Here is a 72,089-nt window from a genome sequence, read left to right as displayed (position 1 = left end):
GCTCAGAAAAAGGAAATCTGTTTTGGTGAATACATTTCATGAACAAAAATGAACAATTAGAGTGCCTCTTCTGAAGAGGCCAGGCCCATTCTTGGAGCTATGTCTTCAGGGCTTTGGAAGAATTCTGTGTGCAAAGGCACTGCAGAGCCCCTGTGTCCTGGCATGCATCACAGTCACGTGACTGCCAGCCAAGTCATTTTTGTCTTTTGGCCTGCCTTTAGATTCCAAGTCCATGCACATGGCAGGAAAAATAATGTGGGGCATGTCCTTTCTTGAAAGAGAAGCACTGCCAACACATGACATCAAAGAGAAGTGGGAGAAGCTGACCTTGGTTTTTCTTAAGGATGAAGGAAGAAAGAAGGATCCAGTGTCAAAGACTGGGCTTTGAGAAACTCTTGTAGGCACAAAGAATCCTCAGTCTTCACTGTGAGGCCACAAGGTGACACATGCCCCCATTATTTTGGGCAAGCTCACCAAACCAGACTGGCTGTGAGAACACCCCACTCCTGGACTCTCAGTTATCTTGACAGCTGGGAAATATGAATCAATCCTTGAACGATTGATTATGTTTGCCACATTGTCATAACTTCAAGCCAAATATGGTCATGGTTTGATCTCCAGGGAATAAGGGTTTTAACTAACAGCTTACTGACTTTGGAAAGAGAAAAGATTAAAAACTGAGTCATGCAATCCAATCATAAGTCATTATCCAAATTATCTGAGGGTGATTCTGATCAAATGTCAACTACCTGACCAGGTCACTACATGGTCAGTGCCACCCAGGCATGGATAGTAGGAGAGTGACTCTAGTCTCTTCTAGAAAATAATTATATCTGGTAACCAAGTACATGGAGATGCAAAAAACAGCCTAGTGAATAACAATTTTGGTAATCAATATAAAATTCTTTCTCTGTGTTTCAGCTGAGAACCATTGTATAGATATGGCATTGATCTCTCTGTGTTTCAGTTTTCCCATCTAAAAAATAGAAATATTAGTATTCTTCTCTGTATAGATTAGCTTATCAGCTGGTAAATATTTATTGTCTTACCCCAACCTTCATGGGAGGAGTACATTTCCCTGTCCTACTAATATTGGACTTGGTTATGTGACTTGCTTTGGCCAGTGAAATGTGGATGGAAGCTGAAATTCACCATTTCTGAACCTACGCCTTAACAGACATTGTGTCATTCCACTCATTGCTCTGAGAGTGTCCAATCTCTACCATGAGAAGACCTCCCCCCAGATAGTTGCTACCCCTTCATCTTGAGCCTGAGAATGAAAATATGTGGAACAGACCCACCTGAGCCAACCTCAGCTGCCCCAAAGATATGTGGGCAAGAAATAAATAGTTATTGTTATATGCCACCAAGTTTGGGGATGGCTTGTTACACAGCATTATGATGGCAATAGCTAACTGATACACTCTCCATACGGCAAGAATATAGCAGCATGACCAGTTTGTAATAAAGGGCATCTTACATAGAAAATAACCCAGCAATTTTCATGAGTTTATTAGAGGCCTTAATACTAGACCAAGGCTTTGAAATAGAGCTCTTGTCAGAGCACATCTATGGGTCGACTACCAAGAAACTTGCTCTCCTTCCCCCAGACAGTTCTGCATGTGGCTCCATCCTCATTTATGCAACAAGTGGAGTGGGAACTTGGAGCTCATTCTGTTCTTGGAAAGTTTATCATTTAATATCTTTGAAGTCAGGTTGGACACACAACTCCTGTTTTTGATAGTGCAAATTTCCTCCTTTCCAAGGAAGGCACAGATAACGACTCTGACACAGATGGAGGAAAATTCTTCAGGGAAGGAAAGCAGCATTTAGGTTGGTTAATGCCTTCCCTGGTGAGCCATTGTATTCTTGTTTGGGGTTTCTGGGCTCTCATTTTGGATACAGCGAGACTCTTCAACTGAGATTTACAGCATAGAAACAGTCAACAAGAGCAAATGAATCAATCTGGGACGCCATCTTGCCCTCCACATAGTACACTTCCTTCTGCTTCCCTCAAGTATTTACCCTTTTCTTACAATCATTATTTATCCGATGAACCCAAATTAAAGCACTTTCATGGGTATACTCAGCCAAAGGGTGTCATAGTACACATGTTGATATGATTGCTGTCTTTGCTTAAATATGTGATTTTATTTATCTGTTTAAGAAAGCACCATATCCATTATGAATAAGTGCTAGGGAATATCAGTTTGGGTCTAGTCATGTTCTACATTGTGGAGGGCAAGGAGTAACTAAGAAATCTCCTTCGTTTTTATTCCCCACCCCAGCATTAAAGTGGAGTTCTCTTTTCCAGCCCAAGTTCCAGACAAGAGGGAGTATTGCTAACATAGGGAAGTTCTACTTGGAATGCTGCCACTTGCCCTCCCCAGCCTGTGCTCTCCTCAATCTACACTTCCTTCCTAGGCAATCTCATCCATTCCCATGGCTTTAAGCATCATCTTTACACTGACAACTCTTACACTTAGACCTCCAGCCCAGAACGCTCCCCAAACTCCAAATTCATAAAAAAAAACAACTGCCCATTTGACACCTCCACTTTGATGGTTTACAGACATTTCAAACATGATATGCCCAAATGGAATTCTTGATCCACTCTCTCCCCCCATATATTGACACCAAACCTCCAAAACTGGTTTTCTTCCAACCATTCTCAATTAATAACATTTTCATCTTCTCAGTGACTTAAGTTAAGAATCTGAGCGTCATCCATGCCCCTATGTTTCTCTCAGCCCCTACAACCAATCTCTTCCATACTGAGTGCTATGGAGTCTATTTTCAAAGCACATGGAGATTCCATCACTTCTCTCCACCATTACCACCTCAGGCCAGGCATCGTTATCTCTTTTTTGGACTCTTGCAAACTCTTCTAGTTAGCCTTTCTCATTCTCTTCTCCACATTATCAGCTGGTGATTTTTTTAAAAAAATATACATCAGGCCACACCATAGTTACCTTCAAAACACTCTAGTGACTTCCTGCTATAAAAAATTACCACAAACTTACTAGCTTAAAGCAACAAAAATTGATTATCTTACAATTCTGGAGGTCAGAAGTTTGAAATTTGTCTTACAGGCTAAAATTAAGGATCGATTCCTTGCCTTTTCTGGCTTCTAGAGGTCACCCACATTTCTTGGCTTATGGTCCCCCATCACTTCAGCCTCTGCTTTGTCATCCTATCTCCTTCTCTGACCCTGACCTTTCTGCCTCTGTCTTATAAAGACCTGTGTGATGACATTGGCCCCACTCTGATAACCCAGGATAATCTCCCCATTTTAAGATTCTTAACTTAATCACATCTGTAAAGTCTCTTTTACCATGTGAAGTAACATACTCAGAGGTTCTGGGGTTAGGACATGGCCATCTTTGGGGTCCATATTCTGCCTACCACACTTACTATCCCACTTACAACAAAGTTAAAAGTTGTCTCCCAGGCCTACAAGACCCGACACAATTGAAAGTCCTGCTGTCTCTCTGATTTCACCCCCCACCACTCTCTCCCTGTTCAATGAAACCCCACTGGCTTCCTCGCTATTCTTCAAAAAAGCCAAGCCTGCTCCACGCGCTGTAACTTCTCTCTAGGAAGCTCTCCCTCAAATGGCCACATAGCCCACTCCCTCACATGGTCCACCTCTCTGTGCAAATGCAACTTAAAGAAAGGGCTTCCTTGACCAGCTGTCTGACATAGACCCCAACCACACACACACACACGCTACACACCATCATTGTCTGTTCTTTATCCAATCTTATTTTTCTTCATAGCTTCTGACATAGTATATATTTATTTGGTTATTTATTCCTTATGGAACCCTCCCTTCCAAATGCAAGCTCCATGAGAGTGGGGACCTTGCTTTTGTTCAAAGCCTGAACTCAATGCCTGAACAGTGCCTGGCACACAGGAAGCATTAAATACATATTTGGTGAACAGATGAATGAAAGCAGAATAAGAAGTCTATTGTATAAGTGCAATGGGTCATACACAGGGGTTCGGCTGATTATAGCTGTTCAAGGAAGCCTTACTAGAGAAGGAAGCAGGCAAAATTTTGAGGGATAAATAGACATTGAGCAAGTGGACAAAACACCTACCAAGCCTTCCCAGATCTGACGTTCCCTGGGTGAATGGAGTAAATTGAATTTGTGGACCAAGAAATCCGAAAACTCTCTCACCTCGAGGAAGGTAACCAGCGGGCTCCTCATCTCGAGCCATGTCTACTGCTCAGATTCTTGTTCGTTGACAATTCAATTTTCTCCAGTTCACCCAGGGCTGTCTGTCAGTGTCAAGTGAGGCAGGCAAAAGAACGCAGGCATGACTGAGGCAAAAATCCACACTGAGTGAGCAGCAAGGGCCTTTCTGGTGGGAGATTTGGGGCAATAATAAAACTGAGTTTAACTATGCTGTGTCTTAGAATGCAGAATTTGACTTTTTCTACTGCATCATGCTCTGAGTCCCCACTATGTTACAGGCATGGAGGACGCAATTTTGGCCTGTTCTCCTGAGGTGCCAATGGTCTCATGACCCTATTCATGCCAGTACCCCAACCAGAGGTGGGGGTCCCAAGGGGTAAGATCTCATCCGTCCAGGAAGGGGAGGGAAACTGAGTAGAGCAGTGTCAGTCATTCTGACTCAGGCCGGTTGGACCTCAGTTAGACTGAGTAAATGAATATGGTCAGCGGACAGTCTACAGAATAGGGAGTTGCGCCTATACTGATTGCGTTGAGACCCTAATTTTCCATGCCTCCTGATCTAAGTCCTTAGTAGAGCCTCTCACTCTCTTCTGACTTGCTTTGGCTAATGGGGCCAGAGGCCTGATAAAGTACTTGAGCAATTCTGTTTCCTGTCTTGGACCCATGCCACTGCCGTGAGAATGTGCCCAGGCTCACCTATAGGAGGGGTGGGAGAGATACTTGGGAAAAAGCTGACTTATCCCAGCAAAGATCTTCCTAGACTAACTAGACTCAAGCAGACCTGCTAACTGACCACAGATGTACTAGTGAGCCCTGTCCAGATCAGCTGCATCTGACCTCGATCAGCAGAACCACCCAGTCACCAGTTACTTATGCAAAGTAGTATAACGGTTGTTGCTTAAGCTGTTAAATTTGGGGATGGTTTGTTACATGACAATAGCTAACTGATACAGGGTAGAGACAGATGGCTTATCCTTTGAAGGGGGTCAACACAGAGAGGTAGGGAATGCTGTGCCTCAGAGGACCCACAGTTATGTTGACCATTGCTGGGCCCACTAGACATCAGGTTCATTGGCCATAGATTCACATCTAAGAACTTCAAAGGGTGAGACGTTTTGCCTGCCTGAGTATGATCAGCTTAGGCACTAAGGTAATTCTGTTCCTGATGTGATGTTCAGACTGATAAGTAATTTTATTTTAGCCATCTCGAAAAACAAGTCTGGGCTGATGCTGATGAGCTGTGCAAGGCTCAGGAAAAGAGACAAGAACAAGAAGCTTTCTCTCCACTCATGAAAAGTATCCTCTTTGGTACCCAAGGGCAGGATGTTATGCTCAACAGCTCCTTCCCCTGCAGATTCAGCCACCCAGAGACCTTGAAAAAGCAGCATTGACAGAAAAGAAGCACGATTTCAAACCATTCCCTCTAAAGTTTTACCAGCGTTTGATGGACACAGATAGATATTCCTAAGACAGCAGAGATTGCTCTCTCAGATTCGCCCTCTCTTTGGAATAAAATCAGCTGGACAGAATTTTTCTCTCCCAGTGTAAAACATTGTTTCCAAACAAAAGAAGTAAGATGTTTTCTACAGCTGCTCCACATCCATTATGCTTTGCAAAAGCATTGTTCATGAGGTTTTTATGATGCAAAAAAAAAATAATTAAGATGAGAGACGCTTCTTGTCTCTGAATCTTTTTTGTTTAAACATGTTTTGCAAATGGCCAATATCTCCTGTTACTTAGGTTAGCATCCAGAAAATGTTAGCACTTGATTATAAAATCAGCAGCTAATATGCTTAATGACTTTCCATTATACCCAACAATAGCTGCAGTGTGCTTTAAAAATGTATTTGCATTCATGTTCCTTTGACTTAGCTATCAGAACCTCAGGGCAACCATGCTCTAACCATTTACTAATAATAGCCCTGGTTAACCTGGGGACCCTCAATATGGCATGGTGTACCCACAGAGGGAAGGAAATGCCTTCTGGAGGGAATAGCAGAGTCTTGGCTTGCAACTCACTTTGTTTTTCAAGAGCTCAGAGCCCATATGTTTAGTATTCAATAGGGTTGGTCTCCCCAGGAGCTAGCGGACCTCAGGCCTCAGTGGGGAGGGTCATATGGGAAAAGGCCCATAACGGGTGGCTAAGAGAGCCTAGTAGAGATGGATGGGAGACCTTGATGTTGAGGAGTACCTGGGAGCAGAAGCCAATGCACTGAATTGTGGCCCCCTCCCCCGCAAATTCACATGTTGAAGTCCTAACTCCTAGCACCTCAGAATATAGCTGTATTCGGAGACAGGGTCTTTAGAGAGGTAATTAAGTTAAAATGAGGTCCTATGGGTGACCCCCAATCCACTATGACTGGTGTCCTTGTAAGAAAAGGAGATTAGGACACACAAATACTGAGGGAAGATCTGTGACGACAGGGAGAAGAGGGCCATGTGCAAGCCAAGGAGACAGGCCTCAGAAGAAACCAACCCTGCTGACACTTTGATCTTGGACTTCTGGCCTATAAAACTATAAGAAAATAAATTTCTGTCTCTTCAGCCACCCAGTCTGTGGTACTTTGTAATGGCAGCCCTAGCAAACTAACACAGGCAGGCTGTCGTATAGCATCCACATCCTGAGTCCAGGAGACACAGCACTAGACAGAGTGGTCTCTGACGGTCACAAATGTGTGTGTTCACCATTGTGGTTCCTTTGGAAGTCTTCCTATCCACCTCACACAATGAGCCACATGCAAAGGGAACTCGAGTCCTCCTTAGGTCTTCATGATCTGAGGAACCACCGGCCCCATCCCATTTCTGACATCAGGTCCCTCCTGTCCTCTCTCCTCCTGGCTCTCCCAGGACTCTTCCCTCATTTCCTTTCCTCCCTTGCCTTCTAGATGTCTGTATTGCGCTAGTGTTCAGGTTTTTCTCCCGCAGACCATCCTCTCCCTGTTGGATCCAAACTTGGGATCTCCTGCTTTGAAGGGCAACTCTCCCATCAGAAACCCTGCGGACACTTAAGCCAGAGAAGTTTGGCTCCGGCCCAGTGCTTCTCAAACTTTGATTTGTATACAAATCACCTGGGCATCTTGTTAAAAGGTCAGTTATCACTCAAGTAGGTCTGGGTATAGCCTGAGATTCTGCATTTCCAACAAGCTCCTGGGTGTTTCTGAGGCTGCTGATGAAAGGATAATCTTTGAGTGGCTGGGCTCTAGCCCAGAGTTTCCCAACCTTGGCACTGTTGACATTTGGGGACAGATAATTCCTTGTGGTTGGGGTTGTCCTGAGCATTATAGGATGTTTAGCAGCATCTCTGGCCTCAACCCACCAGTTGCCAGTAGGATTCCCCAGTTGTGACAACTGAAAATGTCTCCAGGTGTTGCTAACTATCTCCAAGAGTAAGGGGAGTGGTGCAAAATCACCCCAGTTGAGAACCACTTCCGGAGTCTATGTGCTTAACCTAGAGCATTGCTTCCACTTCCTGAAGTCTTTTGGGCCACAGCATATAGCAAAAAGAAAAACAAACAATGGGCCCAAGGTATACGTGTTGATGGAGGAGGCAGTCTGCTGTGGCAGGAACATCAACTGTCCCAGGCCCATGTTAGCCACCAGGACCAGCTACGTAATTTACAAGACCCACTGCTAAATGAAAATGTGGGATCCCTTATTCAGAAATTATTAAGAATTTCAAGATGGCAACAGCAGAGCAGTAACTTAAATACCCTGTGACTACACCAGTGGCACATCCACGAAGCTGGCGCTGCCAGCGGAGAACCCTCACTGAAAGATTCTTGCTGGTTGGGAAGATCTACCCTAAAGGGTACTCTACCTGTTATCTCCCCTACTTCTGCTAGGATCACCAATGGCCCGGTGCAAGTTTGATGAGCTGAACATTGGAAGAACAACTGTTGCCAAACCTCTCTGTTTTGCTCAATTTTTTGTTCAATATATTTTCCACCAAGAAGGTGAAGGACTGGATCCCTTTTTAAAGGCACTGATTAGTAACAAAGGACCAAAGAAGGTAGAGACGCTGAAGAACTTGCTCTTGGTAAAGCTCTTTGGTGCAACGACAGAGGGGCCAATGTGGTGAACTGAGGATTGAGTTAATTGCCATATGGTGATAAAGTTCCCAAGTAAATTCCTCCCGAATAGAAGGAGCTTGCCTTGGAGGACTCAGGCTACCAGCAGAGGCAGAGCGCCTCTGTTATCTTCTTCTCACTTCGCTTTATCCAAGATGAATGTAGAGTTGGAGCTGGGAGTTAGATACGTGGCAACAAAAACGATGATGCAGAACAGTCAGATCCCTCTAGAAGAGATGGTCTGCAGGAGAGAGCTGAGGTAAGCACGGCTTACAAGAGACCCGCGTGCTTCCTGGCGCGAGCTAGCGCAAGCCATCAGCAGGCAGGAGCCATGAATAAGCTCCAGTGAAGTAAGCTTTACGCGAAAGAAAATCATAAATGGGTCATGAATGGGGGAAAAAGAACTGCTCTAAATAGAGAGAGGAAACGGCTGAGTTTAGAGCAAAGGCAACCAGCCTTCTCTAGATATTCTCGTATTTCTACCTTAGACTAGAATAACACTTCCTCATTTCATTCTTCTGGTAACTGTATTCATTTCCCAGGGCTGCTGTAACAAATAACCACAGACTGGATGGTTTAACACGGCAGAAATTTATTCCCTCACAGTTCCTGAGGCCGGAAGTCTGAAATCAGCAAGGCTATGCTCCCTCTGGAGGCTTCAGGGGAGGGTCCTTCCTGCCTCTTCCAGCTTCTGCTGGGTCCAGGTGCTCCTTAGCTTGTGGCCGCATCCCTCCAATCTCTGCCTCCATCTTCACGTGGCCTTCTCTGTGTCTTCTGTCTGTTATAAGGACACTCGTCATTGGATTTAGGACCCATCTGGCTGATCCAGAATAATCTCATCTTAAAATCTTTAATTTAACTACATTTGCAAAGACCTTTTTCCACATAAGATGACATTTACAGGGAACAGATATTAGGATATGTCCTACTATTCAAACCCATAACATTTTTCTTTACAACAGTAAATAAAAATTAATATCAATATATTTGGAAAGTCTCTAATTTTAAGGAAGATATTTGGCAGGCCAGATCATGTGCTGTGTTGGGGGAGACTCAATTCCCATCCTTGCATGTTTCCATGAGGGCATTTCTGTCCCATTCCCCAGGACAGAGTGGGACTAGAGTTCTTATGCCCCCTTTGCACCTCCTCACTCACTCATTCTATGAGAGGGTCACAGACTAATTTTTCTGTGGAGACTGGGAAAGGTTTGACATCCTTTGGGCCACTCACCGAGATAGATAAGCAGGCAGCGTAACTCTCTTCCCTCACAAATGATGGGTCATTGGGCAGCCGGAAAGCCTCTACTGGCTGGGATCTTGCTAAGAATGATCACTGAAAACCCAGCTTCACTTCAGATAGGTCCACGGTCTGGACTTAACAGTTATCTGCAAAAATGCTCACTCTGAGGTCAAGTCCAAGCTTGTTCTGCAGCATAGTTCATCAAAGACCCTGAATTTGAAGGATTTGGAGCTAGGCTTGCTCGTTAATACATCTGAGGTTTCCCTTGATAATCACTTGGTTCTTCAGGCCTATTTCCAAGTGGATGAGAGTCCACAGGGAGGGAGAAGCGAGGATGAGGAGTCTCGAATCTCCAACGTGCCACTTTTCTATTTTCTCAGGTGTATGCATCCCTAACCATCACTCACATATCCAAGTCAGGGTCATCACTACGGTTTCCTGGCTCTTAGCTATGGAAACTGAAGGTGTGTTGTCTGGAAAAACTATGGTTATCGCCTTGTAAACTAAAAAGTTGAAAGTGATCATGTATATTATATAATTCAATGGGGTGAATTGCATAATAAAAGTTCTGAACTTGACAGCAAAATGTCAACATAAAATCTTAAATATTTGCTTAGCCATATGTTGACTGTAAAATCTCAAGCATTCCCTAGAATGAAAGAAAAAAGAATTACCCTCATAATAGTGAAAAACAAGGAACCATCTAAATGTCTATCAGTAGAGGATGGTGAATGCTGGTACCTCCATACTCTAGGGTAGTGTATAGCCACCAAGAAAAAAAGAATGTACGTTACGTAAGTAGCAGAAGTTGCAGAATAATACATAGTGTAAGACCATTTCGGAAACAAGAAAGAAATCATATATTTCTATGTGTTCCTATACATGGCAATGCCAGAAAAAAGGCCGCAAAGATTCACATTGGGCTGATAGCAGTGGTCACCTTTGGTAAGGATAGATGGCTCGGAGGCAGTGGGGGACAAGTGAATGGGGAGTATTGCATTTGGGGAATTGTTTTGATTTTTGATAAATAGGATGTATTCTTTTGCTACTCAAACAATTTAAGTAATCATATCAATTAATTATTTTATTTTTTAACAGGCAAGGGGTAACTACTGGATTTTTTTAGAGACTGTAAAGGGAAAGTTAGGTTTTAAAAAATAATAGACACGCTTTAAAAATTTAATAACCCAAACATCTATCTATCCGTCTATCTATCTATCTATCACTCCATCTATCTATTCATACACATACGCTTATGTATACATACTCATGAATGTGTGTACACATACATATGGAATCGTATGTACATAGTATGAATTTATTGACAACTATCTAATTTTATTTTACGGAATATATTGGGAAACTTGTGATTCTTTTTCAAAATCTTCTTTTTTCTTTCTTATTTATTCTTTCTGGCTTCCAAACAAGTACAAGTTGCATTTAACAAAAGAGCAATGCCCTTCTCCCCGCCTTCCACCTCCCACCTCCCACCCTGACTCCTGAGGGTTACCCCTGGATGTGGGTTGAAGTGACCAGCCCTGTAGTCTGAGAGGTCACAGCAGCAAGACTTTGTTCATGTGATTAGTGTAGGTGGGGCAATCTCTGGTCATGACCGTGGCATTGAAAGAAAAGGCCACATGATGTGGTAGAATCAGCAAGGCTTTGGGAGTCAGATCGACCTAGTTTAGAATTCTGGCTCTGCCAACTTATAATTAAATGGCCTGGCAGAATAATTCAATCTCACCTGTAAAATGAGGGACGAAAATAAATAGTTCAGAGGGTTAAAGTGAGGATTCAAAGAGGTGACATGTAGCAAACATCCAGCAGGAACTGGGCCTGGCATGGAATATGACAGAGCGAGTGAAGACCCTTGCCATCCACGCTCCGCCTTTGGAGGATAGGGGAAGTCTGGGTTGGTCTTTCATGAGGGAGGGGCTCTGTGCTCTGAGTCAACCAAAGGCCCTAGAGAGCAGCAGGAATGGCTTGCCTACCAACTTTATGCCGTGTCCCTTGACCAGAGACAGGCTTGAGTATAAATTCTGTTACCAGAAATTCCCAAGCCACCAGTAAACACACACTACCTTCACATGTTTCTCATTTCAAGGCTTTTGTGTTAGAGCAATTGCCTCCCAACCCACTTAAGCTTGATTCTTTATTTAGTCCAATTAAAGTACACTTTCTTTCCTCTTCTTTTTGGGGCAAGGCCAATTGCATGAAATAAGTTTCAAGAATTCCTTAAAGGAGAATACCACTTTTTCCATTCCTATTGGCATTTGACTAGTTTAGAATCATGGCCCTTATTAGTAAGGCTCCAGCATCTTTCTTTTTGTTCCCTTCCCCTGCCCTCACTGACGTCTTCAACAACTGGTCATACCTTCCTTAGTATTCACAGTTTCTGAATGCCGGGGACAGTGCTCCAAATTTCCCCGGATGAATCAGATGCTAAAAATAGGGCGTCCACTCTTCTCTTATAAAACCCAAACCCTGTCCACCCTCTCATCTCCATAATGTGCTCACTTGCAGCCAGTCACTGCCAGCACCCTCCTTTGCCATCTCAAGCTTCCTACCCACCCAACAGATTACGAGAAAGGTCTGTGAAGTGGAAGTGAGCACTCAAGTGCCAGGCAGACTTTGTTACACTCATACCAGCAAAAATTAGACACTGAAAGGGCGGGTGAAGATTGGCCAGGCTTGCTGTCAGCATTAAATTGCGTAATGTACTAAAGTGCCCAAGATAGCACCTGGCACCTAGTGGTGGTGGTGATGATGACAACGTGACCCCCTTCCCCTCCTCCTCCTCCCAACTTTTCCACCCACCCTCACCCTCCTCCTTTTTCTTATTATTTTAACATTAATAGCATCTATCATTTCTGGAGCCCTTATGAAGTATCAGCCCTAAGCTAAGGGTTCACCCACAACATTGCATTTAATCCTTAAAATGATTATCTTCAAGGTGGACATTATTGAACACGCCTGACTGTAGCAAAGGCAATAATTAACAGGAAGACATTGGACTGTTGGGTCCAAACACCTGGGTTTGAATCACCACCTGGCACTTATTAACTGTTGGTCCCTGAGCAAGTAATTTCCTCTCCAGGAGCCTCATCTTTAAGATGGTAAAATAAATATAGTAGCTACCATTTGGGGCTGCCAAGAGGTTTAAGGTCCGGGTACAGTGCTGGCGCATGGTAGGGCTCTCCTTGTAGACGCCTTCTCTCCCTCGTCCTCTTCTACTGCTCCTGATTCTATAGGATAAAGCTGTCCAGGAGACCAATGGACGCTTCAAATTTTGCATGCAAGCCACAGAGACAACAAAATTTTCTAGTGGCCACATTAAAAAAGAAAGGCAAAAAGAAACAAATGAAATTAACTCTAACAATCCATTTTAGCCAATCTAATATGTCCAAAATATTATCATTTCAACATGTCAACAAGTAATCAACATAAAAATCATTGGTGAAATAGCGTATGCTCTTTTGCTAATACTAAGCATTTGTCATTGGTGGGGACTTTACATTGCAGTACCCCTCAGGTCACACGGCCATATTTTGGAGGCTGGATACCCGCATGTGGTATTGTGGCCACGGTATTGAAAATGGGGCAGGGACAGACAAAGAAGATGGGTAAATCATCTGTCCCAGCCCACATGGCTTGGAAGTGGATCGACCAGGATTCAAACCATATCTCTCCAGCTCCAAAGCCGATTTTGTGACAGTCACACGAGCTATTGGATAATCGCTCAAGGGCCTAGCATTATTTCTTCTAGGCCTCCATGGGGAATGATGATCATGTTCTAAGGGTGACTGGAAACCCACCCCTTTAGGCTGGCAGATTGTCCTCCGTCTCTCTAACCAGCTGCTGTCACACTAATATGCAGCATCTTCTTGTGTGTTGAGGGGGGACCCTCTCTCTCTCGTTCTGTTAAGAAATAAATACAGCTGAGCTCCTTGCCTCCCTTCCTCCCAGAGGTAACCTCTTTCCAGAGGTTGATGTGTTCTTTCTACTTAAGACCAGACCTTGGCAAGTCTACGACATCCTCAGGGAGTGGCATGACTAATTGGTGCTGGTCTCTGGGGACAGTACGCCATTTGCTTATTCACTACAGTGAAGGACACATAAGCCTCAGTAATCTCTTCAAATCACTTTGAATTGTTTGGCTCAAATCCATGCACCTCTATCCCAATCCTCATGTTCCCCAATCCTCGAGCCATTTTGGAAATCATGTCTGCCTGAGGTGACCTTTAGAAGAGCAGCACTGATGGTCTCTCTTCGTCCTCCTATTCCATCCTTTCGAAGGAGGTCACTCAGGAGCCCTGAGTTATTCTGAAAGGGGAAGGCTTCCTGCCGTCTCTGCCAACAGTTCCCAAGAGCTGGTTGGAGATAAAATTTTCACCTGTTCTTGACAAATAGGCAGCATTTTAAGTTTTGCCATAGAGCTAATTTATTCAACTTAGAGGTCGATTTTTTTTGGTGTTCCAGCCACACTCTGTATAAGCATTGTGACCAATATTGGTTAGGGGTGGGTGCCTCAGATGGTACAATCTATGTACCTTGGGTGAAAACTCTAATTAACTCCTATTGCATCAGAACTGGAGTCCCAGAAGCATGCATCCCAAACACAGAGCTGACCATTCAAGTTAAAGAGAAACGCGAAATCCACATCCCTGTATATATTTTAATTTCGTCTATGAAATGGTGGTGAGAGTAGATGGTGGTGTGCATTTGTCTTTGAACGTCCTTACTTGGCATGATAAGATGTTGATGATCCCATTTAAATCCCCTAGAGTTATATATACGTAAGTGCTTACACACAATATTGTATTTAGTCCTTAAAACTATTCTGCAATGTAGATATTATATAGATCTAGAAAATCTCCTTGTCTGGGAACTACAGATCTGGTACTTGTCTAATGACATGAGATCTGGAAACCCTTGAAAACTAAGAAGAAAAATACAGATGGACACCCTGTTTAGGGGCAGCGAGAGAGGAGTGTAACTCAGCTCTGCCGCTTCCTTGGGCTAATCTCTTGGTTCCTTTTCTGAAATAGGTGGACCAACGTCTTTCCATCATGACCCTGTCACTAAAACAGCAGCTGACGTTAATTGTGCCAGGCATTGTGCAAAGTACCTGCATGCCCTACCAAATTTAATTCTTACAGTAACTCTCTTGGATGGGGATAAGCATTCCTGCACTGGGGATAAGAAAAATCAAGAGGCAACTTATCCATAGTTGCTGAGCTAGTGAGTGGCATGGATGGGATTCAAACCCAGGTCAGTCTGATTCCAAAGCTTGTGTTCATAACTGCTGTGCTATATTTATAGCTATGTGGAGGCAAGTGGAACGTTTTGGGTGTGAAATTATATACAGCATTGTGGATTTTCTCTTTAACTTGGATGGTTTGGGATAGATTTTTCTTTAGCTCCAGTGTTTGGGATATGTAATTTGGGGATGCCAAGATTTCCAGTTCTGATGTGGTAGAAAGTAATTAGATTTCTCACACAGGGGACTCAGGCGGTATCAGCCTGGGCACACACCTGACACTTCCACCATGGAAGTACATAGAGAGTGTGACTGGTGCAGGGCAAATGCATCTTAACCTCTTGCTTCAATACTCAAAGCACACCCTCCACTGCAGAAGGTAATTCATTGCCTCACATTTCTCCAATCTCTCCCTCTGTCTGGCGTGCACTCTACTAGGTGTGATGTACAAGGATTTTCTGTGTACTGATCATTTCATCACCCATGTTTCCATGTTTCATTCCTGTGAGAGGAGTTATAATTACATTAAAAGATCTAAATGAGGTGGAGTTCAAGTGGAGCCTAAATTTGTCAGAAGTCCTTACTCTTGTTTCCATCGTAACTTCTCCACGCCACTGCACAACCACAAAAGACAAAGTGAGCAGATTTAGAGCACCATCCTATGGAAGCTATGACTGCACTTGGCTGTGAAAAGGGAACTAACGTGAACTCAGTCGACAAACGTGGCGAGCCACATTGCACACAGCTCTGATTTAGACAATCATTCAGCAGCTCTGGGCATGACTTGAGTCCTGCATTGTAACACAAGAAAATAGACTTGGCTTCTGTCACCCTGGAACCAATCTTGGCCTGCTGTGGATCAAAAGCAAGAGAACTGTATATTCTCATCTGCACAACCTTTCTGGGTATCTATCTATGGTTTGGTTCAGGTCCAGGCACCAACTTGAATTAAAGGTTGAAATTGATGACTCAGAGTTTAGCTAGAAATGCAGGCGAGAAAATGGAGCTGTGAACTGGGAGGAAAATGTGTCTGAGGATGAGAGGGAGAGATGGAAGGGCCAGATGCTCAGACCTACATCCCACCAGTCTGCCCCAGGAGCTCCCATTAAGCTGCTGTGCTGTGGGCAGCAGAGGGCGCTATTAATACATTTGGAAGTGAAGAGCACACTTGAAGACACAGTAGGTTTAGGATCAGATTGAGTGTGGCATTTGGGCGGGAGAAGGTCACAGGATTATGGTTAGCACCTTTACTTTTTCCTTTCTCAAACTCACAGATTAACAAAATTCTAAAGTAAAGAGTAGCTAAAGGATGAAACTGACTTCCACATGGAACTTCAAGTTTTTAGGATCTAAAGTAGAAACACACACACACACACACATGCATGGTAAATAGAGTGATTTTTACAGTCCAGCTTCATGACGGCAAATAATTTACATGCGTTATCCTATTTAATCTTCCACTCCAGGTGAGTAGGCCCTTTTTCCATTTCCGCTTTACAGATGAGGAAAAGGAGGCTTGAGGAGGTCAGGTGACTTGCTGCAAGTTACCAACTAGTAAGTGACAGAGCTGGGATCTGAGCCAACTTCAGAGGCCAAAGCCCAAACTTGTAACCACCATGCTATTCCTCATGGTAGATATCTTTTCCATAATGTGAGAAGAAAACACCAACTCCTTAACCACCAGTAAGAATGGAAAGTGTTGTGAATTCAGTGTGGCTGTATCTATGCCCCAGAAGTTGTGAAAAGTAAGGGTGCTTAAATCCTGCTGTAGGCTCTCTTCCTCCGCCAGCCAGCTCCTGACCTTGTTCCAACAAAAATACTGGGTTAAAAAGTGCACGGCTCTGTTAGAAGCTAAATCTTGAATGTCTGCATGCAGCCCAAGGGTTTTAGTCTCAACACCAATCCTCAAGGTAACCCAGTTTCTCAGGAAGCCATAAAGCTAAGACTTGTTCATCCTTTGATCCATCTCCATCTAGAAGATCTAGCACAGACCTTAGCCCAAACTAAATGCCCAATAAGTGATGAATTCACACATTAATCAGCCAGTATAAACCAATGATTCAACAACAAGCAAGTGGAATCAAGAAAACTAACAGACCCCATAGGTGGTTGACTTTCTAGGGATAACAACAATGTGGAATCTATAATCTTATCATCTCTGAAACAGTCCACTTTGGAACTCCTATGATACTCAACTTTTGGATTCTCCCAGAAGCACTGCACTGGCTAACAGTGCTCATCATGTTCCTGTAAACTAATCTGATAGGGATACAGAGGCTGTTCCTCTTAGAATTCACAGTGTTTGAAGTTCATTACAGATCGACTAGCTCAATTCTTTTTCCAGGGATGATAAATACATGGTGTGTGTGCCTCTACCCTCCCTACTCTCCATGCGCAGGACAGACCTTGTTAATAGATCATGACACTCTTCCCATTGAGCCCAGATGGCCAGTAGCTATCTATTAGATTGGGTCCACAAGGTAAAACCTACTTATTTTCCTGACTCAAGGCTTTTGGAATGACTGCTTCAGCATCACAGCCAAATGATGACCCCGCTCATGTCTGAACACTTCCAAAGACCAGAAATACATTCTCATAAAGGCAGTATATTCCATCTTCAGAATTCTGTTAAAAAAGCTTTCTTAGGGACACTTCTGGGTGAACATAGAGACAGAACACCTGTGTTTGTTATGCCTGCCTCTTTCCAAATTTTTATTAAAATACGCTTGAAGGTACAAACAACAGACTGCAGCTGGCCCTTGCAGGAAAAAATATGACAAAAATCCAAGGGGAATTTTCTCTAACTGCATTGATGATAGGGACTGATGGAAAAGCACATTTTGGAAGACATGCCATATGTCCTACCCTTTAATTCATAACAGCATAAATGCCCCCAAAGAAAGTAGGAAACATACCAACCCCTTACTCCATTAAATTTCACTTCTTGCCCTTATTTCTACAATGTCCAGGAAATAAATGGAAGGCATTCCCCAGGAATATCTTTCTGAGATACCCAGAACTAGGTCATAGAAGGGCCCGTCTCTCCTCATCAATGGCTCCTCCTTATCTCCACTCGTTCTAAGACTACAACATTGTCTTTTGTTGTGGCGAGAATTAGCTTTGATTCTGAGAAGCTTGGCTACATAAGGAAAACCCTGTGACTAGCAATGTGGTCCTCCACGCCCACGTTATACTGCAAAGAAGTGCAAATAGTGTCTGAGAAGCCAAGTTGGGTAAGAAGGGCCCCTCCCTCATTCCAGTAGGCCTGTACTAAAGAGTCACATGCCTGCAGAGCCTAGAACGTTGAGCTCATGCATGTGCACAACACTGAGATCTGATCAGAAAGAAAAGTCAACACTCAAGGGTGTGCTGCCCAGTCTATTGATAAGACACCCCTTACCCTCTAAGGAAATGCTAATAGGATTGAGGAAATATCATACCAGAGCAAAGAGGCCACTAACAAAATAATGTGTTGAGCAAATGAATAAGTAAATGGCGAAATGAATGAGTGATAAAATGAACAAACTTAAAGGGGTGGTAGGCATAGGGGAAAAGAAAATGTTTCTAGAAATTATGTTCTTCAAAAAATAGGCAGAGCATAGATTTTTGCAGAGCCAGGCCAGGAGCCACAGGGACAAACAAATGGGGAGGATGAGAAAGACACCAGGCTGAGAGTTCTCTGCTGAGGCTCACCAGGAATCCAGATATTCAGTAGCCAAACCCAAGTCTCCTTGGAGGCAGTGAAGAGCAGAAGTGACAAGGTGGAAATTAAATCAGGTATGTGCCTTTGAGACCTGAGAAACTCCTGGATGGATGAGGGAGCTGGAACTGTTTCTCCAGGGTTCTCTCTCTCTTATCACTTAGGTCACTTCCTTAGAGATGCCTTCCCTGACAACCTAAAACAGAGCCTGGCCTCTGCTCACTAATTACTCACTGTGTTGTGCTCTCTTCAATTTATTCGTATACACGTTTATTGTCTCTGGAAGACTGGAACTCACATGGGGACAGGGTCCTTACCTGCCCACTGCTGAGCCCTTACCCCTAAAGGAGTGCTGGGCATGTAGGAGGCATTTAATGAGTATTTAATATAAGGATGCATCAATAAATCATGGGAAGAAAAATTTACTACAACCAAACTTAGTTTATTCTTTCAGATCAAGGGTAGTTTAATAATAGGAAATCTATAATACAATGCATCATATTGATAGGTAAATTTTAAAGGTAAATTGAAAAATAAATCAATAAAATGTAACACAGTCATAATTAAAAGCAAAAAAATTTTTATAATATTGGTAAAAAATGAAGTTGACAGTGTGACACGAAAACTAGGTTAAATCAACTGTCATTATATTTAAGGGTGAAGTACTAACAACATTCCTCCTAAAATCTGAAATTAGCTAAGAGTACATAATAACCAAAATTATTTTTAAGAATTTTCTGCAAGTTCTAGTCCATTGAATAAGTTCCAGATGGAATAAAGAGTTAAATGAATACATAGGACACTCTTTCAAAATGTTTTAAAAATTATTTTATTGAGGTCATATTGGCTTATAATGCTGTGTAAATTTCAGGTGTATATTACCGTATGTCAGTTTCTGTATAGACTGCATCGGGTTCACCACCAATAGTCTAGTTTTTATCCATTACCGTTCATATATGCCTCTTAAGGGGGTCGAGGGAGGGCAAAAAGGATTAAGTTTTTAAAAAGCTAAAAATTAGCTGGTTTTGCTCAAAGTGTCCAGGCATCAAAGCAATGAAAAATCATAAGGAAAAAGACAGATAGACTTGTCTCCACAAAAATTAAAGTTTAAAAAAAATTTTAAAGTAACAAACTGTAGGGAAAATTGCTTTAAAATCCATACAAAGTATGTGTGTGGATGTGTGTATGCATGTGTTTGTGTATAATTAATTATACTTCAGTTCCAGTTTCAAAAGTATAACAAAGTGATAATGCCTGGTGTGAGATATTGATAACGGGGGAGGCTGTGCCTGTGTAGGGGCAGAGGACAATGGGAAATCTCTGTACATTCCTCTTAATTTTGCTGCAAACCTAAAACTGCTCTGAAAAACAAAACCTTCAAAAAACCACACACAATAGATTAGGAATAAAAATGTGTCCTCAGGCATCAGGATGCGTCTGGCAGAGAATGCTCACCAAAGAGCCATGTGCTCCCCTGCATTTCCCAGCTTCCCTTGCAGTTAGGTTGGGGATGTGGGACTGGATCTAACCAAAGAGCTCTGAGAGGAAGTGAAGCATGGCTCTAAGGCTGAGGCAATTAAGACTTAGCGTGCCTCAATATCCCTCTCTCCCCGAGGAAGCCACGCGTTCCAAACAACATAACTAGAAAGATATAAGAAGGCATGTCACACAAGAGAAATAAAGCTTCACTGTCTTAAACCTCTGAGGTTTCACGGTTATTACAGCAGCATTGTGTTGCCCACGCTGACTAATAAATGGTAACAGAGAGCACTCAGAATTCTTGGCAAAATAAGAACAACAAAGAAACAGCAGAAGCACGATTCAGAGGACAAGTTACTGTCCAGAAACCATAAATTCTATGAACAGTAACGCCGATTTTTGTGCCTCACCCTGCTGGAGAGAGGAGGCATTTAAAAATAATTGTCGTCCAGGTTCATAATAGCAGATAATTAGGAAGGGTAATCTCCATTCTGTTATCCTACAGTTTGCTTCTAAAGAAAAGTTTTCCCGCACTAAACGCCATCTTGCTTCTTTCCTTCAGAAACAGCTTTAGGCCAATTACATTATATAAGTGGAGATTATAAAACCTGCATTAGCAATGATTCCTCTGGCAGCCCCATGTCCCTGGAGCTGTCACTTGGCAATTGTTTAATGGAACAGATGTAGACCTTTGGTATTGGGGGTAATGTGGAAAATAGACATTTATGGCTACAGCTTATCAGATAGTACTCCCTTTTGCTAAAGGTAACTCCTGACTGTGATGGCTGCTAAGTCCCAGCAGTTCTCTGCTCTTCCCCAGCTCAAGGAGTCAGTGGCCAGTTGGACACCATTAGCTAAGACCCACTGCATCTCTTGCTAAAAAGGTGCATTTTTTCAGTAAGTGTTTAGAGAATGCCTTTCCTCTCAGATATGTGAGCCATGTAGAGATTTCTCTGCAGGAACATCTCTGGTCTCCTGTCCCAGGGTGTCCAGGACATAGTCCAGATGTCTACTGCTATGTCCCTGCCCCTAGAAGATGCAGGAAAATGTGAAATGTATTTCCGAATTTCATGGCCTGGTGAGAGGTCCAAAGCCTTCAGCGTAGCATACTACAGTGTGGTGCTGGGGAGCGAGCTTGGGGCCAGACCGCCCAGATGTGAATCCTGGTTATGCTGCGTGCTAGCTCTGAGACTGGAAACTGTCATTCTCCGTGTACCTCTGCATCATAGACACAAAACGGTGATGCCTAAATTCCCTTGGATTCCCTTGACTGATTCGAAGTGTTCATCTCCCCACTTTGACATGCTTTATTCCTTTCATTCTATGATCTTCAGAAGACCATGGACTTCCAAAGCCACTTCACTCAAACAAACCAAGATAGCCAGAAGTGCCTGGGAGTTTCCAATGCCTGGGGTGGCTACAGTCAATGACTGGTCCAGAGTGTCAGAGTCCAATGACTTTGATTGCATGCAGGACAAACTCAGCTGTGTAATTCACCCCCAGAGCTCCTGCACCGGCTCAGGCTGAGACTGAAATCTAACCCTCCAGTACCTCTTTCCCTGCCCTACCCTGTTTCTCCCATTCCCATCCCAATGCCTCCAGGGAACACTTTTTTCTTATAATAAACTTTTCATTTTAGAGTAGTTTTTGATTTACAGAAAATTTGCACAGCTGGTACACTATACTATACTTCCCATATGTGGGGTTCCCACATACCCCATACCCAGTTTAGCCTATTATTAACATCTTCCATTGCTATGTACATTTGTCCTTATCACTGAATCAATACTGATACACACTTATTAAGTAAAGTTCACACTTTATTCAGATTTACTTAGTTTTTACCTAATTTCCTTTTTCTCTGCCAGAATCCCATATTACGTTTAGTCATTAGTCTCCTTAGGCTCCTCTGGGCTGTGACAGTTTCTCAGACTTTCCCTGTCTTTGATGACGTTGACAGTGTCGAAGAGCAGTGTCAGGTGTTTTGTAGAGCGTCCCTCAGTTCGGATTTGTCTGATGTTTTTCTCATGATTACACTGTGGTCATGGGTTTCGGGGAGGAAGATCACAGAGGTAAAGTGCTGTTTCCATCTCATCGCATCCAGGGTCCATACTATCAACATGGGTTGCTCACCTTGGTCATCTGGCTGAGGTTTGTCAGGTTTCCCCTCTGTAAAGTCGCTTTCCCCCATGCCCCCTCTGCTGTAGTCTTTGGAGGAAGTCACTACATGCAGCCCACACCTAAGGATTGGGGAGTTATGCTCCACCTCCTTGAGACGAGAGTATCCATATCAAGTGCACCCTTCCCCCAGCTGCTATGAGCTTTGGCTGCTAACAGCTCACAGCTGCCCCCTTTTCCAGACTACAGCCCTTGGAGGACCTGAAATGCCTAATCCAGAAGGGTACACCATTACCCAGGGGCACCTCACAGCCAATGACTGGCTGATATGGGTGAGCAAGAGACCAATCCTATTGCTTCAAGTCAGAGGACAACTTTACAGGGCAGTTTATGCCCCAGAGGCCCCCATGGATCAGGCCAAGGCTAGACTTTACCCAAGGTTGCGTCCTTGCTCAGCTTTTTCCCTTCCCTGTCCTGCTGCCTTTTCTACCTCACGGGTTTTTTTCTTAAGAGCAATCCCTCAGTAAATCACATGTACATAAATCCCTGGTCAGACTTGACCTCCAGGAAACCAAACCTAAGGCAGCTGGCAAACAGGAGTGGTCCCGAGGAAAAAGGAGAGTCTAATGTTGAATCATTTGCCAGCTGTTGGGCAATACAGATGACCATCGTTAGAACTCTGTGGAGCACCAATCACCCCGGATGTGGGCACAATGCGATTGCAAAGACTTTCACCTGGGATGAACTGGAACTGGCTACAGGTGGGAGGGGATACGCTGCCTCATGTATTCTCTCTGGCATTTGAGAAGTATAGGGGTGGGGGAGATATAATTACAAGGACTGTGGAATTGAGGAGTTGTTGCTGAAAACAACATTGATTGATGCTTTGAGGAGAGGAAATGACAGAGAGAAAATGAGTTTTCAAATTCCCGGAAAACATAACCTAAAGTGTAGGAGAAGGCATCCCTGAGATTCCCATCCTATCAGTTGATGCTCCAGGAAACTACGCCACCTAAGTGGGTTTCCCCAAATAAGCCTCTGGCCTATATACGTATAATATCAAAATTTCTAGCTACTCAGCCAAACATAGTGAAACAGAAAATCAGTCAAACTGGTTATTCAGGCTTCCGGACCAAAGCAAAGAGGAGACTAAGGAATCTTAGACTTTGCAGCGTGTGAATTTTGTCAGAGATAGTTCCTCTGTCACAGGGCTTACAGCTTTTCCCATTTCAATTAATTAGAATCTCACAGAAAAGCAAATGATGTAAAATAAAAGACTCAAACATCTGGGAGCCCAAGCACGATCCAGCAGAAAGCACTAATATGATGCAGTCACAGCTTGTGGATGGGAATTTTGAGAGCCTTTATTTCTGAGAACCACCGCTCAGAGAGAGTGTGGCTTCTTTTTACAGCTGGCGCACAAGGCAGGTTAGACGGTGCTCTTCCTTAGAATGCGATTTAGTGAGGCTTCTCCAATGCATTCATTGAGGCAAAATATATTAATTGAGTGTCTCTTTGGGGTCAGCCATGATGTTAGGGTATAATGGTGAGCAAAGCAGACACAGGTCATGCCTGTCCTCACAGAGCTTAGGGTCTAACTCCATTTAAAATCTCCTAGCCCAGCAGGAGAGAATTATGGGGAGAAGGTGGCCCCGACAGGACACGTGACCTTCAGTCAAGGGACACAGCCAGACTGAGGCAACTTCACTCTTCCTCTTCTCTCTTAGAGCTTTCCATTGGCCAACCCAACCAGAATCCAGAGGGCCAACGAGCCCCACTGTTGGGAGTCCACGCAGATGAGTCACTGCAGGACCCTGAGCAGGAGGAGAAGGGAGCAGAGTGGCCCTGGGGGAACAATGGGAGATATTCAGCACATCGTCATGACCCATCGATGAGGAGTAACTATTGTGTCAGCCAACTACTCCCCCCGGCCGGCTCCGTGCAGCCTCCGGGATACTCTCGTCCTGTCACTTGTATATAATTTTTCTCTCCTTTAATTCTGAATCAAATAATCTGCTCTCATCTATGCGACTGTTTCATGTCTTCCCATATAGGAAGTTTTTATCTTCCTATATAGCTTCTTGATGTATAATATTCACTCTTCTCCTTCTATGTGACCTATGTTTTTGGAGGAAATTATTCCCTTTGAGAACTCTGGAATTCCTAAAAGATCATATTTAGCCTTCTGGTATGAAAATATTGATGGAGATAAAACCTGTAAAATCCCAATTTGATGGCCAATTTGTGCTCAGAGCCACTTTCAAATGAGAGCTCATGAAATTGTTGAAGAAAAGGCAATCTGAAAATGGTAAATATAGGCCTAAGGGGTAACGATGTATGATCAGAATTGTTACTATTAAACGCTCACTCAGTACCACCCCGGAGAAGAGTTTCAAAGCAAAGAATGACCTTGAAAGCAATGCAGCCTGATGCTGAGGAGGATGTTGATGCTAATATGATGTAATGATATTAACAAAAATAGCAACGTTGGTACATATCATTTTTCCAGTGCCTACTAAGTGTCTAACATTATATCACCCCTTTATACCCGTTAATTTCACTGAATAGTCTATTAATCAGATTAATATTCATTTTATACACATCTCATTTAATACTCAAATTGATATTTTTATTACAGGACTTTTATATATTTTATCTCACTCAAAACTTAAATTGATATTAATCTAGCATTTTAATACATATTACTGTATACCTTGCATACATTTAATCTCATTTAATATTCAAATAGATATTATTTTGCCATTTATATACAGATAATTTTATGTACTCTTGTACCTTTTATCTCACTTAATACTAAAATTGATATTATCGTTCCAGGATTTTTATACATATTGTTATGCATTTTTAATATCTTTTATCTCATTTAATACTGAACTTGATATCATCATTCCAGCTTTACAGAACAGGGTCCTGACACACAGGGAGTATGAGTTACCCCTCAGAATCACGAAGCTAGTAAGTGCCAGAGCGAGGCTGAAATGCAGGTCTGTCTTGCCCAGTGCCCTTCCTCTCTCCACCACAAATAAAAAGCCTCCCCCAACAGTAATAGCTGACGTGTGAAGGCCCCACTGCAGGCCAGGTGCTGTGCTAACTATTTTTGGGTGCACTTTTTGCATTTGATCTTCACAACGACCCTATGAGGGGGCTTCTATTTTCAATCGCTATTTTGCAGAGCTCAAAAATGGCACCCAGACAAGTTGTAGTAATTAAGGGAAACTTGTAGTATCCAGACATCTGCTGGGAATATGGCTAAACATAGAGGGTCTGGCAAATCACTGCATGGGGACTGTTTCATCCTTTCAGTGAAGATGAAGCCATGAAGCGACCTATGACTGAGGGCTTAGCCTGGGTTAAGGAAGAAAGATGAGTTAGTGACGATGAGGTGGCAGAAGGTCACAGGAAAGTAACTCTGTTTTTCCTGAGGTTCTTAATCACACAGAAAGAGGAAAAACAGCGCTGGCAGGTACAAACTCTGAATTCTTGGGATTTTTTTAACTTGGTTTATCCGAGTTCTGTGACTGTGAGCAACAGAAAGTGACTCGGGCTACTTGAGCAAACAACAACTATGAAGAAGATAAAAGTACAGCTGTCTACTTTATACAGAGAAAACATGGGCATGAGTCTTGTAGGCTAAATAGTTACATGACTTAAAACGAATGGAAGATTCTAAAGAAAGACTGTCACGATGAAATCCCAAAATTGCTCCAGTGAGAAAGAAAAGGGGTGTAGCTGGCAAGGAGGCACTGTGGCTCTCTGAAGGCATCGGGTCTTAAAAGGCCTGGTAACAATAACAGAGCACTCGATCAGGAAGAGACAGAGATGTGACATGCATATGGAGCTGGAGGAATGCTTTGGGGAAGGGTAAAGCTCAAAATGAACAGGCAAAGAGAGAAGACCAGGGATGCACAGAGAAGGGAACTAACATTCATTGACCTTAGTTGTTACAAGCTTGGGCTCCGGAGTCTGATGGAGCCAAGTTGGAATCCTGGCCGTGCCTAGTGACCTTGGACAGGCCCTTCTCTCAGATGTTCACAGAGCTAATGTCCTTGTTTCCTTCAAGTCCTGGTTCACAAGGTCACCTTCTCTGTGAGCCTGCCATGCCCACCCTCTTTAAACCACCTCCCCTTCTCCCCCGCCCACTCGAGCACTTTCACTCTCTCTTTCCCTGTTGTACCCTTTATCATGCTAAGTGTTTGTTATTATTATGTGTAGTGTATTGTTTATTGTACATCTCAACCAGCCACATACACTAGGGCAAAGATGTTTGTTAATTTTGTCCAAGGATGTATCCTGGGTGCCTGGACTAGTACCTGGCACACTGTAGTGCTTAACAAATACTTGGTCAATGAATTAATGAAGTTCCGTAATCTCTCTTTCTTGTCTGTAAGATGGGGACAATGTTCACTGGGTTTTATGAGGATTAAATGACATGATGGCTGCAAAAACCACTCAGCACACTGCCTGGCAAAGAGTACTCAGTAGATGTAGGTAACCAGAGTGCTTTACGTGCCCATTAATTTTCTCATTTGATTCTCAAATTAACTCTGAAAAATACTATCTTACAGATGAGGAAAATGTGACCCATATGGAGATAAAGCCAGTTGTCGGCTTGATCTAGGACCACAGAGGCTTCATTTGTGGGAATGGCACAAAGAGAAGGAGGTTGCAGGAGAGGGAGAGATTCACTCCCCATTTTGTTCAAGCCTTTTCTAGCAAAGGATGGTTGGCCCCACACTCACTACCACAGGGAGAGAACTCCCAAAACAGTGATGAGAAATATGTTCAGTGAACGTTTGTCTCCTAAAATGGTGATCACTAGAAATTATGTTGGTTCACTAGGAGGTGTTTGTACTGCATAATTGTATTTCCTGCCTTGGTATGTTACTGTGACAACAGAGGGAAGCTGTAGGCAAAGCACGATGCATCTTGATTTTAACAGGGCATGTGACAAGACCCTCTTTAGACCTTATGCACAAGATGGTGACATCTGGGTTCACTTGTTGTTGGATTTATCACCTAGGCCAAAGATCAGCAAAACTTTTCTGTAAATGGCCAGACAGTATTTTAAACTTTGCAGGCCATATAGTCTCTGTCGTAACGATTCAATTTTGCCATTGTCATGTGAAAGCAGCCACAGACAATATGTAAATGAATGTGTGCCCATGTTCCAATAAAGCTGCCAGCTGGATTTGGCACACGGGTGGTAGTTTGCCAACTCCTGGCTTAGATGATTGAATGACTGGACCTCTAAGTTTGCCACGGACTGAACAGGCAAAGAGTCTCCATTGCAGTGATATGAGAATAAGTTGACTACATTTATGAGTGACACAAATCTAGAAGAAATATCCAACATGATGGAGGACAAAGTTAAGATTTAAAATTAGGCTGAGAAGCTAAAACTATCAGCCCAAATTAACATGACGTACATTAATGCCTAAAAAGTATACTGTTCTCTGAAAACATCATCAACAACAAAACCAAGCTACATTCTGCCAACACAATGAAGGGAAAACTGGGTTTGACAGTAATTGCTCAAAAATGATCTGGGGTTGGTCACATGCTTCATTCACTCATTATCCACTCACTCATTCATTCAGTCACGTGTTTAGTTTTCGGCAAAAAGCCCCACTAAGGCCTGTTTACTAGTGCTGCAGTGGTTTTGATGATAAAGAAAACAACCTCAGTCCTTAAGGACACGTAACATAATCTATTAGACAGGAAAGATGTCTCTTTATTAATTCATTCATTTATTCATTCATTTTTTTTCAATAACTAAATATTGCAGCCAACAGTGTGGCAGGGCCAGATCAGGGTGGGGGGATGACAAAGGCTAACAAAACTTATTCTTTGCCTTTGAGGAACTCTGAATGTAATCTTGGAGACGTATTATGTAAACAGATCAATTACAATACAGCACGGTGTATGCTGTTTCAGAAATATGAATCAAATGCTGTGAGAGCAGAGAGAATGGAATAGCTAATTCACCCTAGAGGATTCCACGAAACTCTAACATTTGAGCCGTTTCTAGAAAGTGGATTAGGAGATTTACTCTCAGATGTTGATATATTCTTTAATGTCTGAGAGACGTTTGTACCTGGTTACAAACAGCCACAAATACTTGTGCTTTGCTTAATGCTCTATTTACTAAAATCATCTATTAGATCATAGGCAGATTTTTCAACATCTCTTTTGATAATGTAAATATCGCTTACAAATTCGACCAACCTCCTTTAAAGAAATTAAACTGCAATTGCCAGTGTAGTCTCTTAGTCGGGTTTTCTGCAGAAGCATTCCCTGATCAAGGTTTGAGGATGCACAATTATGTTTGGGAGCCATAGGGATGCCAGGAGGAAATTGGAGAATTAGTCCAAGTAAGAAGAGTCAACCCTGAAAGTGTATGTTGTCAAGCGAGCTACCGCAGCTGGTGACTGAACCTTAACCTTCAGAGGAAGGTCTGGAAAAGATGTAAAGCTATGCCTTGAAATTATCTTGGCCAAGGGGTGAGGGAACTGAGGTATCCTTACTCCCACACCTGTCAGTCATTGAGTAAGGGCTGTTGCAGAGGGGTGATGGAGGCAGTTAATCCAAGGTACTTCCAGTCTACCTCGTGCACATGTGCCGGTGAGTTCTGGAAGGCTGCAGGCAACCTGCTGACAAAGATGCTGTGCAGGCTGTCAGGAGTTGGGCTGGAGTGCATGACAATGGGGCTCTGAGGGCACATGGGTGGAATTCCAGCAGCAGCTGCTACATACACTATGTATGAGTCTTGAAAATTTCAGGCACCTTCAAGAGCAGACAAAACATACAGACATATAATGCTTACAAATGGACTAACACCTATTCTAAAATAGCAACACAGAGCATTCCATTCATGGCTTCATTATATTTGTCCTTGTACTTCTAACTTCCTAGGGTTATTGCCATGCAGCTTTTATTTCTTCCAGGGTTTTCATTGTAATGTGTGACAGCCTTCCTGGTTGCAGTTATTACACCATACCTCAAGAAAAAGGATAACTTCTCAGACTAGCGGAGGTTAAATATCCCCTAAGGTAATGCGCGCCTGGTCATAAGGCTGGGGAAAGCCCAGTCAATACATCCTCAAGATGTAACTTTCTGCAGCCACTCTTTCACGTAGGTTTGACTTTTTGGCAGCCTGGGGGTAGCCCCACAAACTGTGTACTTTGAATGTCTTGTTTGGCTGACATTACATCTCTTTGCCTCTTATGCTGTCATTCTAATTTACTGATCTTATCTGTTAGCATTATTAAAAATGTACAAATTTCTGTTTCTATCTTATCATAATTTCTACAGCTTTCTAGAGGTTTCATCTCCTAGGAGATGAGCGACTGGGGCTGTGTACTTAGCATGCCTCTCGAGGACTTTGGGCTAATTAATCATTTTGGAACACTGAGATGACCCCTCCATCTTCTTGGCCATTATGCATGACCATCGATGCTGATCTGTCCTGCCTGAACTTTGAACATAATCTTCCTTGTTATTTTTGGAATCACTTGACTTATGCACACTTGTCTAGTTTATTCTTTCTCAATTGCCTGAATAGAAGCAAGTACAGATTTCTATTTCATATACAAATATTTAAAGAATATCAAAATGTTTGTTTATGTGGGAAATGGCATAGCTTTGTGATAAGAGCACAGATCCTGAAGCCAAATGGCCTAGATTCAAATTTAGGGTCCCCACTCACCAGCCGTCTGACCTTGGAGAGGTCACTTGGTGCTGGGTGACACTGTGTCACTTGCTGTCGCTGATGAGTCATTTTTAGCAATGACAGAACTACGTTATTTTAAAATAGTGAGTTCACACTTATACCCCTCAATATAATAAATTTTTTGTGATATACCACTTTTCAGCCAGTATGGGGTTTCTTGATTATGAAGATTTTATTTTATCTTGACAGCAGAAAGGACGATGGAAATGGGAGGACGTGGAAGGCAAAGAAAATATCACGCAGAAAGGCAGAGTAGGAGAGAGCAGGCCACGAGCTAGAGCATCATAAGAATGAGGGTCCTGGTGGGGAATCTATTATTGTGTGATCTTTGGAGCTGCTTCCTCTTACCTCCCTGACCAAGGTAAGCCCATTTCACTACACTTTTATAACACCATGCAGCTCTCCTTATAGCATTTATCAATGTTGCAATTTTACATTTGCTTGTGTGGTCAGATGTCAGTGCCTCCCATTAGACTATAAACTCCAGAGGGCAGGGATGTATTAGTTAGAGAGAGTAATGAACAAATTCCAAATCCAAGATGGATTAATCCACTATAAGGTTTTCTTTTCTTTCAGCTAAAATGTAGCTGAATGTTTGGGAGGCAGCCTTGCACACAGTGAACCCAGGCTTCTTCCATTTAGTGGTTCTACCAACCCTGGAGGCTTTAGCATCCTTCTCCAGATCCACTGAATTTGCCCAGAAACTGAAGGGAGAGAGAGAGTGGAGGATCACGCATGGAGAGTTTTAATGGGCTAGCCCTGGTGGTAGTGTTGATCATGTCGACCCATTCTGATGTGGCTGAAATCATACATTACTTTGCGTTTTTGTGACTGGCTTATTTCACTTTGTATGCTGTCCTCAAGGTCCATCCTTGTTGCAGCATATGACAGAATTTTCTTCCTTTTTAAGGCTGAATAGTATTCCACGCATGTATGTACTGCATTATTTTAAATTCATTCATTCATTGAGGGACATTTGGGTTCCTTCCACCTCTTGGAATATACTTAACACTACCGAACTATACACTTAAAAATGGTTAAGATGGTTTAAGAGAAAAAGGTGATGTGTCTGGGCAGCCTGTAATAATCCGCCCCATCCTGATGGAACCTGAAATGGAACGACCTCTTGGACTAACAGTGGATAGAGACCTGATCCAGCCGGGCTCCATCTTTCTTACTCCTCTGTTATGGGCAATAATAGTTTTAAAAGGCTGCTTCCAAAACATCCAAAGTTCTTATGTGTCTGATGGTCTCCTTCCGTTGAGAGCCCTACAACATGAGCTGTCATGCACTCTGGATTGGGGATGTAAGTGGCCCAAATGCCCGCATTACAACTCTCCCAGAATTTCTAAGAGCTCCATTTCTAAATCTCCATTCTCTTCCCCTGGGACGTTTCTCATTTGTGAATATGGAATACAACTTGTGATTATAAGTTCTGGCACTGAGATCAAACAGACCGAGATCTGCAGACTGGCTCCTGCACTCACAGTCTGCGCGTGTTTCAGGAACTTAATTAAGTTGCTTGAGCCTCAGTTTCCTTGGCAGTGAATTAAGACTAAAGTAAGTTCTCTCTTGGATGTTTTCTCCAGATCCGCTCTCTATACATCTGCACCCTGCTCTCTGCCTGGGAGACCAACCTATATGGACTATACTGGCATTCTCAACTGGGACGATTTTTGCCTCCTCAAGGGACATTTGGAAATACAGAGACATTTTTGGGTATCACAGCTGAAAAAGTTGCTCTTGGCATCTAGTGAGTAGAGGCCAAGGATGCTGTTAAACACACTACAGTGCACAGGAGGATTCCTTACAACAAAGAATCATCCAGCTCCAAATATCAGTAGTGCAGAGGTCGAGAGACCCTGGGTTACACCAACAGGTTCTTGGCCCCCCTGGCTTCTGGTTGGCATTGGCCAATGGGGAGCCCTAGCAGGAATCAGGAAAGGAAGGAGTAGGAGGTCAGGCTGTTCATTCCCTTTGCTTCCACCCCAAGGGGTTGCTTTAGGCTGGCTGTGTCCCTCCCCTAAAGGCCCCTATTCCACTCAAGGCAGGCTTTTCTCCTCCTGGGATCTGGCAACTGCTGCCTGTCCTCATCTCTTTGGCATAATAGTGGCAACAGTTCTGCTGATACAGGCCCCAGGGTACCACACTTCCTCTTCAGATTCCTTTGTACCTTCTTACACCTTTGTAAATAGTTCCCTTTCAAATAAATCCTCTTCAAGCTATCCTGATTTGTTGATCCGTTTCCTGTTGGGATTCTGAGTGATATCAGTGACAACCTCATAAGGCTGTTGTAAGGTTTCAGTGACATAATAGACAGAAACGTTTGGCACAGTGTGAGGTATGTTGTGCCTGTTCCTTCAATCACAGCCTGCTCACAGTCCCACTTTGGGCGTCGCTGTTAGCCCCGGGTCCTCCGGACAGATGACCCTTCCCTCACATGAGCCGCCTGAATGTTTTCTCCCTTTTTAATTTGCAGCGTACTTGGATCTTAAGAGTCTATCAAGTTTTTCTTTTTACAGCTATACTTCAGTGTCTAGAGATAACTGTTCTTCCACAGAGCTCAAATAGGACATTAAAATATGTTGTGGATTGGAAAACCCTTGCAGAAATTCCAGGCCTGTCTCTGCTCTTGGAATGCAAGACATTACTTGTGTCCCTGTCACATAAATTTGGAATCAGTGTCCACGCTGGCCTTTTTCTCTCCAGGTTTCCTGACTCAGTAGTAAGAATGGATGAGCCCGATTTTTATTCCTAGTGGCAGGAGGAGAAAGGTGAGGCTACAGCCTCTGCAGATATGGCTAGGCGAGATTCAAACAAGGTGAGGGACGTCACCACGCCCCTGCCCAAGAGAGCACGGGGTCTTGGTCAGCTTCTCTGTGGATAAAACGCAAGACCAGAGTCCAGCCATAGAGTGTTTGAAGAGAGTGTGGGAACCAGTGGGGCAACTCGTTTATTTGTTCATTCATTCACTCATTCACTCCGGTAGATATTGATATTTGAGAGTAGCTCTGATTCTTTCTCACTAAGTCATTCTGTGCCGTCACCTCCAGTATAGAGAACAATAATCATTACAGAGAATATTCACATTTTCGTCCACTGTCTCATCCAGATCTTTCAAGTTCTATAAAGCGGGTGTTTCCATTGGCCCATTTTAAGGATGAGGACACTGAGGCTTAGAGAGAAGAGGTCCTTTGGCCAAGCCATGCTGCATGAACTAGGATCCTTGTACAGGCAGTTGGATTCTGGAATCACACCAGCCTGAGCGGAGGGAAGTCACTTTGCCTGGCCCACCCTCTGTCCTCTGTCACACCAGGATCACGGTACTCACCTCACTTCCTGGTTCATGGCCAGTACTGAGAGCTGACAGCATATTATTAAGGAGTAAGGAACTTTCAGTCTGGCATCCCTAAGTTCCAGTCGTGCTGTGCCTCTAAAAGCTATGTTCCTTGGGCAAGTCATTTCACCTGCCTGGGCTCAGTCTCCCCATCTGTGAAGTGGAGGATAACAATGTCTGTCTTACAGGGCTGTGGTGAGAACTCTGACAAACACAGAGGTCTCTGAAGTGGAGTGTGCACCCCAAGGTGAGGTACAGGAACAAAGTGTCAGAGTTTCGATTTGTAATTTATTTAACTCATCTCAAAATAAAAAACAAAATTCAGCTTTATTCATATTTAATGTACGTATAGACAGTTGACACCTGTTTTTGCTCTGTATGTCAGCTCTTGGCTTTCTTCTGCAGCACAGAGTAGCTGGTAAAACCCCCACATTCATTCATTTGCTTTTAGCAAATTGCCTTATATGGCACTTTATGTGTGCCCAGGTAAATGGATTTAGGGATTATAAGAATCCATTTTTAAGCAGACAAACTCACAAAATGGATAAGTGACGTAAAAAAATTCCTGCTAAGAATCTATTAAAATAATATTAACAAAGTAAGTATAAGTGAGCAACCAGAAAATGGCAGAGCTCAGCTTTCTTCCACTTCTCTTAGGATTTCTCATGGGCCCCCCACAAGGTAGAGAAAACTAGGATATAATCTGAGCTGACAAAATGCTGCCCCCCACGCAGCCAAAGGAAATTATCATAAGATGGTTTGGAATATGGATTTACACCCACTATCACTAATGACAAATTTTTCTCTATGTGTGACCTGTGCCTGGAGAGATTATCTAATGATAGTACAAAGCCACTACAAGTAGCAAGACATTAAATATTATTTATTCCAAGTTAATTTCATCCTTTTAGAATTTCTCATTTTGTGTATGTTTTATACGGTGCTCAAAAAGCACCATTTGACAGTGTGTAAGTAACTCATCAAATGTAAGCATATTGGTGATATGTGCTTGAAATCGTTTTTGTTGATGGAGTGTATAATTTGCTGGTGGAGACCCCTGAGCGAACATGTATAATGATGTAATTGACTCAAAAACTACCATGTAGTAGATGCTCACTAAAAAGCAATTGTTATTATTAACAATTTCCCATTTATTGAGCATTTACTGCATGTGATTTTTTTTTTCACAAGTCTTAAATTTTATTATGGAAAATTTCAAATACCCAAAACATAGAATAGTTCTGGGAACCTTTTATCTTTACCCGGCTTCAACAATTATCATTTTGCCAATCTTTTTTTCATCTCGTCCCCCACTTATTTTTCTGGACTACATTAAAGCAAATTCTGTATCATTTCATCTGCAAATAGCTCAGTATGAACCTTTAACTGATAAGGACTTTTTGTTTAACCATTTTGCCATTATCACACTCAAAGCAATTATCAGTAATTCTTTTAATATCACCTACCATGCTACTATTATTATCATCATTATTATTAGTAGCTTTTGAAAAGACAAACGTGGTTGTATCCCTCCAGCAGTGCCCCCTCTCCTTCAAGACCACGTCCAAACCCCTCGCAGAGGCCAAACACACTGCACAATCTGCCTTGTTGGCCTCTCCTTTTTGCCCACCACGCTTCTCCCAGTTCCTTAAACAGCCGCCTGGGTTCCTCCTGACTCAGTACCCTCGCACAAGCTCTTCCATCTACCTGGATCACTCCTCTCCCTGAGGCTCCCTCCCAGCCTTCAGGTCTCAGCTCTAAGGTCATCTCTGCCCTAAGTAGACCCCACTTATCTGCTTTGCTCCTCCACGAAATAACACTCGCATGTTTCAGATCGCTCATCACAAAGTTAGGTCTGGTCCTTGCTTACTACCTGTCTCCTCCGTTTGACTGGGAGGAACCCAGTGTTTTTATTCACCAGCCTCGTTCTGGAGTTGAGCTCAGGGCTGGGCAGAAAGTAGAGGCCAACACGTAGCACTGAAACACTGAAAGGAGGAGTGAAGCCAGGATCTCACCCTGCCTCCTTTTCCACTCCTGTCTTCGCTTCCAGTGTTTGCTTCTTATGCTCCTTCAACCTGCAAGGTCTTCCTGTTCCCTCTCAAGCCCCTCACCTCTCCTTCCACAACACAACCTACCCATCCTTCAAGTTAACATAAGATGTGACCTCCTCTGAGAAGCCCAGACTGCCTCTGTGCTCAGTTTCTGTGCTCACTTCCATCACCAAGTTCATTGTATCATTCATTCATCATATCAATTCCAGAACAGATTAGCTTTTGAATTGGTAGACTGAGTACAGATCACTCTCACCAATGAGGTTGGCATCATTCAATCTATTGAGGGCCCAAATAGAACAACAAGGGCAAATTTGCTCTCTCTACTGGAGCTGAAACATCCATCTCCTCCAGGCTTTGGAGGTGGGCTCTTCTAGTTTCTAGGCCTTAGAGTTTGGACTGGAACTACACCACCAGCTTTCCTGGGCCTCCAGCTTGCAGATGGTAAATCTTGAGTCTTCTCAGACTCCAAAATTGCATGAGCCAATCTCTCATAATAATCTCTTTCTATATGTCTATATATCCTATTGTTTCTGTTTCTCTGGAGAGCCCTAATATGAGAAATAAGCCCCTGTCCTGCTCATCTTTGTAGTCCTGCACAATGCCTGGACCTTGCAGCCTGGGACATCCCCGTTAAGGTTTCAGGACTGGATAAATGAATCAGCCAGGAATGGGGAGGTAGAGTTAAGCCTGAAGGGCAAGGAAACGGAGTACAAGTAATATAAAGAGAGTTAGTGGAGCCCAAGGACATAACAGGATGTCACATCAGGAAGGGTTGGCTCAGTGGATGAGATCTGAGACCCTGAGCAAGTGAGAAGGTCCAGGGTTTCCATTTAAGGAGGTGCTAGGTGTGATCTCAGGGTGGTGACAACCCTTTAAGTAGATCTAGAATAATCAGAATATGAGCTCTACTAGGAAAAAGCTTCTCTAGCGGAAGGATTTTTATCTGTATCATTCACTACCATATGTACACTGCCTGGTATGTAGTAGATACTCAATGAAGATTTCTTGGATGGATAAATGAATGGATAAGTGAATTCAAGGCTGGTTGAAGAAAAGGCAGAGATGTGAACCGGATATGAGTAGAGACAGGAAAGTAGCTGTTTCCTCACTACCCCTCGGAACCACCTAACGGAAAAGACCCAAGCCCACCAACGCTGTGACAATCAATACCGCGCCTATCTCATTTAATCTTATCTTTCCAATGCCCAGCAGAGCCTGGTATCTAATAGTGCTCAACAAATCGTGGAACAAATGATTCTCTCTGTGAGATGGAAGCTAACGTTACTTAGCTTGAAATGAATTAGAATTCTCATCGCTCTTCATGTCTTCAGTGAAAATTCCATATTAGTTCATCTCTAAGTGTTTTTTTAGCCCTGTTTTTAAGAGTGTTGAATCAATCCCAACTTATCAATCAAGGTCAGATCTGTCTTCAGAGCATCTGCTTGCTAACTTGAGTGCGTCTACGTTTTGTTGAGCTTTCTATTTTTACTAGCCTGACATGCTAGTACATGCCAGGCCCTCTCCAGATCATGAGATTGTCGTGAATGGGGCAGCAGTGCCTTAGGAGCTGCTGACAGGTTGTCTCTGGGAAAAAAGGAGAGGTTTTGAAGACACATGGATTAGGCAAATTCCACATTAAACAGAGCGTTCTTCACTGCAAAATTGGAGAGACTTTGTTTTGCTAATATGAAATTGAGAGCCCCCTAAGAGAGGGTGTCAAAAGATGGTATTCCCCAAATGCTGTATTGGTTAAAACCTATTTTTTTAGGTGTTTGATGGAATCCCTTTTAACAACCCAGAGTTTGCCTGTTCTGAGAACACTGTTTTAGAAATGCTGTTTTCAGGAATACCAAGTCATGAGGATTTTTGCCTTTTCTTAACCACTTAGTTTGCTAAAATGACTGGTCTGCCCTAATGGAGGAAGGCACGTGCTCATTCACACTCACTCCTCTAACAGCAGAAGCACCAGAGTCAACGAGATTGGGCTTTGCTGTGAGCTCGCTAGGTATAAGTCAGCTCAGATACTTACCGGCTGTGTAACATTCTGCAGACTAGTTATCTCCTGGCCACAGTTTTCTCATCCATAGAAATGAGAACAATGACACTGTAGAGGGACTACATAAACATGAGAGTAGAGTCTGTGTCTGAAAGGGCAGGCGAAGTTCTGACACGTAGTAGGTAATATTTCATTCATAGAGTGTCGGGCACTGATAGAGAACCTGCAGATGGAGCCGTAAACAAAACAGACAAAAGACCTTGCCTTTGGGAGATTCTAGCCCAGCAGAGGAAGATAAACGTCTGTAGAGTCCAGCTCCCCAGGTGGTTCCAAGGGGCAGCCAGAGTGGGCACCAGAACTCCAGAGCAACAGTTGGCACCATTCATGGAAAGTCTGTTGCCACGTTCCTGGTGAAAGGCAAGGAAGCTGTGAGTTGTCCTGTTACCGAGATCCACCTGAACATTGCTTCTACACTGTACTTCAGCATGCCCAACAGGAGAGGATGCCCTGACCCTCCTACACCCCAGTGTGACAGAAGCACATAGCAGCGGAATATCTGTCAGCCAAAGGAGTGCCTTTGGACCCATGCTCCTGGAAGCCCCATAGTGAAAGCCAAAGACACAAAATGAGACCAGTCAGTCAAACCTGCATCCTCACCTGAGTCATAAGATGAGGTCTCCATGTTTGAGGCTGGAGGCTGATGCCACCCGTGGGTAGCACAGCCCAGCTGAAGGCCTGGAAACCCATTCATTCTGAAGAGACTCATATAACTTTTGTAAACTGATGGCATATGCCTTCATGAGCAGCTGCTCAGTGCCCTGCTTTGTACTTCTGTCTCCCTATGATGGGCCCAAATGGTCCACTGAGCTGCCTGCATCTTCTCCATCACCTGCCTCCCTGGGAGATGGAGAAGTTTGTCTCTAATCATGCTTGCTTTTCTCCCGCTGCTTGCCTCCCTCCCACTGCAGCCCTCTTACAGGCATTAGGCATTTAATTGTGCAAGCCATAACTCATGGTGCCTGGGGCATAAGCAGGGTCTGCCAGCTCTAGCTTCTTCACTCTGTAAACTGAGTACTCACCAACTTCTGTCTTGTCCGCTTCATGAAGCGTAGTTCAATAAGTTCTCATAATTATCTCGTGTTTTAGACTTGAGAGGGAGATCCTAGCAAGCTCAAGAGGCATAATATTTAGTTTGTACCAAATGAAGAATACAACTGTGTGCACTTCCTTTCTATATCAATTAGTGGCATATGGTGAGAGCCAAATACACTAATAAAGTTATAAAGAAATATCAGGGTTAGGGAGACTGTCTCTTCCTCATTGGTGCAGGCAGGAGTGCACGCTGCTAACATTGCAATTTCTAAACAGATTGTCTGAACACCTGCGGACATTCAAGGACCCTCCTATTCTCAAGTGCTCTCCTTTGTGTCTTTTTCTACAAGATCATCTTAATTCAGCGAGAGGTATGGTGTTTAGATTGGAGAGGCTGTGTGACAAACATGTTTTATCTCACATGCCAACCCCAATAAACCAGGGCTGCCTGGAGTGCTGTGTTGAGAAGGATTCTGAGGCTGACTTGGGCTCTGTGGGAATGAAGACTGATTAGTTACAGGGGTTACTTTGAGTAGAGCGTGGGGCAGGGAAGATGTCTGTGCAGACATTTGACATTTCTGCTAGTGAAAAGAGCCTTAACTGAGGAACTGAAAACCCTGTGGTCCTGCGGGGAAGTCATTCACTGTCCTCAGCCTCAGTTTGCTGATCTGTAAAACTGAGATGGTGGTAATATTTTCTTTATAGCGTCAAGGTGAAGATCAAATCCAGCAAGTGTGCAAAACTGCTTTGGGAACCATAATGCATTATATAAACACCAAGTAATGTAGTTGTAAAGAATCTACACTCAGGGCCAGCCCTGATGGGCTAGTGGTTAGAGTTCGGTGCTCTCACTGTTTTGGCAGCCTGGGTTTGCTTCCCAGTCGTGGAAGCACACCACCTATCTGTCAGTTGCCATGCTGTGGCAGTGGCTCACGTAGAAGAACTAGAAGGACTTACAACTAGAATATACAACCATGTACCAGGGCTTTGGGGAGGGGAAAAAACAAAAAGAGGAAGATTGGCAACAGATGTTAGCTCAGGGCAAATCCTTCCCTTAAAAAAAAAATCTAGACTCAGATAATTGTGTGTGTGTGTGTGTCTGTACGTCTTTGCTTTTCTAATACTCTAGGGAAGGGTTTTCTAATCTCGGCACTGTTGACGTTTTGTACTGGATTGTTCTTTGTTGTGGGGGCTGTTCTGTGCATTGTAGGATGTTTAGCAGCATCTCTGGTCTCTACAGACCAGATGCCAGTAGCACCTCCCCAAAATTCAAAATGTCAATCAAAAATGCCTCCAGACATTGCCAAATGTCTGCTGGGGGCAAAATTACCCCTGGTCTTGAGAACCACTGGTCTGGGTCAGTAGTTGTCCCTGCCTATTGCATGTTAGACTCACCTGGGGAGGGCGTCTTTCAAAACTCTATCAATGCCAGCTTCCAAGCCCCAGCCAAGAGGTTTTTATTTAATTGGTCAGGAGTGGGTGGGGCGCCAGAGTCTACTCCCCCGTGATTCTACTACACATTCCAGAGTTGAGAACCTTTCACAATGTTGTAAGGAATCCTTTCCGAGAGAACACGCGGTCTCCTCTCCTGCAAGTGACAGCCCCCATGGCTCCCCGGGCCTGGGCCATGTGCTCTTTCGGAGAAAGGCCAAGGGTCCTTCCAGGGGGAACTCGGGCAGAAGGTTCTACACACCCCAACACAATATGCAATTTCCTTCCTCCATTCAGTCACCAAAATTCCATGTTTTAATGAGTATGTGAACGTTTAGCCTTTAACAGACGATTGAGGGAACGTGATGAAGGAAATAATTAAACGTGATGGATACCCACGCACATCCATCTTAAGCAACTTTTCAAAGACAATGAAAGCTCTAAGATCCCTTTGATGAAACAGAGCTAGACAGAAACATAGCAAGTAACATATGACTGGGTACAAATGGTAAAATTAAAGGCAAACATTGTTGATGAGCTCACTAGAGCCTGAAGGATTGAAGCACAATATTAGCCTTGGTGGAAAATAACTTCATTGAAATATGTCCTTCCTGCTACATGGCTTTCCTAAGGCTCTGAAAGCATTTCGTCTCTCTCAGCATCTCACTCTCTGTCACCAGGCATTTTCAACAGAATGAACAGAGAAGAGAGTTTGGGAATGAAAGTGAAGGATAATTGAAGTCTTGCCTTGATCTATTGTTACAACTGAATAGGCAGAGAGACAAACACTGGGTCCTTGCGTAGACCCTCCCAGAAGCCCTTCAGCTCCTGGGGCTAGCATCACAGCCGGTCAATCAGCAAACACTTACTGAACACTCACCATAAATAAGTCACTGCGCTAAGCTCTCCAGGGCATACAAAGATGGATAAGACACAGATCCTACCCTCTAGGCGTTTGTGGTCTAGTTAGGGACCTGTAAAAATATAATCAATAACACTAAATGGTCTGAGTTAACTTCTAATGAATGACTCCAAAGTGAGACACTGAGCCGGGGGGATTTAGGTGAAATTAAGTGAAATTGGACGTGGAGGCCGAGCAATCCAATCGGGCCCCAGGCATCCGTTCTTATGAACTGGTGTGCAGGAGGGCTGTTGGTCTCCTGAATGAAGGAGGGGTTCACCTGGTGGAGACTCAAGTGACTGAGAAAGGCGTGACAGGATGTTCACCTCCTCCGGGAACTCAACAATCAGCAGTGTCCCCGCATAATGGACGGGGCACAGGCAGAAGTAAAGGGACGAGGCAGAGGATTGAAGGGAAGGCCGTCTCCCCATCTCCGCGTGGAGAACAGTGGAGGGACCAGCGGGGAACTGGGGGCTATGCAGAGAAGGGGAAGTCCTTGCCCTTCACCCTGGGACAGAAACACCCTCCAGGGCAGAGCTGTTTTCCTGCAGAGGAAAACAGGATCTCAGGGTAGGGCAAGGATGTGACAAGGATGCTGAGCTCCCGGCAGAGCGGCGTAAGATGGTGCATGCACAGCCCGGGTGGGCCACCCTTTCCGGCCTCCTAGACACACTCGGGGTATCTTGTAGGAATCCATCAGCAGATATCTTCATTCTGAGCTCGGGGGATGGGGAGCCCTGTGATACCAGTAGGAGAACAGAAGGAGTGGCAACTAAGCAGAAATCACGCAGACTCGAACATCAGGAGAAGAGCCGGCTTTGAATACATCTATTTGTAGAAGCGCGTGTGAGGTGAGCAGTGCTATAAATAGTCAGCAGCACAGGTGCTGAGACCAACGTGTCACCATGGCCAAGTGCCTGAGATCTCTCTCAGCCAAGGAGGTTGTTCTTGAAGCAACATTTAGCCCTAGGAGCCTCAAAGAGCCTGAACCAGCAGCTTGTGTCCCCATTGAGGCCTCCCTGGGCCACGTGAGGCATGGGGTGGGACACTGGGATTGCTGCTGTCAACCCACCGTCCAGTCCGAGCCCCTCTCTTCACTATGTCCTAACAACTGGTCTCCTTGCCCCGAGAGCATGTGCTCCACACGGCAGCAGGGCGAGTCTTACAAAGCTCCCATTAGACCCTGGCACGGTCCTTCCCCGCTCACTTGTGGAAAAATCCAAACTTCCTCCCATGCCCCCTGGGCTCACAGGACCCATCCTTCCTGCTCCCCACACTCACTCCCCAACTTTCTTTGTCTTGCTCACTTTACTTCAGTGACAGAGGCTTTGCCCTAAACCTGGAACGAACATCCCTAACCCATCACATGCCCCAGGGCCTTTGCCCTTGCTTCCGAGATACCATTCTCCATATATCCTCATGGTTATTCCATTGCCTCATTCAGGTCTCTGCTCAAATATTATGCCCCAAGAGAGCTCTTACCTGTCCGTGCTCCCTAACAGAGCCCGCATCACCTTCTATCCACTCATCCTATTGAATGTTTCTTTGTAGTACTTTATCATAATATCCATGTAAATTTACTTGAGTGTTTGTTTATTGTCTCTATCTCGCATTAGAATATAAACTCCAGGAGGACAATCTATCCCCAATGCCTAGAATAGTACCTGCCGTTTAGCGCACAATAAATATGTCTTAAATGAAACAATGAACAACTCCTTCCCAAACTATCAGGCAAACTGCTGAGAGCTCCACCCGCCTTAGGAGACCTGGCTGTGGCCACCATTAACAGGCATTGAGCTTCATGATTACAAAAGTCCCCAGGACTAACTCAACGGACCTCCTCTGCTTGTCGCCATCGCGTCACCTGATCTACCTGTCCCCATTCCATCTCAGCACGCATCAACACTGGTACTTACTATCTATTTTTGTTCGCTTAGCTTTGCCTCTCTCAGCCCGCATGAATATCAGCTTTATGAGACAAGGATTGTGCCTGATTTGTTGATTTCTATAACCCTAATGTCAGGCAAAAAATATGTGTTCACTAAATATTCATCGGATATCCATCCAGCTAAGCCAGGATTCTCTTGCACCTACATTTTGTCGGTTAATTATTTTACACCCCAGATTTTAGTAAATCTTACATTTACTAAACTTATTAAATCTCACTGCATTAGATTCAACTCCTCATTCTAGTCCACTGAGAACTTGTTGATCCTGATTCTGTCATTCAGCATAACACTGTCCCCGCCTGTGTGTGGAAAGTTCACAAAGCTGCCGCCCACATCATTTCCAAGGCAGAGAGCGGGGTGGTGGACAAGTGGGCGAGCCCCTCCTTCTCCTGGCCTCTTTGCTCTCATTGCTGACCAAGGCGGGAAAGAGAGGGTACAGCCTCACCTCCCTCCTGTACATGCCCACCTTCCCCTCCCCCACTCCCTAAAAGGAGGAGGTACGGAACAGACCAAGGGCTTGGGAACAGGCGAGATCACGGTTCGAATCCCACCTCCTCCACTTGCTTGCTTTGTAAATTTTGGCAATGCTGATTCTCTTCGCCTCCCTGCATCTGAGCTGTTTTTCTCTGATACGTGGAGACAATAATTCCTACCTCTAGAACAGGGGAGGACTGAACGGAGTGACAAAGCACCCAATACCACTCCAGGCATTTGATGAATGTGTCATTTATGTGTGTCTACAAGAAAACAAACAACTCTGGCAGGCCAAATTTGGACGTGAGAGAGGAGCAGAACCCACATATTTCACTGAGTCTTTTTAAGTCTGTGGAAAAAAATCAGTATATCTACAAATTAGTTCCCAATCAGAGGTCATGTGGACCTTGGTTTAATGTGCCCTTTAAAGTCCACGTGCGTCCATGAACTTGAAGACACAGGTGCACGCAGCTGTTCAGGGCAGCAGGGAGCTGCACAGGCACACAGGTAGCTGTGTAGACCCCCATGGCGGACTGGCAGGCCTGTGGCTCCCACTCTCCACACCACCTTCCTTACAGTGCCCATGCAGTCTGCTCATCCAGCTGGCATTTTTGCATCTACCTCACGCTCATTTAAATAATGGAGCAAACTGTAAAGATGGGGAGGTAATCATAAAAAGCTCAGGGAAGGTATGCAAATAGAAAACCCCACAAACTCAGAGGAGGCTGGGAGAACAAAGATAATCAAGAACATTATCAACACACCCCAGGTGTGCAGGCGCTGGGAGCCGGAGGGGAGGGGGGCAGCCCCCGATGTTCCGGGTCGGGGACTCATTTTTATTTATGAACTTGCTCTCTCTCGAATGCCAGAGAATCCTGGAAGACGGAGTCAAGCACATTCAAGAGCGGAGGAAAGTGGAAGTCAGTTGTTTCCCATGATGTCTATTCTCAACCCTGTTCCCTTAATACGTTCATCCTGATATGGCAGCCACAGAGATGCATTAAAAACGATGTCAGCATCATCACCCCTTTGCTCAAAACCCTCAGCGGCCTTCACCTCGCTCAGACGAAAGCCGAAACCCCTGTTGGAGGCCTCCAAAGGCGTCCCCCACCCCTCTGACTTCAGCCTCCGCCTCCTTCCCTCAGTCCACCGAGCCACACCCTGCTTCCTGCAGATCCTTGAACACCCCTGCGGGCTCTCATTTCAGGCCTTTGCTCATCCGTCCCTCCCATCTTTCAGCCCTCGCTCAAAGGTCTCATCTCATGGGGCCTTTCTCTGTCTAGCAAACAGCAAACCCTCCTCCTTGACTCTCCCTCTGCCTGTGTGGCCTTCGTTAGCACATATCACCATCGGATTATAGCTTATATCTCGCTTCTTTCTTTGATTGATGATCTCTTTCTCCTTACTAGAGCGTAAGCCCAGTGACAACAAGGCTTTTGCGTCTATGTCCATTGGTATCTCCCCAGCATTGTCCACTTTACCTGGCACGCTGTAAGGGCTCAATATATATTTGTTGAATGATTTTTTTCTTGTTAACTAAAACTACACACGTGTTTATTTTGACTCCCTTTCTCTTCCCCTTTTTCTATCTCATAGGTTGTTGGGAAGACTAAAGGAGCTAATTCCTGATGCAAAGTTTACTGCATTGCACCTGGTTCAGGATACATACCTAATGAAGGTGGGATGCCCTTATTAGTGGGCAAGTCTCACCTCAATATAAAGTGAGCGTTAGTAGCAGAGCCTTCCTCGTTGTGGCTCTCAAGGAGAAATTGTGTGAACATAGTGGTAAGATTTGGGTCTATTCTCACAAGAAAGGAGGAACTGGCAGCAGGGCCGATCCCGTAGGTGGGAGCCTCAGAGCCAGGCAGAAAGAGCTGGAATGGCAGAGGTGGAGAAGTCACTGAGGGGCTGGCTCACCCCTACCCTGCGGCCCTTCGAACAACACCAGCAGTGATGCCTGCAGACGTGTGCATCTCCTTTACAGCCAACTATGGATGTCTCTGCCTCCTGCCCCCCAAGGAAAATCATTTCCGTATCACCCAAGCAACCAAGGCCCAGAGCCAAGTCAGCTTTCTAGAGGGATTTCTGCTGTAGCCAAGCAGCCAGGATTGACATACATGTCCAATGAGTTGGGCCATATTTGCCAAAGGGCGGCCAAGTGCAGGCTCTAAGAGCTGAGGACTGCAGAGGCGGCCCATAAGTGGCCACCAGCCCCATTACCAACACCAGCATTATCAACAGAGCCTTCAAGGGGCTGCTAGGGCTCTGCATGGACTGGCCCCCACTCACCTCACCAGCCTCATGTTGCACGGCGCTCCCCTGTTCTCAGGGCTTTGGTCATCACCAGTGTCTCCAGTTCCTTGAGGTCCTTCTGCCTGGACACTCTTTCCCATCTGTGTGATCTGGTGACCTCAGACTCTTCTTTAGATCACATGTCCAGTGTTCCCCCTGGTGGAGGCTGTTTCTTACCTCCTGAAGTTGTCTCCTGGCTGCACCACCTTCCCTCCAGACCCAAATGAGGGTAATAGCTTCACGTTAATTGCTGTCTCACTAGTCCTGCAAGAGAAGGCCCGAGTCTGGTTTCACTCACTATTGTTTTCTATGGTGTGGACACATCGTACACAGTGTGTGTGTGTTGTACTTTTAGTTAATGAGACTCTCACTCTCCTTGGGATCCCTCTACATCTGAGTCTGACTGAGAGACAACTTTCCCCTCCTTGTCTTTCTCTCTCTGATGAGCATTACCTCCCAGTTGGCCTTCCAAGCACTTCCACTTTAATCTTCCACTGGCCCTGAGCACAGCACTCCCCAGAAACAAGCCCAGCTCCTCTCAGCATCATTATCTTCAATTCTTCATAATCCTTTCTCTCTGCTGCCAGGACCCCCATCAAGGACAACAGTGGGTTTCACCAATCACCCCCACAACAAGCTGTCTAGGACTCTGCAAGACTGCTTTCTGGCCTTGCCCGAGTGCCCAATGGCTCCTTCAGAACTCAGCTCAAAAGGGTCTCTCCAGAGAGACCTCCCCTGAGCATCGTGTCTGCACAGCATGTCCCTCCTCTGTCACTTTGTCCCTGCAGCCTCATAATCTTGCCAATCCTCACAGTGTGGTCCCTGGATGAGGAGCAAGAGCATTACCTGGGAACTCGTTGGAAATGCAGAATCTTAGCCTCACCCCAGGCCTGCTGAATCAGAATTTGCATTTTCACAGGATTTCCCTACCATCTATGAAAGTTTGAGAAGCACGTGAAAGTTTGAGAAACACTGCTTTAGAGCACTTCTTGCAGCCTCTAATTGTCTAATTTATTTATTTAGTAATCATCTATCTCACTCCCAACTAAAAGGTAAGATCCAAGAGGGCAGGGACCTTGTCTGTCCTGTTTATCATTGTATCTCCAGTGCCTAGCGGCTGATACAAGGTAGGTGTTAAATAAATACAAAATAATAAGTAAATGAATGAATGAATGATTTTCCAAAGTTTCTTCAAACTAATGTTTTATCATCAGTGGTCTTCTCTTTCTACTTCATTTCCTTCTCTTAGGTCCAAGTGGAGCTCACCTGCCTCCTTCGAGCATTTACTCAGCACCTTCTGGGTAGAATCCTCTATGCTGAGCCCTGAAAATAGTTAAAAGGCAGTGTCTGCCCCCAAAGATCACACGGTTTAAAAGGTGGGCCCACAAGAAGCAACTTCTGTCTTTCATCTGATTACATCTTCCGTTTCTAAACCCCCATCAACCTAACACTAAGCAGTAGGTACATTTTTCCATCCTTAGTGGCAAAGAATCGTCTACTGTCTCTCCCCATGGCCTTGTATTTTTCTGACTAGACACCTGGCTCTTTTGTTTAAACCGTCCTTGGAGCATTTCCTGCTTCTCCATTACTAATGAGCTTTTGCCCAGTGCCTGGAAATGCCACATCCTGCTCCGGCTCCAGCAGAAAACATTCCCTTGACCACTGCACTGGCACGTGCAGTGGCCACCTTTGGTCCCGGAGCCTTCAGCCTTCACAGCCTGAGTGTTCTCCTTTGCTCACTTGGCACAGCATAGCCTGCCCTTCAGACACTGGAGAGCTTTGCTAATGTCTAGCTTTAACCATAACTTCCTTGTTTTCCCTTAGTTAATAGTTTTTTCCCCCTTTGTCTGATATGCTCTTCTCTTTCCCTGCAAAGGGACTCATCTTCATCCTTAGAGACTCAATTTGTGGTATAAGAAAATTTATTCCCACAATTCATTATACTAACAGTAAAGGAGGAACCTCTGTGATCATATTAACAGGCTGAAAAGTCATTTGATAAACTGTCGCAGCCATTCCTAATATACACTTTAAGTAAAATAGAAACCAAAATGGGGCAGTGAGCATAGAATTTTTTCTGCTTGTGTTTCCTCATCTATAAAATAGTGATAATAAAACTAACATCAAAGTGTTGTTCTGAGGATTAAATTAGTTAATATGTGTAATATGTAGCCTTAGATTAATGACTGATATGTGGTAGGGTCTATATAAGTGTTTGCAGAGGAACTAAAAATAAAATTTAATTTTCACAGCAAAAAAAAAAAAAGGAACCAAAAGGAAATGTTTAAATATGATAAATACTTTTTAACAGAAGTTAATAAGTTTTAAAATAAGAAAAAATTTTCATAAAAATCAGAAACTGGATAGAGATACCTGCCAACACTAATAAATTGTTCAGCATGGTCTAAATGGTTCTAGCCAGAGCAATAAGATAAGAATATTAAATACTGGACCTAAACCCAAAAAGAAGAGGTAAAACTCTATTTTTTCTGGCTGATGATTTGATTGCATGTCTATAATGCCCACATAAAGTAGCTAATTTTTTAAATTCTCTAATTAATAAGAGTATTTGATAAGGGTCAAATATATGAGAAGAATTTCAGGGGAAAATAGATTCTATATATACTACCAATATGTGCCTAAAAATGGAAATAGTAAAAAAAAAAATTTACAATAGTGAAAAAAAATGAACAAGAAAGCCATAGGACCTATATGAATAAAACTATAAAATCTTATTGGATGACATAAAATAGATTTTTAACAAATGGAAAGAGAAACTAGGTTCTTCATTAGGGAGCTCTAATATCATAAAAGTGTCAAAATTATACATATAAATATATAAAATTTAATGATACTTTTATTAAAACATGAATAGCATTTTTCTTTCCTTTTTATTGAAAGTAAAATAATCTTCAGTCCATATAGATGAAAAAACACTCAAGAATGCTAAAATTTATATACATATATATAAAGACTAAAGATGGGGGATTTGCCTTACCAGACACCAAAACACACTACTAATCCACTCTAAACAATTCAGTATAAAATTAGCATCATAAGAAGAGAAAAATTAATCAGTGGGATGAGTAGAAGATCCAGAAATAGATCCCAGTAAATATAAGATTTTAAAATGTGGTAAAAGAGGTATCTACATTCAATGAGGAAAAGATGGCTTATTTAGTAAATAGTCATGCACAAATGTCTATCCAATTAAGAGAATGTGGAGTTGGACTATTTCATACAATATAAAAAATAAGATACATGGATTAAATAAAAACCAAAAATAATTACATGGATTAAAGAAAGGTCTAGATATAAAAAGTTACACAAAAATATCACAAGCAAATGTATATCTATTTATATTCTAGGGTAGAAGAATGTCATACCCAACAGGGGCATCCTATGTTTAAAGGAAAAAACAAAGTGTTTGTGTTTATTCTATACAAACGTTAACTAGAAACCATATATTCTATAACTATAAACCATAAAGTATCTAAACAAAGCTAAAGGTAACATTTTGCAAGTTGACAGAGAAAACAAAGACTTGGAAAAATATTTGCAATGCAGATGATAGATAACAGGTTAATATCTGTGCTATACAAAGAGCTCTTACAAATTGACAAAGAGAAACAACCCCGCAAAAAAATAAACAAAGGATAGGAATAAGCAATTCACAGAGGAGCCAACTCAAACTGCCAATAAACCTGTGAAAAGTTAGTCAAGCTCACTGGTAGTCAGAGAAATGCAAATTAAAGTAACAATGAGTTATTACTTTATACTCCTGTCTCAGGCAAAAATTAAAAAGAGAGTTAAGACCTATGGCTGGTGGCGATGATAGAAAAGTTCTCTCACTTGTTACTGGTGGAAATGTGAAGTGTTTCTGGAAACCATCTGGATATATCTATTAAAATTAAAAATACATATGCCCTTCAACACAGAAACCCTATTCATGCAATTCTGCCCTACAAAAATAAAAGCTTCAGTATCTAAAGATAGCTGTTCAAGGGCATTATCACAGCATTCTTCAAAGAGGAGCAAAAGACTGAAAACAGTCAGTGTCCATCAGTAGGGGAATGTGTATTAAATTAATACATTTATACCATGAAATATTATATGATACTATGCAGCCAGGTAAATGAAGAATGAGGTTTACAACAATTATTGAGATCAGAACTATCAGAGTGCAAGATGCAAGGAAGTATTCATATGACAATACCGTGTTTTAATAAACAAAACATTTTTAAGCAAATCCTATGTATATGTGTCTGTGTATTTGTGTATAGTTATAAACAGTTATGTAAGAATAGAGAAAAGTATGAAAAATATGCAACAGACTATTAACATGGGTTTGTGATGTGGGGGAGGGTCATTAGGGTAGAGTGGTAGAGTTGGTTAAAGTGGAGTTGGGGAGAGAGATGGCAAAGCAAAGCAAGCCCAAAGAAACAAGACTACACTAACAACATCAACAAACCAGTGTGTGTGACATGACTTTTTTTGTAAGTGCATGTGTGTTTTGGAAAATAAAAGGTAAAACTTGATCTAAGCTACTTCTTAGAGCTCCATCTCTGACATAGTCACATTTATGGTATGATATTACACAGTCAGCAGAGACACAACCAACCCCTCTACAGTCTTGTATATGCTGTGCATATGCTTACACCTGTTTGTCGGTGTTAAGGAAGGGTGTGGAAACCAGAACACACCTTAAGTGGGATAGGATGGGAGGGCAAAGGGAAGGGAGTACTGGTTGGGGGGCAATGATTACCTCTTATGGTTGTATCTAGTGTTCCCCTACTGACTTTCAATTGTCAAATAATCAGGAATCTTGAACGACGGTTGTTAAACCTAACCATTATTAAAATTAAATTATACAAACTTATAATTAAATAAATTATCTGTCTAAAAGGTAATAAATAGACAACACATCACTTCTTAATTATTCTACCATTTTTACTATTATCTCTGCTCTTGCGGCTGGTTACACCTGTAGGATCTGTATGGTAGTTGCTACATAATGGGGTGAGACTGTACTTCTTGTCCCAACTCCACGTTCAGTGACATCACATTGGCACTTTGAAATCAGTCATGGTGGCAGCATGTACACACAGAAATTCACAACCACTACAAGCCGGGGCTGGATTTATGGTTTTGATGATTGTCTAGATTTGAGACATTGATGAAGGAAATGTCAATAATGCACATTAAACTTAAAAGTGGATGTGTCTACAGCCATCATATTGTCTCTCACGCAAACCATGGAGAAAATATTCTTCAAGTTACCACAAATTATTATCCGATTCAGCAAACATGTGCCTCACATCATTGATAAACTAGTGAAGGTCTGACATATGTTCTCATTGTTTCACTTTTTTCTTACATAACATTATATTACTACTTTATTTCTTTGTTGACATCAATGAAAATATTAACTAGTTTTAGGTTAGAAGTGTACTCATTTGTTAACTACAACCATGGGTTGGCTAAGGATCTAAGAGTTTGGCAAAAATCATTGAAAGCATTCTGTGAAATTGGCCATATACATGACATTTACAGGAAAGAATATTGTGTATTTTATGGTTCTTTGTAAATCGTATGCTACATATCCTTTATATCAGTAACACTTAAAATAAGTGTATGTATATGTTTACGTATATATGTATACACATATTTCTTCTCCCAGAGAACTGTTTGTCAAGCATTTACCAGCACACCACCGGTTGTATCATTTATTATAATAAGCACATGCATTTCGAAAAACATAAACAAAAGAAAAACGTTAAGTGATTAAATGGCACCTCCTCTGGGAAGCCTTCCCGGATTCTCTCAGTTTCTCCCTGCTCAGTGTTCCCACAGTGTCCTTCAGGTACCCCTCTCTTGGTAGCAGTTGTCACACTGCCCTGCAAAGCGTCTGGTTCCTGTCAATCTTCCCCCCGCAGCCTGTGAATTCCTTGGTGCAGGGACTATGTTGAATCTTTTCTCTCCCTCTGCCACCTTGCACAGGGTAGCTGCTCAGCACATGAATGAATCCATCAGCTGGAGAATCAGAATGAGGAAGGAGACCAGAATAAAGGCCCAGCCCAGATTCATACAGAGAAATGTGGACAGGGCCTTCCTCAAAATGCTTGCCTGGGAACCTGGGAGATCAGCAGCAACTGAATCTCCTAAGACTTGACTGTAATTCTGTGGGCTGAGCTCTCTTACGGATTAATATCATCCACAAAATTCTCAGCCCGTGGATTGTGAATATGCACAGAGATGTTGGCACTCTCTTTGTTCTATCTGCTTTCTTTTTTTAACTCTCACTTTGAGCGTCTAAAAGTTACTCCATAAATGAAGATATAATCTCATATTCTTGACAGGAAAAGGTCCTGGCCCCCTGGTAGGATTTTCTTATTTCTTGTTGATGGGTAAACTAAAAAACCCAGTAGGAATGCTCATCTTGCCCTCTGAGAGGCTGGGTGCAGCAGCCGATCTGGATAACCGTGACAGAGAGTGGAGATAGGCTGAGAAATACATTCTTATAGTGAAAAAATAAATGTCTTCATTTTTCCAAGTGAGGGCCTCGCTCTCAGCGTGGGATGCAGTGTCGCACGAGGACTTTGAGCATGGAGCTGTCAGACCGATCTGGCTTCCAATGCTAGCCCTGTTTCTGATTAACCACAGGCCTTGGGCAGGGTACAGACCTTAGTGCACCTCAGTTTCCTCATCTACAAAATGGGGATTATAATAGTTCTAGGCCATTTGTTTGTGGCACCGATTAAACATGGGCTATGAAATGAAAGCATTTGTACACAGATGTTCATAACAGCTTTATGTATAATAGTCAAATACCGGAAACAATCCAAATATTCACCAACATGTGAATAGCTAAGCAAATTGTGTTATATTCGCATAACGGAATACGACTCAGCAACAGAAAGAAAGAAACTGCTGATATACATGCCTACATGGATGAATCTCAGTATGATTATATTAGGTGAAAGAAGCCAAACAAAACAAAGTACACACTGTATGATTTCATTTTATAACTTTCCAGAAAATGCAAATCTAGTAACAGAAAGCATATTGGCAGTTGTGTGGGGACAGACTGAGGGCTGAGAGAGAGGATTAGGGTAGGAGTAAAGAGGGGCCTAAGGAAACGTTTTGGGGTGATGGATGTGTTCACTGTCTTCCTGTGGTGATGGTTCATGGGCATATTCACATGTTAAAACTTATCAAATTGTACACCTTAAATATGCGTAATTTGTTAAATGTCAATTATAACTCTGTAAAGCCATTAAGAACTATATGGGATGACAGACGTAAAGTGCTTAGAGCAGTCTCTGGTATATAGTAAAAGGTCAATAAATGGTAGCTTTTATGAGGAAGTTGATGACGAAGATGAAGAAGCTGATAATGATGATAGTGACAACCTTCCTGCTGCTGTCCCTCTTGGGGAGGAATGTTGCTTCTTGCTTACATCCTTGAAATGCCCACACTCCCTTCTCTTCCTCCTATTAATCACTTTGACCATCTAAGGCCCAGAATGGTTCTAACCTCCTCAATACCCACAATAGCCATTCCCTTCTCAGACTGCCAATATCCTTTGTAGCTCAGAACTTTTCCCTTCCCTATATAACAACAGAGAATCTTGACTTTGGGTTCAAGAAGACATAGATTGACATTTGCTTTCTCATTTCCTAACTTGATCAAGCCTCAGTTTTTTCATCTGTAAACTGGGGATGGTAATAACAGAGATATTGTTGGCACACTCAGAGGAGATAGTGTGAGTAAAGCACTGCAACTCAGAGAATAAACATCCAATTCATGGCACTTTGTTATCTTACAGTGCAGCTCATATTGGTTGAGTTGTTCAGGGGCTACTCTTCTTTTCCTGAGTTCTGAAACAATTGAGACATGAGATGAGAGAGTAGCAGACGGAAGCCACTAAAGCTCCTTTATTCCCAAACAAGCCTGAATTGGAAGATGTCTCTTAAGGTAAAAGCAAACCTGATTCTTAATACTAAACCTCGAAATTTAATAGAGTTATTCACATAGTAATGGCACCACCGAACTCAGGCAGCCTCCCAACATGAGAACGTGGTCAGAGTATTCCGTGCCTAGAAAAAGAGGAATTATGCTTTCTGGGGGAGCTCACTCCTAAGAGAATGAAGGGGATCTCTGAGCTGAGAATGTCAAGTTTATTATTCCTAATTGTTTAGCACATAAGTCTTCTTCTCTCACACTTTAACGCTGTGGAAAGAACAGAGGGGCAGAGAGAGGCCAGGGGTGTCACACTAATGGAATTCCCTCCAAACAAAGGGAAACATCAGAAGTGAGGAATGAACATTCTTCCTTTAAAATACCATTTTAATTCATTATTTCCTGAGCAGAAGTATCATCTTCCTAACTAAATTGTATCATAATGGCTGAGCACACTGAAAAACTCAGTAAATACTTCTGGCCATAGTAAAGAAATCATGATTTTAGAATTCAACACGGGGAAAAGGACCTCCTTGGAGCAGCTGCCCTCTCTGTCACCTCTGTCTATGCTCCTCCAGAGTCGTGGAGGTTACCACATCTCAAATCAGTTCACTATCCAGATTGCCATCACTGGGCCAACAGATCTATGCCTATTACCCTTGACTTCTGGATCAGTATTAAATAAGACTGTGTCATCTTCCATATGTAATCCCTTCAAGTGACTGAAGACAGTTATCCATACCACCCCTAAGTCTTCTTGGTCATGGGTTACATGTGCTCCAGTTTTTAATCCTTTCCCACATATCACGGTTTAACAAAACTCTTACTCTCCTAATTCTTCATCAGTTGACACACTCTAAACTACCAATGACCTTCTTAAAATGTGCCACCAGGAAGCAAGAGCTTCAGGTGCAATTACTCAATCAACCAATCTATTAATCACAGCTGAATGAAATCGGATGCCCTGAATGGCACAGCCTGTGGACAGAACCACATGCCTCCCTGCAGAGGAATCGAGGCTTTACTTGCATGTTCCTGGCAGCACCCTTTCTCTGTTGACTCCTACTGAACTTGTGGTCAACAAAAGTACTAAGGCATTTATTCACATAAATTGCTGGCAAGTCAGGGTTTCCCACTCTTCTACTTGCACTGCTGACGTTTCAACTTGGAATTCCACTTCTATTTCACCTTATTACAACTCATCTTTTTCAAGAGGTAGACAGCATGAAAGAATTAAGAGCACAAGCAGTCATCAGGCAGACCTGGGTATAAGTGTTGGGTAAAGATTCTCTGAGCTTCTGTTTTCTCAACTATAAAATAGTAATAATGACACCCATGTCTTGAGATTGCCGTGAGAATAAAATGAGACCATGCATGTAAATGGCTTAGCACAATGCCTGACACAAAGAAGCAAATAAATAAACATTAGCTTACATTATTACTATGTTGAATGCTATTATGAGAGGATATGAGTAAGAAATATGTGACACCAGGTGCAATCATGATTTGAGAGAAATTCATTTTAATCACTCTAGAAATTACTTTAGAACTGTATATATAAAACCATTGATATTCAGCACTTTTAGTTATTCTAACTGCATCTTAGGAGAGTATTGTATACTCCGGTGTACCTGTGAATTGAGAAATTTGAAGATGTCTTAGAGAGATATTCCTCTCAAATGTCAAAGGTCAACTATTTAAAACCAACCTACCTTCTTTGAAAGGTACCTGCCTTCTTCTTCTCTATCATTCTTCCATGTGCCTCACAATCACTGTCAGCAGTCCTACAGTCAAGTCCTTCAATGGCCTGGGATGGAATTCCCCTAGGACTACAAATTTGGGATCTATAGGGAGCTAACTGCCGCCTCACCTGAATTATCTCTTATTCATATTTGTGCTACCCTTTCCTTTCCAGCGTAAAGACATTCTTCCTAACTAGAGAAAATAGAATCCCAAAAGCAGCTGGGTGGCTGAGCCATCTCCAAGTCATGAATCTCTCTCCTCCCTTTTCATCTTTCGCTGAATATTTCTATAAAGAACTTTCCTTTTTCAGATTTGACTTGATTGTGAAGCCCCAATACTTTCTGGAGTTTAGCCTTTGTAGTATATTAATGTATTAATCAATTATAATTAGTCATACCTCTTGATACCCACACCATTGACTATGCAACTTTGCAGGTCAGTGCAAAGGAAGGTGCAAGGGAGGCACCCTCTGCCTGACTTCTTAACTCTGGGTTCAGCCCATGATGTGTTTTGGTTAATGGGATATTAGCCAGCACGATGCAAGCTCTTATAACTCTGCCACTGCCACAAGCACGTTTCCCAGCTAGCCCCGTGGATGATGAAAGTCATCTCGGTTATGCCAGCCAAGACCATCCTTGATCAACCAACAGCCATGCAACTTCCAGAAGGTGAGCAAGCCTAGCCGAGATCAGAGGAACCAATAGCCAAACTGCAGCCAACTCTAAATGCACATGACACCCAAAATCAGTTGGTCCAGCTGAGATCAGCTAAACCCTGCAGAGTTCTAGGCTAAATAGATGTTATTGTCATATGCCAATGATGCATTATGGTTGTTTGTTACTTGGCATTATTGTGGCAATAGATAACTAAAACAGCCTGTCCAACATGAACCTTACATGAGTTGCATCTGGAAGACTTGAGAATGAAAGAGGTAGGGGAGACTTTCTGTATTCTCATCAGCCACCCATCATGTAAGCTTAGGCAGTAAAGAAAGCTTGGTAAGTGACACCCATGGCTCCCTCTAAATGGTTTACATCATGGTCAAGAATGCCACAACCTAAGCCCCACGACGAGTGGAAGCTTGATGATTTACTTGAATATAAAAAATTATCCAATTCCACCAATAGACACAATCACCAGCCACAAAGTCAACACTCAATTTGACACTAATACTCTCAAAATGGATGGCTTGTCTACTCTCTGTCACCCAGAACAATTTTACCATCACAAGCCTGCTCTTGAAATATGAAATCTTGGGAGAGTTACAACTTTCTTGGCAGCTTGGATTCTTTCTCCTTTGCAGAGAGCTATTTTAAATGCCCCCCAAACTTGTGTGGGAGTGCTGATCGGCCACATTTAATTGGTCAGACTGTGAGCCTAGCGATGCACCACTCTTCAGAAAATTAAACATAGCCATGATTGTTACTTTGCTCTGTTATGGTGGCTACAGAATGGCAAACCAATCTGTTGAAACTAAGAAATCCAGCAGCTCAATTATCTGTCAGGCCTACACAGCTAAACACTCCATAAGCCGATCTTTGTTCCTAGTTAGCTGAGGCGTATTTTGATTGAATATATTGCTTGCTTGGCATTTTGCATGGCCAAGACTCAAGGTGCTGCTAACAACCTGTCAGCTCCTTAGGAATAGGTGTTCTTACAAATATAGACATTCATTCATTCGTTTGTTCACTTCACCTCTAAGCATTTGTCCCATATCTACTCTGTACCAGAAACTGTTAAGTGCTGGAGATAAGGAAAAGTTAAGTAACAATTAGTTAAATAAACAACTAGTAAGAGGGCAAGGCAGGAATAGAAGCTGGGTTTCTGACTCTAAAGCAATGCTTCTCAACTGGGGGCAATTTTGTCCTCTCTAATCTGGGGATATTTGTCAATATCTGGAGACATTTTTGGTAATCATGACTGGAAGGGCAGGTGCTACTGGAATCTAGTGGGTAGAAGCTAGGAACACTGCTAATCATATTATAACACACACAACAGCCCTCACAACAAAGGATTATCCAGCCCAAAATGTTAACAGTGTGGAGATTGAAAAACCCTACTGTAAAGCCACACACTGGACTAATTTCTTAGAGAGCAAAGTTTCTGTGTAATCCATCATATACCATCTGCCCTTGCACAGGGCCAAGCACAAGTATGTGCCCCACAAATGCTTACTGGCTGGCAGGATGGATAGATAGATGGATGGTAGATGAACCTCACATCTATAGATGGTATCAATACATGTATATAATGAGTATTGATTGATTGTTTAGGCCATAAAACATTTAACAGATGGTTTAATTTTCCAACCTAGAGTTTAGGTGGTTCCAAGATGGGAAATAATCTGACAGTTTTGACACAAATTGCACCGGACCTGGTGGATTGTGCTCTAGAAAACCCCACAGCTCTCTCCTCAGCCTCTTTCCCAGCTTCTCCTTTAACTCAGATAAGATGTGCTGGGCTGTTCCTTTAAAGCGTCCTGGCCTGACATGAAGATAATCTGTCTTCTTTTATTTCTTAACCCCTGGAAATGAGAGTGAATTCGTCATATCCAACATTCTGTAGATTCATTTGACCAATTATTCTACTTTGGGTCCAAATTCATCCCTAGTAATGTACAATCTGTTTTAGATGTTAATTTTTAATGGTGTGATTCTGGCTTGTCCTTCAAATGAGTTGAGTAGAAACACTGATTTATTTTTACCCCTTTCATCAATGCCAGGGAACAGAATAAATTACTCAACAACATGTTCCCTGCCTTTGCTTCTCCCCCATAAGAGATTATGAAGATAAATGTCCAAGGGTTGATTTTATTTCTAACAGACTGGCTATGCATCCCTGTTAGGAATGAAGTACTGTGTTGGTGCTGTGGAATGAGATGTCCCAAGGCCAGGAGGACCCTGTCCCTGCCTTTTGGGAAGCCACAGGAAGGAAGGGTTCTGTCATATGGGTGAGATGCTGGCAGCTCTGCCTCGTGTCAGGATAAAAGCTCAGGTAGGACCCTGAAAATTGTTGACATGAATAAGTCTCCCATTGGATTGTGTGATCCTTGGGACAGAGGCTAGGACTTTCATGAGTGAACTTCTCCTACACACCTTAAATTTGGTTCCTCATCCGAAATCTTCCAAGGAGAATCACATATTGGAGCAAGTATTTGGTAACCTCTTCCTCTTAAAGATATAGATGAACTTTGTGAGTTTTGCTAACACAGGTCTGGCCAGCCAAGTTCAGCTGTGCAATTGCCTGCCTGGTCCCCTAAGACTGCGTGCTGTACTGAAATAGTACAGTGTTTGGAAACATACCAAACAACTGTCATTAGAACTGCTCTGATGAGCCAGACAGACTTGGCCTAAGTTAAAAGGGGTGAAAAGAAAGATTCCTTTGTTTTCTCAACAAACACCTACTATGCCAGGCATGACGCCAGGTACAGATGACAGCAAGCACCAGGCACACACATTATTGCTTTCAAGTTGCTTCCAGTCCACTGTGGGAGACGAGTACAGGTTTGTTTTGGTTTGAGGCCCCACTTCCTTTCTATATTTCTTTAATATCCAAAGAGAGATGCAGACCTCTTTAATTATTTTGTCCTTTCTTCTCATTTTGGCTGCTTTTGCATTTCCTATCCCTTTATCCAAACTTCTGGTACCATCCTTGCAAAGGCACCAATAAGACGTCTGGATGCAAGATGCTGCCAATGTCGGTTCATAGGTCACTATCAATCAAGGTCAGTATCTGCTGAGATTCTTTTAATCTTTGTTCTTATGCTCATTGCCTCATGTTACAAAACAGCTGCAGGAACTCCAGGCATCATCTCTACAGGATACAGGAAGAAAAGAGAGAGGCAAAGGCTGATGGTCCTTTCCAACTGAATCTGACTCTTTCATAAAGAATGGAAAAGCTTTCTGGAAAGCTCTACCTTACAGGTTTTGCCTTATATCTAGTTGTCCAGAACACTGGCACATGGCTACCTCTGGCTGGAAGGTAGCATAAAGGAAAGGGTTGTGGATAGTGTCAGTCAGCCAAGCAAAAGGGCCTGTCAAACAGCCCATCTGGAAAATATCACTGAAGAAACGGATGCTTATGAAGAAATTCTTTATGCAATTTAGGTGCTATGACTATATAAGAAGTTCTTGCTCAGAATCTCAGGAAACTACAAAGGAGTTCTACTGCCTTGAATACTTTCCATATATCATCAGAATTAATCATTTCATCAACTCTATGGAATAAATTCAATTATTGGTACCATTTCATAGATAAAGAAGCTGGGGTACAAAGAGGGAAAGTGACTAGTCCAAGGTCATACAGCCAGGAAGGGCAGAGTCAGAGCCTTACCCCAGATCTTTAAAAACATTTATTCAACTAGTTCTCTTTCTTCACTCTGCCCTTGAGCACAAATGTGCAAAATAAAACTCAGTGAAGCATGAAGTGTGTATACACACCAACCATTGGTGGGAAATTGCAGTAGACACATTTCCAGAGCAAGTAAGCTTTAAAACAAGAATTCCAGGATAGTTGGAAGGCCAATTCATCCATTTACTCATTCAAAAACCTGTGGCGCGGGGCTGGCCCCGTGGCCGAGTGGTTAAGTTCCCGCGCTCCGCTGCAGGCGGCCCAGTGTTTCGTTGGTTCGAATCCTGGGCGCGGACATGGCACTGCTCATCAGACCACGCTGAGGCAGCGTCCCACATGCCACAACTGGAAGAACTCACAACGAAGAATACACAACTATGTACCGGGGGGGCTTTGGGGAGAAAAAGGAAAAAAATAAAATCTTTAAAAAAAAAAACCTGTGGCGCACCTGCTGGATTCCAGCCCTGGGCTGAGGATGTAAATGAGAAAGACACAGCTCCTTTTTACAGATGGGGCAGAAGCAGCAGAGCCCCGAGGGATATGGGGCCATAAACCAAGGAATGCAGGCAGCCTCTAGAAGCTGAGAAAGGCGAGGAAATGGATTCTTCCCAGGTCCTCCAGAAGGAACGCAGCCCTGACAACTCATTTTCTATTTACGACCTCCAGATCTGTAAGGGAATAAATTGGCATTCCTTTAAGCCACTAGGTTTGTGGTAATTTGTTACAGCAGCAACAGAAATCCAATACACAGGTCTCTTAGCAGGTATGTTCACTTGGAACCCAAGAGTTTTCTAGAAGGACTTTGTGGAGGGGACTTCACAGAGAGGGAAAATGAACAGGAAAATATCTGTCTGGTTGCTTCTGAGTGTCTCTCATTCCCTGTTCATCAAAGTTCACCTCATAGGGTGCTACCGTCCCCACCTTTCCAGTTTTCACCTTTCAGCCCCTTGGCAGCTGCTAGGAGTCCGTCTCCCAAGCGGCACCAGAGCTCATGCTCATCGACGTGGGCAATGTGCTGACTAAGAGGAAGAAAACAAAAAGAAGTAGTCCGGGGAATCTGGGAAGTGCCAAGGTTGTGTCCAATACTGAGGGTGACTTGGGGAGAAAATCATCCAAATACTTATCCAGCTCCTTCTGTAGACTGATGTCATTTCTAGGGAGCAGTTTTTGCCTCTGCCTGCCTGGCATCCAATCCCCAGTTCTCTGAGTAATTGCAGCCTATTTCCTTGGCAAACTACCCTTCCTAACCCCATCCATGTCCCAAAGTGGACTGACTCCCCCATTTATTCCAGAAGGAGCCAGGGCCTGGACTTGACCAATTGGAGCATAGAATTCCCTCGCCATTGCACAGCAATTTTGCTCAGGAACAGGCATGGCTTCATGCCTAGCCAGTCAGTTTACTGCATCTCCCTGGGCACAGCGATTCGTTCAGGGCAGTACCTGTGACCCAGTCAGTTCAGTGGGTCTCAGATCTGAAACATGTTAGAACTATTGGGAATACATCATCTTTTTTGTCCCATAGGTCTGGAATTGAGAGAACGTGAGCCTGGAATTTCCAAGGGCTACCATGTGGGCATGATGCCAGCATGAAGTGGAGAAAAGGAGACACCTTAGGACAACAGCTGGTCTTCTGGATCCAACCATACCTGAACTTGGGTGGTTTTTACATGTATGTAATCCATTACATGTCTCTTTTTAACTTAAACCAGCTTGAGGGGGGTTGTCTTTTGAAAGATTCCCAATACAGTACTTCCTTAGGGACACATTTTCACTTGCTGCCAACAGGAAGCCCTCTTGTGGATTTAGATGCTTCGAGAGACTGGAGTAGTTAGGAAAGCCAGAGGCAGGTTAGAGAGATAGTGGCCCCGAACTTCTTGAGGACCTACAAGTCCTAAAGGAGAATCACAGCTGTACCTGACACAGTGTCTGCTGTGCCTGGACCCTTTCCCTAATGGTACTGAATGTGCCCCCTCTAGGCACCACGGCTCTGGCCCTGGCCACCTCAATAGGCATCCTTAAGAAACGGTTCTTTGTTCACTTGCACCCCTTCTTATACAACAGGAAAGCCGCATAAAATCCATTTCTTGGGGTGTGAACAACTCGACTGCAAATGAAAGGGATGCCCGACCTGTTTGCACTATCCATCCTGCACCCAGTGCCTTGATTCTAGTGATTAGACATGGCCGATTCCAGCCTCCGTGAAATAGAAAATTGCTGCAATTGTCAATGATAGGTCTGGCCCAGGCTGAACTCAACATGCCTACCATCCCAAGCATGAAGGCATCTTCCAACCCCCGCGGCTCCTGTTCTGAAACCAGGACATACCTCTCAGGAATGAAGAAAAGGCCATTTTCAAGGCAGTAATTGCATAATATACAGAATGTAACAAAAGGGGGACCCTCGAGCTCCATTACTTTGAAGGGTCTGTCAGCGTTTTCATTATAGTCCATTTTCTGCCGTGATTTATCTTCAGCCGTGAAGCTGGGCTGACAGCTGGGGCTTAGCACCCACAGGCCCAGCCCAGGAGAACCATGTGGAGTTTAATTTAGTTGGAATTGTTTGGCCAGCTCCATGCTGAGGACTTGCAAACTATGAATTAACGCAAGTTTGGGTCCTCTGGCACTTTCGCGGCAGTTCTTGTTCGGAGCATCCTCAGTAGCTTGCCTGCAAATTGTGCTTTCCTGACAGGCTGAGCCATTCGAGGCCAGGAAGGAAAGCAAGAAAGTCATTTCTTATCCTCTTCAAGGGTCTATTTCTTGGGGCAGAGGGGACGGGATTTATAGTTGAAGTCCATGAATATAATTTACGCTTCTTTTCAAGTGAAAAAAGATTATCATTTAAACTCAGATAATCATTTACATCTTCTCTCTATATATGATCCTCATGCGACCCTTGTTTCCAGCCTCAGGCGCTGGGTCCCTCCTGGGGAAAGTAAGACCTGATCTGCAGTGCATCCAGTCCCAACGTAGGTCATCTTTGTCTTTGGACAGACAGGCCCAGAGCCAGGGCCTTGGAACAGCAAAGCTAAGTCATAGAAGTTAAGGCCAGAATGAACCCCAAGAACAGCTCACAGGCTGGCCAATGCCTGGTCTGGAACCTGGTGTTCAATGTGTATCTGGATTCCAGCTGGAAGTCTAGAATCTAACCGACAACCCAGAAGTCTCTCTCTAGGGTCAGACGAGGTTGGGGGCGAGGTGTGGAAAATCAGCCCAAAAAAGGTCTGTCCTCTATACTTGTCTCCCTGAGCTTCCTGGGTGGTAATAGCTGAACAACCTAGGAACTTTCTACATAGATTGTCTTCTATAAGCCATAGACCTGTCCCCAAGCCCCTGGAGTTCTCAAGTCATTGTCTTCATCTTTGCCATAATTCCCACCATCAACGACATCCACCAGTATCAATTCCACCATCATCAGCACCATCATCAATCTCATCAAGAATATTATTGAGAACTTTCCTCAAGGCAGGCCCTGTACCATGTGACACACATGTGATCTCAGTCAGTCCCTACTATAAGCCTGTGTAGGAGTTCATATCCTCATTTTATGATCAAGGAGACTGAGTCTTGAGGAGGTAAGGCAACGTGCCCGAAGTTACCAAGTTGGGAAGTCAGAACAGACTGACCCAATGCTCAGGTTCTGGAATACTATGGAAGGCCACCTATCAACATGGCATGGGCTCCCCAGGAAGCCAACTCCGAGATGGTGTTTGGAGGTCAACGTGTGTATTAGGGGCTGTCCTTGGGATCAACACCTGTGGAAAGGAGGGGAAGGAAGCAGGAGTGGGCAGAAGGGAAGTCAGGCTCTGATGCAGCACCAATCACAACCCTGGATCACCCCACGGGCACTCTGGAGCTAGAATGTTCTGCCTGTGGCGTTGCTCTGTCTTGGCCTGGGATGGATGGGCCTTTATACCCTGTACAGGTTTTCTATGGCTGCAGTAACAAATTATCACAAACTTAGTTGCTTGAAACAACACACATTTATTCTTACGTAGTTCTGGAGGTCAGAAGTCTGAAATGGGTTGTAAGGAGCTAAGATCAAGATGTTGGCACAGTTGCCTTCCTTCTGGAGGCTCTAGGGGATAATCTGTTTCCTTACCTTCCCAAGCTTCTAGAGGCTACCCTCATTCATTGGCTTGTGGCCCTTCCTACATCTTCAAAATGTTTCACTCCAACCTTTGCTTCTGTCATCACATCTCCTGTCTCCCTCTGCCTCCATCATCACATTTCCTTCTCTGACACTGACCCTCTTGCCTCCTCTTACAAGGACCCTTGTGGTTACACTTAGGGCCCACCTGGATAATCCAGGATAATCTCCCCATCCACGGTCCCTAATTTAATCACATCTGCAAAGTCCCTTTTGCCATGTCAGGTTACAGATTCCAAATGTGGACGTCTTGGGGACCATTACTCAGCTGCCACCTTCCCCCTCAATCACTCATTGTCTGTGGGTCTTCCCACTGAGGCAATCCCTGAGGAGGCTGACAGCTAAGGCCACCTGCCGACCACACAAATGGGCCCACAAGTCCTTCCTGAAGGGAGACCTGGGGCGGGCATCTCCGTGTCCATCTCTCATTCCTAGAGAATTCAGGTTCAACCCAGCCCAGCCATCTCTCCTCTTGTTTTAAAGACCTGCATTTCCCAGCTTTGAACCTCAGCTCTAAACTCCATCTCAGACTCCCTTACCAGGTCTGCTTTCATCTTCCTCTCCTGCGAATCATAATACTCTGATTTTATACTTATGACCAACTGTTTAAAGAACCTCTTGAGTGTCTGACCACGGCTCAATTGTCCATGACTATAATAATCATCTGTCTCTTCGTATTCAGAAAGCGACACAGATTAGGAAATGCAAAGGCTGCCTTTGGCATTGAGCAGTTGTGTTTGGGGGGCGTTTCTCCCCCTGCTGTAAATGTGTTACACTGAAGCATATTTCTATCCATCTGCAGGCCTGCCATATTGCAGGTAACTGTGAATAAAACAAGCAATAACTGCAAGGGCCTGCTGCCTTTTCCTGTCCCTGCATCGACTCTCAGTTACCTGTGCTAATGGCATAGGCTCCTCTTTTTAAGCATATTCCTTCCTCCCAAGCAGCACCTGCGACCTGGAAGCCCATAGGAAAGTCAAGAAGGGACTTAAGAAACAGCCAAGAGGAACCTTTTAAAGAGAGTCATAAACTCAGACTCTCTCCTCTGATCCCGCCTTCTGAATGATTCCCCTCCTAGGAAGTGCTTCTTGCAGAATGAATGATAAACACCAACCTACTCATTAGAGTGGACGCCGAGGTGCCAACTCATCCGTCTATGTGATTCCGGAGGGGCTGTCCATAGAGAGACCCCTACCTCCCCTACTTCAGTGGGGGATTTTGACTGCCAGAGGTCTGAGAGTCTGAAAGCTGTTGATAGAGCCACCAAATCATCCTTCTTGCTTTCTCCCACTCCCACCTGCAAGTTGCTAAGCTGCTAGCGTGTAAGTTTGGGGTTTCTGGTGGCCATGTCTGTCTGCTCAGGAGATGGAGAGGATTGGAGCCCTGATGTCTTTATTGAACCCCTGGATCCAATCATGCCTGAAGGCAGCATCTGATCCTTCTCAGTTATATGAGCCAATATATGCTTCTCTAAATATGCTATTTTTAACGGGTTTCTACCATGTGATATTGAAAATGACTTTTACATTTTTTGCATCTCCCTCTAGATGTTCCTCAGTAGCCTCCAACTCAACATGCTCCAAAATAAACTCAGCATCTTGCTGTCCCTACACCCATATCTCATAACTTTGCTATTTTTTCCCAATATACTTTCATCTTCTATGTTCACCAGCCCCTGCATGCTCTTGAAACCCCTCCTTCCTCCGGTCACTCACCCGTCTCATTGCCTTCCTTTTGTGCTGGTCTGGATGACTCTCCCCATGGCACTGCAGTAGCCTCCTGCATCTAACCCTGCTCCCTGATGCCTCTCCCAAATGCTGATTTCACCAGGCCCATCTCTTATGAGGAAGCTCCCTCTGGTCCCATGGAGTACAAGACAGGACCCAGCTGTCCTAGCTTGCCATCAAAGTGACAACGTAGCACACACAAGCTTAGACTTTAGCACCAGATTAAGATTCAAGTCTTAGCTCTGCCCCACCTTAGCTGCGTGACTCTTACTGAGTTACTACACCTCTCTGACCCTAGTATCCTCAGCTGTAAAATGGAGAGAACAGTACCTACCTTTTGTGGTTATGGTGAAAATTAAAAAAAAATTACTATATATTAAATGCTTAGCACAGAGCACCCAACAATTAATTCAACACCCATGGAGCACCCAACAATTAATTCAACAAGTATTTATTGAACACCTGCCATGTGCCAGGTACTGTTCTTGTGACTCAATACACACACACACACCACACATGTGTGTGCATGCAGGCACACGCACAAACACACATATGTAAGCAGAGTTTTGGCTTCAACCCTCATCTAATCAATGCCTGCCTTCATTAATTCAGCAAACCTGGGCTAGTACTTCCTGCACGCAGTGCAGTGCTGCACGCTGAGACAGAGTAACTAACAAGATGTGGCCCCTGACTTCAAGGCACTCCCGTTCAGTGGGGGAGACAAATGGCAGATATGTAAACAGACCATTTCAAATACCATCAGACTTCTATCCTACCACCAGCCATAACTGGAGCTTCTAAGAACCTTTGCGTCTAAAATTCTGTGATATGGTAAAAACTAATTTTTCTTCTCTAGCAATAGAAAGAAGAAACGCAGTGGAATAAAGTTGGGAGGGAAGAGCAAATTCCCCCTCCAATACCTGAGTCCCACTTAGACAATATCCTTCCAGCATCCTGCCCAATGAGAGAAAGTCGAAACCCAACCCCCAGGGGTCGGTGCCTATCACCACCACGGCAATGACTTCCTAGTGGCAGAGAAGCCGAACCTGCAAAACAACCTTCAGGAGGGCGGCTTGCTGTTACAGTCCCCTCATAGTCCCCTTCACCAGGACCTGCTCCTCCAAGGCTCCAGAGATTCTCTCCAGAGACCCACAGTCAAGACCCAGGCAAACCTCCGCCCTCCCAATCATTTCCAGCACAGCTTCCCCCACGCCAGGCCACCGTGGGCCAGGAATTTCCGTGGGAAGGTGACCAGAAAGGAAGCTCTAGGAAGTGGGGCTCTGGGAGGAGAAAATGGAAAAATAAGACCAGGAAGCTTCTAGAAGCATGGGGAGCTGGGATGGTAACTTTAAAGCAGAGTTTCTCAACTTTGGCAATTGATGTTTGAGGCCACATCATTCTCAGCTATGGGGACTGTAGGGTGTTTGGCAGAATCCCTGGCCTCAACCCACCAGATGCCGTAGCACCCTTCTCCCACTTACAACAACAAAAAATGTGCCCAGTCATTGCCTGGGAGGTAAATGTCCTAGGCGATGGGTGTCCAATTACCGCTGATTGAGAACCTAGTCTGGAGCCAATGCCTCCTGGAGGGGAAGGAGTAGGCTGAACTACAGAAAAGGCTCAAAACAGAGAGATTTGGGAGCAAAGGACATTCTACAGTACAGCCAGCAGTGTGAGAAGAGCAAAGGCAGATGCAAACCTCAGCTCTGGGTCCAAAGACCTTGGAAACGTGGGCTTCGCTGAATGAATGGCATGTTCTCTTCAGTGACTCAGAATCTACGGACAGAGAATAAATCTCACACACTTAGGATCCGGGCTTGAAACATCACCCTGATTCACATCTGATTCAAGAGACAATGTGTGGCTTTGAGCCAGTCACTTTCACTCTAGGCTGCAGACCTCATTCTTTGCCAAATGAAGGAGTTGGACTGCTCCAGGGATGGAAAATAGTTGTTATGCATTCCTCCCCTCCCAACCACGGTGCCTGTGACAGACATCACTAATCAATCACCGCACACATTCCTCTTGAGCCTGAGTAAAGCCTCTGAATTCTCCTCCGCCCAGTGATTCCAGAAGCTACTGCAGCTCCACTAATAGGCTGTTGCTGCCAAGTTATGTCGGCACTGTTTACTATTCTTATAGGCGTCAGTGATTTTCAAATTAGTTTCTGGGGGCCTCTAGAGACGCTCCTCAGAGCGACTTTCCGGAAAAGGGAGCAGGACAAGTAAGTCAAACCCTACTTCATCCAGAGCTTTCGTCTGCTTTACCTAATCGACTTCTCAACGAATTTCATTTGAACAAAGTAATCCCTCAGCTAACACACCAAAATTTGCTACGGCTGCTGTGACAAAGTATCGCAGACTGAGTGGCTTCTACAATAGAAATGTATTGTCTCACACTGCCGGAGGCTGGAGGCCCGAGATCAAGGTGTTGGCAGGGCTGAGTCCTTCTGAGGGCTGGGAGGAAGGATCGGTTGCAAGTCTCTCCCCCAGCCTCTGGGGTTTCTTGGCTTGTAGAAGCATCGCCTCAATCTCCACCTTCATCTTCACGTGGTGTTCTCCCTGCGTACAGTTTCTCTGTATCTAAATTCCCTCATTTTATACGAACACCGGTCAGATCAGATTAGGGTCCCCACCATGACCTCACTTTAATGTGATCACCTCTGTAAAGACCCTATCTCCAAAGAAGGTCGCACTCTGAGGTATTGGAGGTCAGGATTTCAACATGCGAATTTAGGGGGGATACTATCTAACCCACAACATTCTGCCCTCTGGTCCCTCAAATTCGCGTCCTTCTTATGCACAAAATGCATTCACCCCATGCCAGCATTCCTCAAATTACTAACCCAGTCCAGCAGCAACTCTAAGTCCAAAATGTCATCTAAATCAGGGTGAGACTCAGGGTATGATTCATCCTGGAGCAAAATTCCTCTCCATCTGTGAACCTGGGAAACCAGACAATGGGTTATTTTAAGCTTCTTAAACACAATGGTGGCAGGCATAGGATACACATAGTGTCCTGGGCAAGGTCAAGTTTTCTCCCTGGAGTCTGCGTATCCTGATATATGCCTTTATCAAGGCCTTCCTGTGAGTGGTTTCCTAATAGGATCACGCCTCTGCTGGGTGCACCATCAAACATCACTGTTCCAGGAAACCCAGGTTCATAGGTCTGCTTCCCACAGGTCAGACTAGAGGTCACATCTTCCCTAATGTCCTGAGGCATTAGAGATCTTGATAGTCAAATATGTGGCAGATGGTGAAGCACAGAACATCGTTCTTGATACCTTGGTAACTGGCTTCTCACTCCTTCCTTGCTTTTAGATTTCTGGCTGGGAAAAAGTAGCAAAAGAGACAAATCCTGAATGTTTTTCTTCCATGCTGGCTGTATGAAGATCAAATATACGATGGAATATTCCCATTCTATACAAGTTGACATGAAGATGTCCCTATGAGTTTCTCTGGTCATGCTGGTCTCCCCATGGATCCAATGGTCCCAGAACTCATTGTCTTCGAGTGCAGTGTGAGGACAAAAGTTCTTGAAGATCAATGACGTTCAACAATCAGAAACTCAAGAGCCTTTTACTCCAGTTGGATAATGTACTTAGGATTTTAATCAACCTTAACATGTGGATTTTATACATTATTCAAGACCTCCACAAGCTAGCTCCGCATAGATCCTTCTGTTGACAAACACCCCGTTAGAAGCCTGGGTTGTCTCGGCACAGCGCCGGGACCCTGTTGGTATGCACAGCAGTGGCTCCCAGAAGGACTGAAGTCAACACTTATTTGTGCTGGAGCCAGATCTTTGGAAATTGGACATTTTCTGTTCTAAAGAAAACTCCCCCAGTTGCTGCCTGTGCTTCAGAATTAATTTCAGTCTCTATGTAAGTGTTGACTTTTATGGTGATTGAGAAGGATGTGTATGAGGAAATAGCTCTGGGCAGGTGTAAGGAAATGCCCCAGGGGGCCCATTGCTCCCATTGCTCTGTGGGCAGGAGCCCAGTGAGATGGGGACTGAGTCAGAAGTACTGATCCCTGTCTAAGACAGTGGCATGCTAATGAGCTCTAATTGACAGCTGGCTCTCAGCCTCCCTCGGCTCTTTCAGGCTCCCAGGCTGCAGGGTGCATTTACCGTCAAAGATGGGCAAGGACAGCACAGCCTACGATGTCTACCAGAGACCAACTCAGCAAGGCTCGGAAGGCATTGAATTAGGAGTCCAGGCTTTGGCAGACCCAGGGTGTTCTAGTTTCACCCATTAATAACAGTATTATTGTGGACAGATCACTTCACTTCCCCCAGTCTCATTTTCTTTGTATGTAAATTGGGGGCAGTAGTGGTACCTACCCCCTGGCTTCGGTTTGGGGATCAAATATGACAATGTGCCCAAGGCACTTGGCCCTGTGCATGTTGTGTAGGATAGGCTCAATCAACATAGACCTTCTGGGGTCCAAGAAATCTTAGGGAATCACCACGGTGAATGCCCCAAGTCTGGAGCCATAATAACAGAAATTTCAATAGTAATTATCATAACCACTCCCAGCAAGCACAGAAAATGCATTTCTCAGAAATAATGATAATCCTAATGAAAATGACAATTATGATGAAACAGCTAACGTGTGTTGATCCAGACCCTATACTAAGCACTTTACAAGCCTTACCTCATCTAAAGCTCACAACTATAAAATGAGTACTTACAGATGGAGAAACTGAGGCCCAGAGAGGTGAAGTAACATGCACAAAGTCACAAAATCAGGTTTGGATGTGAATCCAAGTCCCTCTGGCACGAGCATCCATGCACCATATTACACAAGAGATAAGTGGCACATTATTTAACTTCTCTACACCTCAGCTTTAATTGAAGACGATAATTCCTGTTTCTGAGATGATCATGGGTATAAAATTGGTTATGCATTTTGTAATATGCTCTGGTTGCACAAAGATCTGGGTAGGAAGTTGGATGTTTGTTGCCAAACCCTCTACCATAAACGTTTAATGTATCCACTGGGGACATTGTGATCCCACAGCTGAGAAACTCATGGCAGCTATTAGGAGGAGTCTATCCTGCAGAGAGGAAGAAAAGAAGCCAGAGGATCCACATCCTAGATCAGCACGCAGGTGTCAGTTCCAAGCAATCTCAGTCCTTACTAACCCAGAAAGGTGATGTGAGAGGTACAATGGCCGCCCAAAGATATTCAGGTCCTAACTTCCTGTGATCATGTTATCTTACAGGGCAAATGGGACTTGGCAAATGTGATTAAATTAAGGCTCTTCAGATGGAGAGACTGTCTCGGATTATCTAGGTAAGTCCAATATCATCACAAGGTCCTTACAAGAGGGAAAAAGGAGGCTAAGATTCAGAGAAAGAGATGAGATGACAGAAGCTGAAGTTAGAGAGAGAGAATGATTTGAAGATGCTACAGTACTGGCTCTGAAGGTGGAGAAAGGGGGCCGTGAGCCAAGGAATGGAGCCAACCTTTAAAAGCTGAGAAGAGAAGGAAAAGAATTTTTCCCTAGAATCTCCAGAAGGAACATAGTCTTGCCAGCCCACCTTAGACTTCTGACTTCCAGAACCGTAAGAATAAATTTGTGTTTTTCTAAGCCACCAAGTCTTTGGTAATTTGTTACAGCAGCAATGGGAAACTCATACACTCAGGATCTCCTGCAGAGCTGAACACACTTCAAACAAAGCTCCAACCAGCAGAGGGAGAGAGAAGGACAAATCCCCTTCTACATTGGGCCATTGTGAGAAATCACTGTACAGCTGGGCTTGAAAACAAATTCTGTTTTGTTCAAATCTTGTTGTTAAATATTCAAAAGGAAAAGAGACATGGCTCCATGCAGAAAAGAATGCCAGCATTTTGCATTTTCTGAAAGCCAGACTCTAAAACAGGATGATATGTAATCTCTTTGTAAAATTTGAAGTGATAGACACACGTATATATTGAATTATTATTATCGATGTGAATTTTTAAAGCGCAGAAGCAAGTTCCCCTGGTAGCACTCTGCAGGCTGTTCCAGCGCCCACCTATCTTCGGGAGCAGAAAGAGCACAGGAAACCCGGCACCTGGGGCAGGGAGAAGACCTGGCCCTTCCGAGAACTGGGAATAGTTGGGATTGTCTCAAAACCAGTCACACTGGATGATGAAGCGTGAATCACTGAACAAATGTGCAATAGGGAAAAACCACAAAATAAGCCTAGAGACAGAATGCTAATAGTTAGGCAAATAAGAGGAGAAAAGTGTTTGAATATTCATGAGCCTTTAATCAGGAGCTTTGGACGAATACAGAAATGGTCCCATTGGTAATAACGTGCTCCATGGGAAGGAGAATCCCACCCAAGGAAGCGCGAAGTAGAAGGGTGGACCAAACCTGTCCCTCTGCCCGGGACTCCCAGAACATCGACCTGGGTCTGCACATCCTGGTCCCACAATCAGTATTCTTCCTTCTTCTGTCAGTCACACTACACTGCATTTGGTCTTTTCTTGACATAAAAGGTTCCCACTTTTAGAAATGGAAAGGGGAAGCTGGGGAGAACACTAATATGCTTGGAACATCTTCCAAAGTGCCAGGCTTGGGTTACATGCTCTGTATATATCTCATATCACTCTCATAACCTTCCTTTCATGAGGATGTAATTATCCCATTTATAGATGAGGAAGCTGAAACTCCAGGAAATGACTTCCCGCAGACAGCAGAAAGCTAGTCAATGGCAGAGCTTAGATTTGAACAGCTTGTCTGTATCACAGCAAAGCCTATATTCGCTCCCCTCCATCACTCGGGGTTCCCAGGATTCACTCTAGACTCACATCCTCATAAACG

The sequence above is a fragment of the Equus quagga genome, chromosome 13, assembly GCF_021613505.1.
Source record: "Equus quagga isolate Etosha38 chromosome 13, UCLA_HA_Equagga_1.0, whole genome shotgun sequence".
NCBI classification, from domain to species: domain Eukaryota; kingdom Metazoa; phylum Chordata; class Mammalia; order Perissodactyla; family Equidae; genus Equus; species Equus quagga.
Note: the sequence above shows the minus strand (reverse complement) of the source record.